We start from the raw sequence: 67,378 nt of genomic DNA, 5'->3' as shown, positions 1-67,378 counted from the left end.
CTGAGCACTTGCACAGCTGTTGGTAGGAATTTTGTAACACACGACTTGAATAAAGAAATATTTATTAAAACCCTTTGTGTCATAGCATTTCTCTTTTTTGATTAGCGTGGAAGTGAAGATCTGTGTAAGCACCTGAGTGAAACTGTAGCCTGTGAGAATGATATATTGAATTTAGGGGAGGTGTTGGTAAAAGACAGAGATAAGGCAGAGATGACGACGCTTTTGCAGAGGCAGAGCAGGGAATGAGTCTCTTCTGTTTAACTTTCATGTGATGACAGCAAAAAGCACAACAATATGAGTAAAAAAAATGATATTTCTCAATGGAATTTGAAATGGGTGCTTAAAATAAAGTGAGCTGCCAGTGCTGCAGATGCCCCCACTGTGACCCTGCCAGGACTGAAGCAGGAACCCTGAGGAATTTAGGGCTCAGGAGCTGGATGTTTCCAGCTCCTCTGGCCTGGGCAGATCTGGGATGGACAAAGTGGATATAGTCGTGTCAGTGCTGGCATAACCCAGTGGAAAATTGTCCCTCTTACTGATTGTGTAATCTTTTGTCAAGGAATCACAGGCTGCTTTGGTCTTAGTGCTATTTTTAAATCCATAGGTATAAACACTCTGATCTCTTCCCAAACTCAACCCAACATTTGCAGCAAGCTGTTGATGTCAGGCACTCTGCATAATCCGTTTTCCAGACTTACAGCCCAGCTAGAATTGGATTTGGCTGATCGGATTTCTTTCGGGGCTAAATTTGGAAGCAGGATGGCTTGGAAAAGGCAAATGCCATGTGATTTTTCTGGGCTACCATCTGCTCCCATGCTTGATGCCCCCTGAAGTTGGGCAGGATTCAAGGTGGAACAGTCAGGTTAGAAAGCTGGAGATGAGGCTGTTGTAGAAGGGAAGAGGGAGCAGGAGCCAAGGAGGCCTCACATCCTAAAATACTCTGGAAGATGCATTTCTGAGCAGCAGAAATAAAAGGCTGAGAGGGAAAGAGGATCATTGCACCCACCTCTGTGCTTAGGCAGGCTCTGGGTCCCTAAAATGATGTTCAGAGAGGGGAGGCTCATCCCTGGGCAGCTGGGGCTCAGTGGCTGCCCAGAGGGAAGGCTTGTGTCCAGGCCATTCCCAAAGCACCTGTGTGCAGCTCTGCCAGTATGGAAAAATTCCTTAAAATTAATTTCCCTCTTTCTTTTCTGTCTTTCTTTCTTTCTGTCTTTCTTTCTCTTCCTTTCTTCCTTCCTTTCTTTCTTTCTCTTCCTTTCTTCCTTTCTTCCTTCCTTTCTTCATTTCTTTCTTTCCTTTCTGTCTTTCCTTCCTTCCTTCTTTCCCTCGTTCCTTCCTTCTTTCCTTTCTTTTTCTTTCTTTCCCTCTCTCTCCCTCCCTTCCTTTCTTCCTTTCCTTCCTTCTCTCTTTCTCCCTTTCTTTCTCCCTTTCTCCTTTCTCTCTCTCTCTCCCTTCCTTCCTTTTCCCTATTATCCTTCCTTCTCCTTTCCTTTCTCTTCTTTCTGTTCTTCCTTTTCTTCAAAGGAAAAAGCTCCTCAGAACTTTAGAAAGTATCTCAAACGCATCACCCTCAGATATCCTGTATTTAAGGCAGCCTGCTGGTGTTCTGGGATCAGGGGTGTGCTGCAGGAACACTGGATCAGCAATATGCAGTGGAAAAAGGATCTTTGGAAGTCTGAGAGCGAGTTTTGTGTCACTTCTTTGCCTTTTAGGTCTCCCGCCCCACCTCTCGAGGATACACAAGGGGATGTTTCTGCCGTTTGAGCTCATCATCGCCTTTCCCTCTGATTTTGGGATGGGTCGGGCCCATCCCGGCGGATTCCCGGGATTCCCGATGGAGCCGGCAGGGGGCGCTGCCGGACACGGGAGCGGGACTCGGGGAGTGTCCAAAGGGCTCCCAAAAAACAGGGATGGGGAGGGTTTGCTCGGGACAGGCAGGGACAGGACAGGCGGGAACGGCTGCGAACTGACACGGGAGAGACTCAGAGGGGATATCAGGGAGGAATTCTTTACTGTGAGCGTTCACAGGCTGCCCCGGGAGCTGCCCCGGGAGCTGCCCCCTCCCTGGAAGTGTCCAAGGCCAGGTTGGACAGGGCTTGGAGCAACCTGGGATAGTGGAAGGGAGTTTTTCAAGCATTGCAAGGGGCTGCCCGGGGAGGTGGTGCAGTCCCCGTCCCTGGAGGTGTCCAAGGAAAGCCTGGATGTGGCACTCGGAGCTCTGGGCTGGGGGACAAGGTGAGGATCAGGCACAGGGTGGAGCCGATGATCCCGGAGGTCTTTTCCAACCTTAATGATTCCATCATTCTGTGCCCACCTCATCGCAGGGGAGTCGGACTAGATGACCTTTAAACATCCCTTCCAACCCAAACTGTTCTATAACTCTATAATTTTAGTGCAGCTGCAGCTCTTCTGAACAAACCTGGCTCCAGGGTCTGGTCCCGGGTCACCCCAAAGCAGAGGCAGAGCTGGGACCTGGGGTCAGACCTGCAGTGTGGCCGTGCAGCCTCCCAGGCCCATCCCTCCCAAAAAATCCTCCCCCACACTCCCCCTGCCTCCCAGCACCAGGGGTATTGTCACAGGGGTGAGCAATGTGCCTGTGGCACCTCAACAGCCACCACTATTTGGAAATAAATGATTTATGCATGAGCTGGGGCCAGGAGAGTCACTGCATTAGTTTCTAATTATTTCTTATTTGCTTTCTTAGAGGCTGAAAAAACATCCTTTGGAACAGAGACACTGAGGTTTGAAAGGTGTCTTTGGCCTGCTGGCAGTCCTGACACAGCCTTTTTAGAATAACTTTGTCTTTATAAATAGAATTTGGGCTTGTCAGAGCTGCTTTTTGGGTGCAGAGGAGGGACTGAAGGAAGCACAGGAGGCACTGGAGCTCAGCTCAGCTCCCTCCTTGTGCTGTTCTAAAGCCAAAGTGCTGTAAGTTTTGTGCTGGTCATTTGTGGGGGAGTTAATTGTGCTGCAAGAAGGAGTGTTACACACTGAGTAAACAGCTCAGCCCACCTTTAATAACCAGTTGCAGCTTCTCTCTCTTGCACTGGTGTGAGTGGACAGGTTGGCCCATCAAAGGGCTCCTTTCCATGGTGTGTTTCTGTGCCTGACAACAACCCCAGAGCCTGAACCTGCTGGTCTGTTTGGGTGGAAAACAGGCCAGGAGGGAGTTGTGGGGCTGCAATGAAGGGAGGGAAACGATGTGCCTGGAAATGTGGGTGTGTAAAGCAGAGCTCTGGAAGAAACAGATGTAGGACTACCCAGGGGGTGGTGGCTTTACTAAAGGTTTTATTAAGGGTTTTATTAAAGGTAAAACTGCCTGACTTGATGCATGTGAGGTTCAGAAGAGCAGGCAGCACCCATGGGATGCAAGAACCTGGGAGCAGCTCCTTTTCTACATTGATCCTGAAGAAATCAGACCTCTCCCCACAGCTTGTGCTGTTCTTGTAAAAGAACTGTTTTAATAAAAGTCAAACCAAGGGTTTTTGCACTTGCATGAGCCAGTTAATCTGTCCCGCTGGAAACAGAAGGATTGATTGAAAGAGAGAAGAAGCACAACCCAGAATAATGTTGTAAAGCATCTTTATTAGTTCACTACAAGACTGGAAGCACGAAAGCTTCCAGGCAAAACACTGCCCAGTGAACAAGACGCACAGGAAAAATGGTCAGGAAGTTGCTTACGGGTTACAAACACCCAGTGCTAAATAACAAGACTTTCAGCTGGGCAAGAAACCCTTCCTGGTGTCCTGTATTGCCTCACCACGCCTGAAACTTGCTCCCATCAGAGGAGGAAGCTCCTCTCCGGGAGCAGCCAAGGCTCAGCCCCGGCTCAGGGATGAGGGGTGGGCTGGGGCGAGGCCGCCGCTCCCGCAGCCGCCCTTGTGCGTGTGCGGGGTCCTGGGGGCAGCCCCTGCTCGTGGCATGAGGCTGCTGGGCCCCAGGGTGCTCTGAGAAGGGGTTTTTTATTCCGTGGGGGACTGTACGTGATCCCATGTCAGAGGTGATGGTACCCAGGCTCGGGTACTCGCGGATGCTCGTGGCGCGGGCGCTGCAGCTCGCCCGCCTCTAGCAGCTCACCCACCCCTCCAAAATGGGGTTAAAACCACCTTGATGCTCAAGTCTAACTCACAGGGCAGTTTGATTTTGCTGTCCAGGTGGTAAAACCTGCAGGAATATTCCTACAAACGTGCAAAGCTTCTCCTTCTCAGGTTACTGCTGTTGCAGTACTTATATCTGGTTCTACTTATCTGGAAGTACTTATTACTTCCAGACACTTCAAGGAGAAAAATGCCCTTAAAGTCCAGGTGGTTGTTAAAAAAAGGCACCATTCGATGTTTTTAATGCTTTTAAACAAAGAAAAGCCACTGCATTCACCCCTCCCCTTTTTCTAGCTCGTAAATGTTTTTACCTTACGTTATCACTAATCATTGCTAATAATAAATCAAAGAACAGGTGACCAAAAACGGTGACTGCTTGCTCTGGAAATATAAACGGGAGGAGAAGGTTTAGTTTTGCTTTTCTAGGACCCCTCACACTGGGGCCAAGTGCTGGGGTTTGTCCCCTGCCAAGGCTGCAGAGGCTGGTGTTGGCCACAGCCTAAATTTTGAGGCGCTGTCTGTGTGTTCTCAGGCTGCACACCCTCGTGCTGCTCCCCTGCCTGGGGAGGTGACATTGTCCCCCCACTCTGCTCAACAGCAACGTCCAGAGGCCCCTGCACAGCTCAAGGCCCGTGGCAATCCGGGGTGGGGCGTGTGTTTTCCATGTGTCCACATCCCCTCCTTGCAGCAGCTTTTCCTCTTGCACCAGGCAGGGCCGCCCAGGCTCCTCCAAACCATCTGCGGGGGGAGCGGCACCTTCGGAGCAGGTCCTGGTCCCTGCACTAACAGGGTAGTCTGTGGCCACACACTGGCACTGGGACAGTTCACCAGCTCCCACAACCACGACACGAGTTAATAATGCAAGGGGGGAAAAGTGGAGGCGCAGGGAAAGCGTCCCGGGAGGTTACTTCTCAGCCGCTGCCTCCTCCAGCTCGTGCGGGTTCTTCCCGTCGTTCTGGATCAACCGGACGATGTGGGTCAGGTCCAGGCTGCGGGTGAGGGTGTCCAGCAGCATTTCATCCTTCTGCACGCCCTCCATGAACTCTTCCAGGGAGAGCTCACCTGCGGGAGCACGTTCACAAAGGGGCTGTAAGATCCTGCAGCCTCTCTGATGGTGTCACAGCAGCCCCCCCAGGAGTTATACAGACTCTAAATTTGGGGTCTTAAATATGCGTGTTGTGCACCCCAAATCCCACCACAGATCCCCACCCTGCCAGTAGGACAAGGGGCAGTTTGCAGTGTCCCCTTGGGCCAGCTGCAGCCCACAGAGGGGATGGGGAGCTCAACCCTCACGGAGACCCACCTTCTGCCAGCTCTCCCCATATCCCGGTGTTTTGGGACACCCAGCACCTGGAATTGCTCTGGCAGGTAAGGGGGAAGGTGGGAGCATTGGAATTGCTTAGGGAAGTTCCTCACCATCTCCATTTATATCGATTTTGTCGAACACCATGTCTGTGAACTCCTCAGCCGACATCGTTTCGTTGCAGCGGTTGATGGCTCGAATGGCCTGGAGGGAACGAAGGGCACAAGGGAATTACTGAGTGCTGTGCAGGTTGTGTATCCATCAGCACAAGTGGCCACGGGACCTGAGACACCAGAGACCATGGGAGGCTAAACTATTTTGCAGGCAGTTAGGTTTTGAAAGCAATAAGTCTTGTCTAAAAAAACTGGAGTTTAAAATCACTTCCAAAGGCAGTCAACGCTTTACAAGATTCAGTGGGCATGCTGGGATAAACCAGGAGCTGCTCACCTCTGAAAACCCTTAGATTAAATTCAAGTGCTTATCTCAGTCCAAGTTTTAGTGGATGGGGTTAAACAGCCAGGAGAAGACCAGGGGCTGCTGTGTGTCAGGGTGTGCAGATGCCATGGGAGGTGTGGGATGTTGGAGGCAGGTCCACCAGGGAGGACTGGCAGAGGACAAGCAGCAGGTTTGGCCAGTGCCTACTAATTTACCATGGAATTAGCTGGGTTGGAATGTTCCTCTTACAACCTTTCTGTCTACCTGCCTGTAATGACCACCTGTGACAGAAATGGAAAAGCTGAGCCCACTCACTTTGATGATGTTCAGCAGCTCTCCCCGGTCAATGCAGCCGTTCCCGTCCACATCATAGAGCTTGAAGTACCACCGCAGCTTCTGGTCCACCTTCCCTTTCAGGACCAGGCTCAGAGCTGCCACATATTCCATAAAATCTATGTAGCCATCCTGAAAGCAGAAGGTTAGAAGCCAAAATGAGATTACAAGCAGAGAATCAGGCAATATGTGATTTTCCTGGTCACTTCTGGAGGTCCCCGCTGGAACTGGTCCCCACTGGTGGCCTCCACCTTGAGACAGGGGCTTGTGAAGCACAGCAGAGGGCAGGGGGGTGTGGGTCCCCTGCATGCCCAGTGGTTAAAGCCAAGGCTCCATCTCAATCTGTGCAGAGCCATTACAGAATTAGAGAATCACTGAAGTTAGAAAAGGCCTCCAAGATCATCAAACCCAACCTCAGACCGTTATTTGTTGGGAAGGAATGAACTCGTTATTTGTTGGGAAGGAATGAGCTCGGTGGGTGTTCCTGGCTTGGGCACTAAGGAAGCCTCCAAAGCCTGTGCTCAGGGAATCTCTTTATGCAAAGCAGTGGTAATTCAGGGGTCAAAGAGGCAGAGGCTTATGCAGATGAGTCCTGATGGATTACGCAACCTCATCCTGCCTGCACACACCTACAGCTCTTTTCTGCTGCAAGGGGGTCTTGGATGAAAAAATCCCGGAGAGGAATAACATCAGGAGTCACCTCAGCATGTTGGTGACATGTGGGCCTAGGTGCTGCCCTGTCCCTGTGCCAGTTCTGTATTTGCCTCACATTTGGTCACGTCAAAAGCACAAACAGTTTTATCTTTGACTTTCCTCCGAGGTGTTTGCCCACCTCCAGCTCCTGCCATGGCATTAGGGGACCTTCAGCTGGACCCACAGAGGGCCCGCTCCCAGGGCTATGGATCACTGCAGAGCTGCTGGGATGAGCTCACAGGCCACCAGACACTGCCCATGATGTTCACAGCTCCTGTAAGCTTTGCTGAAATGCCTCCTGCCCACCACAGAGCACTGCCACGGCACTTGGAAGGAAAATGGCACGTGGGACGTCCCTGGAAGTGCTCAAAAGGATGTGGCACCTGGGGATGTGGTTTAGTGGTGACATGGAGGAGCTGGGTGAAGGGTTGCACTTGATAATCTTAGAGAGGTCTTTTCCAGGCCTAATGATTCCATGATTCCATACTGCCAACCAGGGACAGTTCATTAGAGCATAAGCCAGGGTTTTGTCAATGAACAAAGCCACGGCTCCGCCGGGCCGGTTCAGGAGGAGATCATCTGCTTTATCCCACTGCTGCAGGAGCCAGATTAGGTATAAATAGCTGCTAAGCCCCATTCCCAGCAGGATTTCCAGTGCATCAATTCCCTTTTTAGGCATGCATTGAAACACGGGGCAGTGAGCAAGGTAAAGGCCAAGGCTCAAGCAAACACCTGAAGGATTTGGGGCCTGATTTGCATTTTTTTCAATGGGATTAAGGCCATTAAAGCCTTTGAGTTGCCGTAAAACATATTCCTCATCTCACAGGAGGCGCAATTTCAAATCATTTGCAAGTAAAGGAGGATGTTGTTTCCTCTCAGAGACTCAGCATCCAGCTGCTTTTCTGGCAGCACTCCCAAACATGTGCAGGTGCTCCAGGACTGCCCCGTTCTGGGGGTCCAGCACAGCAACAGCCCAAGGAGCAAAGCCTCCCTCCCCACAGGGAACAAAGGACCTGAGCTCCTTATCACAGGGGACAGAGCACATGGCAAAAAAAAATCAATGAAACTAATCCATTTATTATTTAAAGCAATGCAAAACAGACCCGATCTGTTCTGTAAACTGTGGCTCGTGGCTTGGGAACTCGCTGTCTCTGCATGAATGCAGCCCTTGTTCTCACACCACTCGTTCCTTACTGTCACAACATTTGATACTTAAGGATTAAAGGGCACTTCATTTTAAAGGGATCACAGCCTGCCAGATAAAACCCCACTGTTTTAATCACTTAAAATCAAAAGGAAAATATCAGCTCTGGGAGGAGTCTGCTTTCTGGCAGAACAGGCAGCGGGTGAAGAGTTTTTTGCTGGCATTTTTCACCTCCCAGAACTGATTTTGCAATTTATGAGGCCACAGAAAATCAGGCTGTGCATACTCAGGACAGTTTCTATATCTCACACACACCCAAACACACTGCGGGGGATCACAGGGAGCAGAGCACGGCCCATCCCAGCGCAGCTGAGCGGGAAGGACAATATTTACCTTATTGAAGTCAAACGTCTCAAACATTTGCTCAACGTATTTGTTTGCTGAAGGACTCAGGTTTTTCAAGCCAAAAAACTGTTTGAACTCGTAGAGGGTGAGCTGGCCAGAAGGACACTCCGTCATGAACTTCTTATACCACTGGTGGCACTCGGTGGTGCTGAGCTCCTCCACGGTTTTCCCGTCCATGTTCCCCATCTCCGCACCAAAAAAAAGGAGGTTTTGTGAAGCCTGAGAAAAAAAAATTCTCAAAGTTCTGCTTCTTGCCTTCGAAGTCCAGATGCTCCCAGCACTGCAGGGGTCACAGTATCAGGGAGAACCAGCTGCCTGGTGCGAGGGCTGTGCCAATTCTGTGTTGGTGGTGGATGCAGAAGACACGACGTCCTCCCGGGAAAACTCAAAAGCACAAAACCCTCTTTGGGCAAGAGGGTGACATTTAAGTACCCAGCAAATCCCTGCCCAGCCAATGAGGCTCAGGGGGGTGACGGGCTCCTGCCAGGCATTAAGAGTTCAGGGTTAAAATAGAAAAGAGGTAAAATGGGGAAGTCTTGCAGATTACAGGCCCAGCAGGAGATTAGGAGGTGGAATTTTCTCCTTGATGATCTAATCTCTTAATCCACTTCATTTATCATTCCGGGGGGGGGGGGGAACGTCACATGAAAAATAAGTTTTACACCAAAATCAGAGTAAGAAGAAAGAGAGAAAACCACTCAGAATTCTCTGTGCTGTTACTGCCTTTTTGGTTTCCCTTCAGCTTGATCTGCCAGAGGATTCCAGACAGGGCTCTAGAGCCTGAAATTCAGGGAGGGGGAAGTACCACGTGAGCTCCTAGAAGAGATGCTTCTGAGGGTAAATTTGGTGTGCTGACAAATATAGAAACATAATTGCTTTAAATGGTAAAGCTTTAAGTGCTTTCATTGCCAGCACTAGGAAGGTGAAGGTGCCTCTCCCCCCCCAGCTGCAGGGTCCCAGTGTTCAGTCTCCCTGGTCCTGAGAGTTGGGTGTTTTCTCCTCAGAATTGTCCCACACTCTGCTTACCCCGGGAGTGTGTCCTGGTTGGTGCATTACCAGAACTTGGCTGAAAACAGTGGAGTTAAATGCAGCTCCAGTTTTCATTAGTGATGAACTACCACGAAAAATTCTCCGTGTAAATATGAGTTAAAACAACCCAGAGGAGAAGGACGGGGGGATAAAATACATCCTCAGAACACAGCACGAGCCAAATCCTCCACTAGGATGTGACTGCTGGGTCTCTGCCCACGGGGAGTTCATCCCATAACACACATTTTTATATCTAGCAAGTTTAAAGACTTATCTGATGACTAAAAGAGCCCAACTCTTGCGTGGTTCAGAGCTCAGCATTGCGTACGCGCGGAAGCAAAGTAGGAATAACTCTGCTAAAACAGGTAACATTACACAAGAGTAAAACAGTTATGAAAAGGGAATTAGGCTGAGGAAGATAATTGGATGTGCTAATTCTGCACTCACAGCCAGGTCCCCATCATGCAAGAGGAACCTGGGCTCTGACCCAACACCACGGCTGGAATAGCCCCGGAGCACAGAGAGGGGCTGCAGGACTGAGGTGTTCATCAACAGCAGGAATGTTGTGTATTAAAAGTGGATTCAGGCTCACCAAGTGTTTCAAGAAGCACTTGACAATGGTGTGTCCGCTTCTCTAGAGCGGGCAGTGCAAAAGCTGAACTGCTTTTGCTGCCTTCTGGAATGTGTTAAACAGGACATGCTTTTCCAGTCACTGAGAACACCACTTTGCCTGAGCCTAGGAAAGCCAAGTGAAAGAAAACGTCCTTTTAAAGAAGGAGCAGAATTTAGAGGAGCTGGTGAAATGAGAAGCTGGCTTCAGGCTGAGAGAGCTGGGAAGAGAAGGTTGTGTGGAGGCAGAGCAGCCTTCCAGTATCTGAAGGGGCTACAAGGAAGCTGGAGAGGGACTGTTCATCAGGAACTGGAGTGACAGGACAAGGACTGTCCTGAGTTCAAACTGAAAGAGGGGAAATTCATGTCAGATATTAGAAAGAAACTCTTCCCTGTGAGGGTGGTGAGGCCCTGGCAAAGGTTGCCCAGAGAAGCTGTGGCTGCCCCATTCCTGGAAGTGTTCAAGACCAGGTTGGACAGGGCTTGGAGCAACCTGGGCTAGTGGAAGGTGTCCCTGCCCATGGCAGGGGGTGGAACTAGATGAGCTTTAAGGTCCCTTCCAACCCAAACCATTCTGTGATTCTATGAAACCTTCCCAGGTTTTGCAGCCTGTGCTGGGGCCGAGTTGGTGCAGATGAGCTTGGCTGGGTGGCCACTCACTCAGTGCCCTGTGCTGCTGACACCCAGTGCCTCTGCACGAGCAGCTGCCAATAAATGACAGGACAAGTTGGACCGGGTTTTTAGAGCAAAATCCACACTGCATATTTCTCTGGGGAGCAGTGACACAGCCTCAGCACCCACCCCTTGGCTCACGTGTTCGCTGCTTGTCATAACTCACACACCAATGGAAAACTGAAGTCACACCAGTTGCTGGTTGCACTGTTTGGGCTTTATTGCTTGGGCTTTATTGTTTGGGCTTTAGTGCTTGGGCTGTATTGCTTGGGCTGTATTGCTTGGGCTTTAGTGCTTGGCCTTCCCTGGTCCCAGCTAGAGCTTTTTGCTACGGAAGGGTCTCCATTTGCGAACGTCAGCAGGTTCCAGGTCCGTTTGTATCTTGCCATGGGTGGTGTCCTCTCGGAACTGGTACCCACAGTAGGGCCTCTGCACGGTGTAGAAGGGGCAGTATGAGTTGGAGAGTGTCCGTCGGTAGAAGACAAAGTTGAAGGAGCTGAGGGGACGTCCCCCAGTGTGGACAACAACCGGGACGAAGCGATCAGCCAAAGGCTGGTCCTGGTGCTGGTGTGCTGCAGAGGGCTTGTTTTTTGGGCTGGGCTGTGTGCTGGAGAGCTCCTGCTTTCCTTTGGTCTTCTCCATTCCCTTGGGTCTCGTGTGGTCTTTGCCGGGGGCTTCTGGTGTTTCAGCCACCTGTGGCTGAGCCCTGGAGATTCCTGCTTATCCTCTGGGGCGCCTGAAGCTTTGCAGAAACATCCTCCCTGTGGAGCAAAAGAGCCAGACAAAGGCATTGCAATATTGCCCCCATGCTTTGCCATCCTCATCAGTGCTTAAGGCCCTGGTGCAAGAGTTGTGTAGTGGTGGCCAAAACCAGCAAGTTAAACAAACAAGGAGGGCTTGTTTATAGTGTAAATGATGAGAAATCAAGTATTTACATTTCTTTAGCTAAAAAACTGAAGTGGTGCTGCATAAAGAGAAAGGGATTTAAAATTCTGTGATGTTCTGGAAATACAGAAGCAAATTACTGGAAATAAATGCTGAGGGGATGCACATGATGAGACAGGAAGGACTTGATTGTCTTGACTCGCATTTCAGCTGGTTATTTGTAACTGTGCAGGGCCAATATAAGGTGCTTCACAGTTTCTGATGTTCCTGCTGTCAATCTGACCTGGCTCACCCCTTCATCACTTTTAGGGGACACTGTTTTCCAGCGGAGCCCCAGTCCCAGATCAGAGTCTCAGCTACAACAGCTGTAAACGACAGCAGCACACACTCCTTGGAAAACCTTCACCAAACCCCAGCCACGACAAACGAGGCAGGAAAATGGTTCAACACAACCTGACCCACCAGGTAACAGGACACAGCAGTGATGGCAGAACCTGACACTGCCCTTTAGAGCCTGAGCATCAGCTCAGCAGCTCCGGGGGTCTCTGCAGGGACCTCCCACCACCCTGTGCCTCGCCCTGCTGGGTGAAGGGCTCTTGCTGAACCTTTACGTGGGTTTTCCCCCCTGAAACATGAAGGCACAGCACAGGGGACAAAGACAGCACAAACAGCCTGTTTTACCCAAGCATTTGCAAGAACCCTTTGCAGAGGAGGGGGTGTGGGTGTGCCCCAAGACACACATGGGGCTGAGTTGTGACCCACGGCTGCTCCAAGGCTGTGCTTGACTGCCAAGATATTTCTGCTGTTACCTAAGCATGACTCAGTTGTCTTGCTTTCATTGACGACACCTCTGTGCGAATGGAAACTGGCTCTTCCCTCAGCAATTAGCCACTTTACTCCTGGCTGTTCTAAATAAACACTCTGCTTTCTTGCTTATTTTTAACCTTGTAAAGAGGTTTCCCAGTTTCCATGACGTACTTGGTGCTCTATTTCTGTTCCCCGGCTCCTAAACCTATTAGCAGGGGAATGCCCACAGCTCTGCAGATTGTTTAGGAATCTCCTTCAAGTCCTAGAGGGGAATCACCAGACCCCTACAGGTTCACCACCTCTTCTTGTCATTCCTTTCTCCAGGATCATTCATTTCTCCAGCACCTGCAAGGCTGGAGCTCAGGACACAGGTTATTTCAGCAGTTGCTGTCACAAGGAAACCTCAGTCCATTTTTTTCCCCAGGGGATAAAATAATGGGATTTTAACTCCTGAAGAGCAGATTTTGTACCACTGCAGTCATTTCAGTGTGGTCTGTGTACCCCTGCTCTGAACACACTTAGATTTGTTCAGCAATGATTATATTCACACACATGCACGCTGATAGCTCGTGGACATTCTCTCTTTGGAAGGGACAAGTACACACACGACCGTGCTGCTGCTGCTGCACCCACCCAGTGGGGAGCACTAATATCATTAATCTCGTGTATTTGGGGTGTGGAGGGGAGGCTGTAGCTTCCCTGACAACCCAATTGCTAAGTCATGTAGATGCCTTCAAGATGGGCAAGCCTGGCTGGGCAATGGAGACCTGACAGTCATTTCCAGTGACGGGCAGATACCAAGCCTGGGAGTGCTGAGCTTTGGGCTTTGCTCTTGTGGTGGGGCTCATCTGCCCTGGAGGTTCCTGCTTATCCTCTGGGGCACCTGAAGCTTTGCAGAAACATCCTCCCTGCCCATGTGAATGGACCTGCTTACGTGATCACTGCCTTGGAGGGGAAGCACCATCTTAATGCCCACAGTGCTATTTACGGCACTGCCAGTGCTCCGTGCCTGAATGAAGAGTCCCACGTAATCCTGTTGCACCCACTCATACATTTAATCCCTCCCAAACTGTCTGTTGTCTATCAAAGAAAATCCCACAGGAGGGCTCACAGGGAGAGGGTTGGTTCAGCAACCAAGGAAGCTCGGAGGGCTCAGCTGGGCAGGCGAAACATTCCCTGGGCGGCTGCCGGAGCCCTGCCTGGGTGCCAGAGCTGCCTGTCTCCTGCAGTTCCTCTCCTGTCCCCCTGGAGCCATCCCAGGAGCCACCCCAGGAGCCATCCCAGGACTGTGACGTGCGGTTTGCTCTGAGCTCTCAGCCCCACGGGGGCAAAGCCGTCTGACGGCAGCAGCGGGATTTGCGCAGCGGGGAAGGGATGAGGCACCACACTGACATGAGCGGGACCTTTTCACCCTGGTCGCCCTCAGGGCAAGGACCTCCCAGACCCCTGCCCTCAGGATGGTGAGAGGGTGTCTCTCCTGCCCAGCTCTGAGCCTGGAGCACCCACCTGTGAGGTTCTCTCCCCGGTGGGGACCCCGGAACGTGGGGCTGTCTGGGGGTGGAGGCAGGAGGCAGCACTGGCAGGGTGGGCAGTGCTGGTTGTCAGGGCTGTCAGGGCCATTGTGACCACAGGGGCCATTGTGACCACGGGGACCACTGTGCCCACGGGGGTGTCACCACGATGGTGGATGTCACAGGGATGCTCAGGTAGAGGGTGCAGAGGAGGGGCTCAACCATGGGGATTAGGATTTACACCCAGTGGAAACCACCCAGGGTGCCCTGCTGGCCCTGCCACCCTCACTGAAACGGGGCCCTGGCAGCAGGGACCCCCTGCCCCCATTGACAGAAGTCGGTTCTCTTTCCACAGGTGCTGCTCTGCAGCTACACATGGGAGTTTCTCTTCCCATCCCTCCTGCTCTCCCTCCCTCTCTCCCTCCTCCAGGTCCCTCTGGAGCCGCACTCGCTGCACAATCCCTTCGCCCACCTGCGAGTGCGGCAGGGAACGATCCACATCTGCAGCTCCTCACCCTTGATGCAGAAGCAGATTGTTCTGGGGTGTTTACCCGTGTTAGGATCAAAGGCAGCCTCACACCACGACGTGTTACATCAGAGCAGTGCTCACATGGCCATTTCTCTGCTATAAAATCTGCTGGACATCTTCCAAGTGCTTTCCCGAGCTTCGTGCCCAGCCCAGCCCACCAGTCCCTTCAGCTGTGTGGCCTCAGTCACTGAGTGGCAGTTGTCCTTCCTTAAAAACACAACCAAACTGGGCAACTTTCCCATGTCTCTGGAGCCTGCACTTCACAGAAGTCCCCGTGCCCAGCAGCACACCCAGCACGCCCTGGTGCTGGTCCCGGGCTCTTTTCTGGACTTCTGAGGGGAGGTCTGTGCTCTTCTGGGAGGTGGAAGGCAAAGAACAAACACCTTTCATCTGGAACAAATAAATGGGAGTGTGCGCACGAACCCTGGCAGAATTGTTGAGCAGCTGGTGTTACCTGGGATAATAAATTCACCTCAAAACACACATCCCTTCATGTTGTGAGGGTGATTTTTTCCTACGCTCACCACCCAGGGTGAGGCACAGGCATCGTTGGTGGGGTGGCACGGGCAGGGCTCTGGCATCCCCCCACCCCTGGGGCTCAGGAACACCTCGGAGCAGTGTCAGGGAGCTGAATCACACCTTCCTGCTCCCACAGAGCACCTCTGCAGCCCTGCAGACACTTTGAAGTCTCTTTGCTCTAATGGGATTTTGTGGGACACCTTTGTGCACGAGCCGAGGCTTTTTCATTCCACGGAATTTTATTGGCTTCGCTTCTTAAAACAGTTCCTCTTCTCCTTCCCCTTTTCCATGACTGTGTCTCTGTATTTCCTGTTTGATTTGTTCAGTTGAGGACTGTGGATATCAGTGAGCACTCATGCCTTGCCTACCTTGCAGAGCTATCACGTCCTTTGTCTTTCCAGCAGTGAGTGGGTCCTTCATTTCACCTGATTTCTGCTTTTGGGACGTGCCAGTGAATTTTCTGAAAATGCCAGAGGTTGGATTCAACGACCTCAGAGGTCTTTTCCAACCTAATTGATTCTGTGACTCTATCTGGAGCTCAGCAGGATCGGTTCCCTCAAGGAGCTGGTTCCAGCTCTGCTGTTTCCCAGTTTCCATCCTATCACCCCTCTTCCCTGCAGGCAGGACTATCCCTTTTCCTGCCATCCTGGCTAAAACAGGTCCCTGTGGTGTGTCCCAGGGCAGGGAGCTGGGGCAGGTGTTTGAGGAGTGTTTCCCTGCCCTGTCTCACACGGAGAGCAGTTAAGATAACTGTCACAAAGGGTGCCAGTCCCACTAATTGCAGGGCTCTTGCTCGGCACAAAGCCACCCCTTCGGCGTCATCTGCTGCTCCTCCAGTGGATTTTGGGAGCAGCAGTGGGAGCCTGGAGCAGGCTGACCCCTCCCAGCCAGGAAGATCTGTGTGACCCCCTCGATGGAGCTGCACATCTGCAGCCCAGGTTAAAATCCCCTGGAAAATCCCCTAAATTATTACAGCCCCTATACCACAACCACAGTGTTGAATTCTAACATTTAAACTCTCCTTTTCCTTCTCCATTTGCCATTCACGTTAATTCACTTTATTTAAGTGCTGCCTGGCAACTTGTGCCATGATTTTCCTTTTGTGCCAGGATTTTCCTTTTGTGCCAGGATTTTCCTTTTAGAATATCACGACAGTGCTGATTTTTCGCTGTTCATGGGGGATTTAATATGTTGCCCTAATTTGTACTTTAAAGCAAAAAAAAAAAAGATGCTTTTCACAAGAAAAGTGTAATTCTAAAGTGATTAAATAAATTATATTTATCACCAAAAAAAAGAAATCTATATCATTTTGACTCTAAAATGTGGTGGAAATAGAAATAGATACAAGATGACCTGAGCCTGAAGCTGGGAGCTGTATTTCAAAGTTAATGTTTCCACAGCTATTTTGGGTTTAAAGTTCTCCAGAATCCCCTGCATTTGTTAATAGCCAATGTTACTCATTAACTCTTGATTTTTGCTTGCCTGACTCCAAAAATCTTGAGCAATGCTAGAAATTTGCTTTTGTACCTGAAACAAGAAATGATTTGGGGGTCAAGTCCCATTGCCTTGAAGCTTTTGCATCAAAACCACCCAACCCCAAGGAGCACTCGGGTCACTCGGGGTGTTCCTGGGGCTGCACGGTCCCACAGAATCCAGGAGGGATGAGCAGAGGGGCTCTGGAATGCTTCCTAAACACTCAGCTCCCTAAAAACTCAGCATTAATTTGCTCACTGTCATACCCAGGGCAGAGGGAAAGGATTACCTGGCAGCTTTCCCTGACTCTGATGATAATTCCATTTATTTCTGACACCTGCAGATCTCCAGGTCCAGTGCACTGCACTTGGGGGGTGTGGAAAGGCCTGGGGGGAGATCCCAGCCCATGGGACAGGTCTCAGCTGCAGGTGAATAGGCAGAGAAACAGGAGAGAGTGAGAGGAAGGTCAAACCCCTCCAGAGTTAGGACTGAGGGAACAACTGGAGCTGTGTCAGGGCAGGGTTAGGTTGGATCTCAGGAAAAGGTTCTTCCCCCAGAGGCTGGTTGGGCACTGAACAGGCTCCCCAGGGCAGTGGGCACAGCACCAAGGCTGCCAGAGCTCCAGGAGTGTTTGGACAACGCTCTCAGGGACAGGGTGGGATTTTGGGGTGTCCTGAGCAGGGCCAGGAGCTGGACTGGATGATCCTTGTGTCCCCCTTCCAGCTCAGGATATTTTATGGTTCTGTTATTCCTTTCCCTGCTGCCTGATGCCAACACATGGGTAATGAGCATTTACTACAGCCAAGGTCCTTTTCCTACGGTATTAAATGTCTGGTTTCCCACAGGATGTGTCCCCAGGAATACGGCTCTCGGGCACACGGTGGGATTTTGGGGCCGTCCCGTGCAGACACAGGAGCTGGACTTGGATGATCCTTGTGCGTCCCCTTCCAACTCAGGTTATTCCACAACTCTCAAACCCAACCGCTCGGCGCGTGAGTGATTGGAAAACACTCCAGGGGCACCTGGCGAGGGCGGGTCCGTGGGTGGGACCATCTCCGCCCCTCCCGCTGCCGCTGTGGCCCCGCTCCCGTCCCGGCTCGGCGTGGGGATGCCCGGCTGGGAGCGCCCGGCTCCGCCAGGATGAAGAAGCACCATCACCACTCGGTGCAGGGCACCTTCAGCCGCCTCTTTGGGAAGCGCCACTCCAGCCCCACCGCCACGTCCCTGTTCGCCACCAACCCGCCCTGGATCTTCACGCAGGAGGTGACCTCGGACAGCGCGGGTGGTACCGGTCAGTGTCCCCAAACCCGCCCGCCCCGGGGCTCGGGGGTGCGCGGCCACGGGTGGTGCGGACCGGGAAAAGGGTGGGAAAAGGGTGGGATGGGGACAGGGAGCGGCGGCGGCTCATCCACCGCCCCTTGGGAAGCTCCGCGACGCGCTCGGCGGGCCCGGGATGCGCAAACCAGGAGGGTCCGCCTCGGCGGGCTCGCCGCTCTCCGGGAGGTTAAACCCGACTAAAACAGGCTGCAAAGTCGTTGTGAATCTATTTGTTTGCTTCCCCGTCGCTCTTTCCCACGCCATGTTTGATCCGCGCCTCCCCAGCTTTTAGTTATTTACTCATAAACCTGTTTTCTCGCAGCGCTGGGGGGAGCTGAGGGTTGCATATTCCTCGGGATTTATTTGTGTTTCTTTGTGGTTTTAATTGCAATACGGTGCCCTGGAGGCTCATGGAGGAGGGAGCCAAATTAATAGTAATGGAGCCAGGTAGATAGAAGATAGCAGTTTGTGGATGGAGTTTGGTGGCTGTAAGAGCCCAACAAAGTCTTCCAAGATTAAAAAAAAGTGGAAGCGCTGCCTGCTGAGCTGTGCAGGGTGAAGTATTGTCTGTGAAAGCAACTGCAAGGTGGTTACACCCCAAAGGCCAAGCTGCTGAAACCAAGATAAAATGAAAATGTGACAGGGAGTTTCGTGCAGCTCTGCAACGCAGAAGGAAAATTGCTGATTTCTAACTGTCGTAAATCTGAGGAGGATTCAGGCTTCTCTCTGATGTGGTTTGGATTAAAAAAAAAAAAAAAAAAAAGAAAGAAAGTTGCTGTGTCTGCTTATTACAAGCCTGATTTCCGTGGCTGCAGTTCTGCAGTACAAAAGCATTCCGTTCAGGTGTGGGTCGGATTGCAAAGGAAAAGCCGGGAGTGCTGAAAAAGCCGGGAGTGCTGAAATCTGAGCCTAAAGAGGAGCTATTGAATCAATCCCGAGCATCCTCTTGGTGCTTCTGTCCTTAGTTTAGTTTGTGGAGGGTGGTGTGGCACCCCAAGGCTGGGTGACCCCGTTTGGAGTGGTGTGAGGAATGGTGAGCTCACAGCTCAGTCCAAGGGGCAGGTTTTATTGCACCTGAGTATCCACAGCTCCACAGTCCTACCCGGGGAAGCCCCATCCCTGGCCCTGTTTCTGGAATATTTCCTGCATAGCTTCACGCCACCACCGCTGCTGCTGCTGCCAAGAGGAGTCCACTGCTCCTGCTAATCCCCACCTTAGTTTCTCATACAAAGTAAACACAAGTTGAGCAATGTGGAATGGGTGTAGGTTTGCATGTCCCTGACTCAGAGATTCCTGAATATAGTGACTGATGCCGCCTCCTCGTCCTCCTCCTCCTCGCTGGGAGCTGCAGATACCCCGGTGCCAAACCTGGTGCCAAACCTGCTGCACCTACTCCAGGTGATGCAACCCCCGAGGAGGAAGAGGTTCCATTACATGCTTTGCAAATTGTTTATTGAATTTCCCGTGGCTGAGCGGACACAAATGTCTCCAGGACAGGCTGAATGTCAAAAAGTGGCCGGAGCAGGGCCAGTCATTTGAGGGCAGCCGCTTCCAACAGCCTCCCAGGCTGCCTTTCCTGATCCCTCCTTCCAGGAAACGAGGCTGGCAGAGCACAGGTCTTACTGGTGACAGGCTCTCAGCAGGCAAGTCCTGTTTATCTAGCAAAGAAAACACAACTACAAGCACTTCATTTTACTTTAATTAAAAGCATTCAGGTTAGAGATGCTTAGTAATCTAGGATCAAAGTCCTTGTGATCTTTAATCCAGTTTCTCACTGAGTTTACCCAGTGACTTGTTTAATATAAAACTCCCATCGTTTCAAGTCTCAGAACTGTTCTATCACTGCTCCACAAAGCTGTCTGAGTCCAAACTCTTGTAGTGCATTGGCCTTAATTCTTGCTACTTACTCACTGAATGTGGGGTCACCCATAAAATTAATCATCACAGAGTGGTTTGGGTTGAAGGGACCTTAAAGATCATCTTGTTCCACCCTCTTGCCATGGGCAGGGACACCTTCCACTATCCCAGGTTGCTCCAAGCTCTGTCCAACCTGGTCTTGGACACTTCCAGGTTCATTGCTGGGTTCTCTGCCCTGCTTGGGGCTCCAGCAGCTCCTCCCGTGTGCTCGGGCCCCTCCCAGGCAAGGAAGTGTTAAACCCTTGGGAGAACCACACTGACTGAAGTGCAGGCTGATTAGTAGTTTGAAAGCTGTTGTAAAGAATCCCTTGTAGTGGGAGAAGTTGGGGATAAGGGAGAGGAAGTTGTGACTGCCTGTGAGGACAGTGGTAGCACAATGGCCACTCCTGGGTGTATCCCAGCCCAACCTGTGGTGTAGTGGGTGGGAGAAAGGAAAAGCTTACGTGCTTGCTGGACTCAGTGGCATGTTCCAAGGCTGTGTGGAATTCATCTGCCTCCAAACCTGTAAGTTCAGCAGAGGCTGTGCTTGCTCATGCCCAGCCCCTGGTGTGGTCAGGTTCTTCATTCCAGGTGTTCATGCAAGTGCTTTCCTTTCCATGGGATGCCCACAGAAGCGTTTGCCCTCCTCTTGTTTTCCACTAGACTTGGTGTAAAGGTGTTCCCTTGGGAGCTTCCTCCTGATGTCTGCCCGTCCCAGGAGGGCAGAGCCTTGGTGACCAGCTCAGCTGTGTGCCATGGCAGCCTGGGGTGGGGTGGGGACCCCAGTCACTTGACAGAAACTGTTTCTGTGCCTCACACTTCAGCAGGGGGAGCAGCTTTGAGGACTCTGCTCCCAGACTTTTGAGGTGGGCAAAAAAAAGAAAGCTGTTTACTTGTTGGTGTCTGCCTTTTGGGGTGGAGGGGGAGGTTGGTTGTTTTTTCCTTCTCCTACACCTCCCTTCTTCCTTCTTCACTATCAGACTCTGCTGGGAGGGAACCTTCCTGCAGAGTTTTCTCTCCAATCACAGCCATTTTGTTCCTTTCCCCCTCCTTTCACAAACCCTCATATTTTCTTTAATGTCTGTCTCCTTGGCTACGAGTTATTTGTGTATCTCCTTCCAGCCAAGGTGGGGTTTACATGCTTCAGTATTTCTGCCTGTTAATTCATGCTGTTAATCAGACACAAAGGACGTAATTAAATTAATTTTATGAGCTTTATTCACTGTCAGAAATAAACCAGGCCCAGAAAGGTGTGGTTCAAGGTGAAAGCACAGGGCTGGGAACCAGGAGCAGCCGATGGCTTCTCCTGCTTGTAACACTCTACACAGAGCAGAGTGAGGAAGGACAGGAGCTCTCCCTCTTTCTGTTCAGCTCTCCTGCCTCCTTCTACTCTGCCTCCCTCCTCAATTCCAGCTGCTGACGGATCAGCTAGGGTTGCATCCTGCTTCTGAGCTGGTTTGTGTCACCTCTGTGCACACCTGCCCTGCTCTCCTGGGGGTTGGATCCTCCCAGCACTGCAAAGGGATGATCCAGTTGCTCCTGAAGCATTTTCCTGCCCTAAATGTAATCTGGGAGGGGAGTGAGTTGAGTGCTTGTGCTAACTTTTAACCCCCCCCGGGGTAGATTTAAGTTATCTGCTAGTTGGAATCAGCCCTTCAGAATCGATTTTGGCACCTGGGCTCACTCAATTCCGTCATCCGGAGCTCTGGGAGGGCTCTTTGTGCCATGCAGGTGTGTGACAGGGTTGTCAGGGCCTGTCCTGCACACCTGGGACCTTTATCCCTCTGTCTTCAACTCACCCCCCTGAAAAAAACCCAGACTCTGCTCAGAATCTGGTGGGTTCTGCACATTCCTGGGAGCTGATGCAGCAAATTCTCCACAGCGCTTTTTAAAATCCGGTGCTGTCCAGCTTTTTTTTCCCTGTTTCCCAATCCCAGGGCTGGCTGCTAACAGTCCTCTCTTCCCCTCAGGTGATGTGATCGAGGTGTATTACGGTGACAATCGCTTTGGGACAGTGACAGACTCTGGCACAGCAACACTTAAACCTCGTCCCAGGGTCCGGCCGCTGCTGACTTTCCTACCCCTGGTGAGTACCCGGCTCACTGCTGGGATCCATTGCAACACCGTGGTGGAACTGGGGCCCAGAACCAGCTGGGCTGGCTGCTGCTCTCATCCTCTACCCCAGGGGAGAGAATAAATGAAAAGCAAAACCACTCTGTAATAACACTGGAGAAGGAGGGATTAAGAGGTGATGTGAGTTCAGGGCTCGTGTTGGACGCAGGGAAGGTACTCGGGGGAGAGGCGTGAGCATCATCAGACTTGCATTTTCAATTAAAAAAAAAAATTGCTGAGCATGTAGATGATAAATCAGGCTTGCACTGCAGTTTATCCAACCACTGCTGGCAGTATCTCTCCTGGAATCAGGCATCTTGCTGGAGACAGCAATAGCAGAGCTGTGTCCTGTTGCAGCAGAGGAACAAGGAGATGATGCTGCAGGTGTGCAGGGGGTGATTTTTTTCAATCTCTGTATGAACAAACCCATTCCCTGAAGAGCTCCCAGTGCTCCAGCAGCAGCTGGATGCAGGGACTGGAGCAGCAAGGGGCCAACACAGCCAGACCAGAGGGCCTGGGGGTGGCTTTGAATCCAGATACCACACTTGCTTGTGGCTGGCTTTGAGGTTCCACTGCTGTGTGTGCTGAGCAAGCTCTACTCCCCCATGCACCACACCTTTCCAGGGGTCTTATTCCCTGAAGAGCACAGTGAGGAGCAGGATTCGTAGAATCATGGAATGGTTTGGGCTGGAAGGAACCTAAAATCGCTAGACCAGGTTGCTCAGAGAGATTCTGGAGGTGTTAGGAGCTGAGTCTGAATTGATACCCTGTCAGTGGAGACAGTATAACACTTCAAAGCTTTTGGTCTTGATGAGGAGATCCTCTCCAAGAGCAAGGGGTGGTTTTCCCTGTGCACCCCTGTCCTTCAGAGCAGCCATCACCTTCAGGAGAAAATGGGCTGGTCTGGTGATACAATGAGGTGTTCATGGGGTCGTGCTGGTGTTATCTGAAGGACAAAGCAGGAGGGGAGTTTATTTATCTATTTGAAAGCATAATTGGGAAGTTATGGGGTTACAAAGGTGTTGTTCCCTCTGTGATGCCTTGCAAAAGATTCCCAGCAGGTGAAAAACCTCATCTGGGATCCAGGACAAGTAACCATAGGACTGTGCCTGAAAAACTCCTCTCCAGCAGCACAGGTTTGGAGGTGTGACTATATCAGCAGGGTTTTAAGGTGCAGCTGGCCTTTTGCATTTTTTTTAAAGCTTTCAAATGCTTTGCTAGTGGAAGTGTGTGTGGTAGAGGAATTAACAACTGGAATGCCTCTGGGATAAATCCTGAGGGTTGTCACCCAACCCGCAGTGCCCACAGGGGCACAGCCAACCCTGGGGCTCTTTTGCCCTTGTGAGGGTCCCTCACAAACCTGAGCTTCTCTTCTGACAGTGACAGGTTTTACTGAAGAAATTAGCAGGAACAAGCCATATTTTTAAGGACCAGCCTGTGCTGGGTGGTGTTTGCACTACTTTGACGAGGTTTGATTATGATTTGATCTGGCACAGACGCTTCTGCTGCCACGTCCATACCTGCACTGGGCTGTTCTGCAGCTCCTGCCTTAACCCTTTCCTCCCACCCCCCCTCTGAGGAGCAGCTCAGTGAGTCAGGAGGATGAACACACCCTGCCCTGCAGCTCCCTGTGCCTCTGCACCTGGCAGCTCTTCCCACGTGGAGCACTTTCCTTCCCTGTGGATCACCTTTGGCTGTCCCAGCCAGGGATTGCAGGAGGAGGGGGGTCCCACCACGTCCCTCTGAGCCCCTTGGCTTCCCCAGCACTGCAAGTGCAGGCAGGGCTTTGGCATCCTGGGGGAATAAATTCCTCCAGCCAACCACCAAACTTCCCTGGCTCAGAAACAAGGAGTTCATTTCTGGAGGAATCATCGACCTCCCTGAGACCCCAGGATGCTCAGCAGTTGTTATTTTGGGGTGGTCTTTTTAACAGGTAACCTCAAACCTTGTTCATTTAATGGGTGGGAAGAGTCCTGAGAGAGCAGGGACCACGAGGACAGGCAGGCTCCCTTCACTGTGTGGGAAAAAAATTCTCTTTTAAATTTAGAAAGATGGCATAAACTCATGGAACAAAGAAACTGTATCAACAAGGAAGAATTTATTCAGCGCACTGGGTCTTCCTCTCACCAAGTTTCCGGGGAGAAAGACCCCTTGGGTTTAAATCTCATGCATTTTATAGTTTTACAAAATCCTACCCTTTTTCAGATAAGTTTAATATATTCATTTTTGCCTAAAAAGATTTCTTTTTCTCTGAAAAGAGGCTTTTCCTTCCTTCCAATTGGCTGTGAGGCATCCTCTTTGAAAAATGATGGATTTCCTTTGTTCTTAGCCCAGAGAGAAAAAGAAACCCCTATGTTCAGAATTTGCCAAGTGGCCCAGAAAGATTTTAATTTTTAGGAACTTTATATTTCCCTTATCATGGCCAAAAAAGACCCTGGTACCCAGTCCAGTTTGGAACTTGGACACCTTACAACTTCACGATACGCATTAAAAAAACTTATTTTATTTCTCATGACTGGGGACATCTGACTTTGTTCCAAGGATGAAAAGTGATTCCTGGTGGTTCCAGTGAAAGCTTCCCCCCCACGGGATCCTCGGCGTGCACGAATCTGATCCGGGTACCACGAACTGGAAATGCAGGTTCCTGGCACAGCACCCTGAGCCTGCTCTGAATCAGCTGGAGGTTTGCAGGGCTGGTCACACCCCGAACAAGCAAACGCAGGGAACAATCTTCCCAGCCATCTCTGGAGACTGGCAGCGTGCTGGGGATGCTTTCCATTTCAGGAGCCAGCTCATGACGTGGGGATGGGTGGTTTTTTCAGAGGGATGCTGAGCGTTAGCGACTGCAACAGAAGTTTTTGGTGTGAAACAGGCTTGCCCAGTTCGAAATGACACGTCCAAAATTACCACTTCATTTATGAAGTGCAGACTGTTTCCTCCAGCTTTGCATAGCTCTCTTCCGACTGTCAGTCCCCTTCCACTCCTCTCCAAACAGGTGATGCATATTCTGCTTTGAATTCAGTGCTCAGACATCTTTGTTGCCCTGTAAATGAGCAGGTATCCTCGGTGTGCTCTGGCAGCAGTGGATTTCCATAGCAAATGGGAGCTGCTGGGGTTTTTTTCTTTTGATATCTCATTACTCTGGACAGTGTCATTATTGGCTCTTGAAATACCTCTGTTGGCCTTGACCTTCCCTCTGACTTTCAGTTGAAGTTAAGGATCTTTCTTCTACCTTGTCCTGTATCTTTAGGACCAGTAAAGAGGTCTCAGATTTTACATATATATATAAAAAGATATATATAAATATATAAGTATATATAAAAGGAGATCTCTCTCTATATATATAAAGATAGATATATAGCTAGATATTAAAGATACAAGGCCCACCTAGCCTGGTGTTTTGCCACTAACAGATCTGTCCTGATACCTTAGCAGACCTTGGCTTCTCCATCAGCAAAATATTCTCTGATCCATCCTGCAATCCCAGGAATGTGAATTCCCACTCACTCACTCCTGGCTCACCAGTAACTGGCTCATTCCCGTGTGGTTATAGAGGATCCTTGGTCATCTGCAGGGTGATGGATGTAGCAAGAGAAATATGTGTATTTTCTTATTGTTTTGTCCAAAGCTGGAGCATTCCAGGGCTCTTCTGCAGGAGCCCAGGCTGCTGCTGTTAAATCAGCTCTGCCCATCAGGCATCTCCTGAGCTCCCCAGGCCAGGGCTGTGTGAAACCTTAACGTGCTGTCTGAGCCTGGAAGGGGCTGGATGAATAAACCCAACTTGACCTTTGCTCAAGGAGACTTTGGAATCCCGTAGCAGCCTGATGTAAAAATGGTGATAGTGGCAGTGAAAGGCAAAGGGCAGGGGCTCAATCATTATCCAGGCTTTTGTATGCAGGAAACCACTCAGGGAGAGGGGCAGGCTGATGGCAGGATAATGTTTCCTTTGTAAGGGCTGTTAACAGTGCAAACAGCTGCCTGAGGGGAGCAGGAGTGCAACAGGGTGGACCTGGAGCCTGGGAATGGGACAGGATGTCCCCAACCACTGCCCGTGGTGTCTGCGAGTTTGTGCTGCTGACAGAGTGTCATTGCATGGAATCAGAGAATATCCTGAGCTGGAGGGGACCCACAGGGATCGCTGAGTCCAGCTCCTGGCCCTGCACAGGACACCCCAAAATCCCACCCTGTCCCTGAGAGCGTTGTCCAAACACTCCTGGAGCTCTGGCAGCCTTGGGGCTGTGCCCACTGCCCTGGGGAGTCTGTTCAGTGCCAACCACCCTCTGGGAGAAGAACCTTTCCCTGATATCCGACCTGACCCTGCCCTGACACAGATCCAGCTGTTCCCTTGGGTCCTGCCACTGTTCACAGAGAGCAGAGATGGGAGCTGCCCCTCATGAGGAGCTGCAACCTCCAATGAGTCTCCCCTCAGTCTCTTCTTCTTCAGCTGAACAGACCAAGTGCCCTCAGCTGCTCCTCACATGGCCCCTCCAGACCCTGCACCATTTTCATATCCCTGCTTTGGACACTCTAATAGTTTTATATCTTTGTAGCACCCAAAATTGTCCTCAGGACTCGGTGTCTCACAGTGCTGGTATGTGACAGTCCAGCCACTGCCTCACTTGTGTCTGTGCCTGACCCAGCACCAGTTTGTGTTTGCACATGGGAGCATTAGTGGACGTTCCTGAGCCACTGCAGGCCCTTCAGAGCAATCCCAGCAGTGAGTCACTGGGGGAAGGAGAGGCTTTCTGCTCCTGGCAGGTGTGTGAGGTGGAGCCCTGATCAGCTCTCGGGGTGAGTCAGCCTGCCGTGGGTCTCTCACGCTGGGTGGCTGTAATTACCCAAAGTGCCCTCACTGGAGGCATCCCCACGGATGTGTGGGCTGCTGAATTGCACGGTCCTGTGCCAGCTAAAGGCACTGCTGAGTTTTCAGCCTGAATGTGAAGGGAGTAATTGAGAGTGGAGCACAAACCACACAAGTAGCAGTTTTCCCCGGGGTGTTCAGATATGCTGGTGCCGGTCTCCCAAAAAGCTGGAGGTCTGTCTGTGACTCCAGCGTGGTGAGTGTGTGTCTGTGGTGTGAGCTGGCAGTGCTTGCTGGAGAGCAAGACCCACAGAACCCAGGGGAGCTGTTCAATGTGCTTGGTGCAGGGATGGTGAGAGGCCAGTGCTGCTGCTGGTGGGCTGGGGAGCTCTGAGGTGGGATGTAAATAGCCATGCTCCTCTCCAGCCCCTCTGCACCTGACCACAGGGAACTGTGGCCACGGCTCGTGCAGCCTTCATCACTTGACTCACCTGTCAACAGCAGCTTCCACAGGGACCTCCGTGTCTTGGGAAGATCTGTCAGGCCCCTGTTTGCGTGGACAAATAACCAGCTGCTTGTCAGCCCTTCTCTCTGATACCCTGGGCGTAAAACTAACAGCTCTGTTTTTTTAACTCTTGCAGAATGCCCAAGAATCCCATGGGGTGGCTGTGCCAACACCCTCAGTGCCAGAAGACTTTGAGGAAAAAGCAACTCTTGGTAAGGGATCTTCTCTGCAGAGTCCTGGCCAGCACAAAGTGCTCAGCAGGGCCGTGCCCTCGGGGCAGGAAGTGTGTGTGGATGGAGCTCTGGAGCAGACAGTCTGCTCCTGAGAGTTCCATGCCAAAATAGAGCCTACTATTAATTATTTTTTGAAGCCATTGGAAATGAATTAATTTCCAAGGGGTGAGGCATAGTGACTTTAAACAAGCTGAGCAAGAGGCTGGCTCTCTGGGGGGACCACTGGCCATGGCAGTGCTGGTGGAGAAGGTGCTCACACCGTGGTGCTCTCACTCCTTTTTCCAGGCTCTGGCTCCCGGATCAATGGCAACTACCGGATGTACAGCTCCGTGGGGGACCTGCGCCCACAGGCTCTGGAGGGGGATGACCTGGATGAAGACATCCCCCCACCACCATCAGTACCCCCACCGCCCCCTCCAACAGCACCTGCGCCCGTGCCACCCCCTCCGGCCTCGCCGGTCCCTCCACCCCCCGAAGTGCTGCCGCCACCGCCGCCTCCGCCACCCGAGCTGGTGCCACCCCCTCCTACCATGGCAGCTCCGCCACCTCCAGCCTCTGCCCTGTCCTCCCCCGGCACACCAGCTCCTCCAGACTTCATCCCCCCAGCCCCACCGGGTGCCTCGCTGCTCGTCCCGGACCCGGCGCCCTTCACCTCCGGCATCTCCAAGTGGAAATCCGAGACGGTGCTGAACACGAGGCAGGCGGATGCTGAGGGGCCTGTCCGCCCTGCTGAGCCCGGGGTGCCCGCTGCCCCCAGCCCCAAGGAGAGCCTGCAGCCCAAGCACTGCCCCGAGCCCCACCTCACGTTCCCCAGGTCCTTCAAGGTGCCCCCGCCAGCCCCGGCCCGCTCCTCCTCCATCCCCGTGCAGGAGAACCAGCCGGTCCGGCAGGAGCCCTTCCCAAGGCAGCCGCACTCCCGGCCCCCCCTCCCGCCCTGCTTCACCATCAGACCCGCGGCCAAGGCTCGTGGAGGGGGAGAAGCTGAGCAAAGGAAACCTGCCACGAAGCCAGCTGTGCTGACACCCCCAGCTGTGCTGACACCCCCACCCCTGAGCCCCAAGCCGGGCCCAGGGCTCAGCCAAGGGGCGAGTCCCGCCGGCCGCCGGTCCCCTCTGCCCGAGGTGGAGAAGATTCCCCCGCTGAAAACAGCCGGGAGAGACTCCCCTCCAAAACCTGAGCCTCTCACTGCCAACGACCTGGATCTGCCCCCTCCGGACTACCCGACCTGTGAGGATGACTGGAAGGACGCCAACAACCTGAACCAGCTGCGGCATGAGCTGTCGGCCCTGCTGCGCTCCCCGCGCAGGGAGGAGAGGCCCGTGGAGAAGCCGGCTGCTTCCCAGCCCACCGACAGCAGGACCAGCCGTGCTGGCAGCCGGGAGCCCGCTGTCAGTGAGCCCCAACCTGCTGGGAAGGACATGGGGTTACCTAAGGGAGGGGACAGCGAGAAGAAAGAGGTGCCCAGCAGCCCCCCCAGCACCAACGGGGGCTCTCCCAGCGCAATGGTCACCGCTCCGGAGAGCGACCCTGCCACGCACACCCGCAGCGTGATGACCATCAGGAACGAGCTGGAGGCTGTGCTGTCCCTGAAGAAAGAGGGGAAACCTGCCCCAGGGCTCGGGGGCCAGAAGCAGGGCACTGAGAATGGCATCAGCACCCCACATGTGAGGAAGAGCCCCCCCGACCTGAGGAAGGGCCCCCCTGAAGCAGGTGACTCGCTGCTGCCAAAGCCGGTCCCGAGCCCGCTTCCAGCACCAGTGGCTGCTGTGGAGAAGGATGAGACAGATCACGAGGACCATCCCACTCCTACCACTGGCAAGGCCACAGAGGACTTGACCCCTGCTCCTGGGTCCCTCAACAGCAGCCTGAGCCCCCCAGACCCACCTCAGGGACCAGCAAAGGAGCCCCCTGCTCCCACCTCCGCCTCGCCCCCCGTCTCCCCCGCAGAGAGCTCGGCACCACAGCCCAGCACGGCCGTGTTCCAGTACAAAGTGCACCGGGCTGGGGCCAGCTCAGCCGAGCCTCCCTGTGCCCCAGGCTCAGCTGAACCACCCGACCCTGGGAGCTCAGCCAGGAGCCCCCCGGGCGCCTCTGGAGCGGGGCAGGAGGAGGTGCTGATCCACCCGGTGACGGGGGAGCGGGTGGAGCGGGGGTCCCCCATGGCCCTGCTCCTGGCGGCCCGGCAGCGCGCCCAGCGGGGCCGCCAGGGCGGGGACGTGGGGTCTGCGCTGCGGGCGAAGCCACCCCTGAAACTCAGCAGTGCCTCGTCGGACACCACCTCCACCAGCTTCTTCCGCCACGAGTCCAAGCCCTACTCCTTCACCGTGGTGCCCCGGCCGTCTGCAGCAGGTTCAGCAGGGCCTGGATGGAGCAAACCTCCCTCCTTCTCCAGCTCCTCGGACCAGGGCCGGGATGTGCGGGCGGTGGGTGAGGCACAACCCCCCGGCCTGCCCGGGCACCGACGAGCCGCTGCCTCCAGCCTGCTCCGGGGCCTCCTGGACTCCGGGCAGCCAAACCAGCCCATCCCATCCCGCCACGCCGTGCCCAGGGAGGAGGAGAACGGGGAGACGGCGCTGGACTACGGGATTATCCCCCCGCCCCCCGAATTCAGCAACGAGGCGGACGAGGGTCCCCTCCCGAGCCGGGAGGAGAACCGCAAGTGCCCCAGCTTCCCCGACTGCAGCCGGGGCGCGGAGGAGCCGCGGTACTTCAGGTGGCCTGGCTACGGGGGCCGCTACGGGGGCAACCACGAGGCGCCAGCCCCGCTGCCCTCAGAGAAGAGCCGGAGGAACGGCGACTTGACGCCCCAGTTCCCGGATTACAGCAGCTCCAGCGGCTACTCCAGCAGCGGCCCAAACCCCCGCCCGCTGATCAAGAAGCGCCTGTACGTGTCTGAGCCTGACAGCTCCTACCCCCGGGCGGCCGCAGCCCCCCGGGCCACGGGCACCCTCTCCTCCTACGGCCCCGGGGGGTTCAGCGCCGTGGGTGGGGAGGGGTCCCGCCGCCTGGGCCCTGCCCTCAGGAACGGCCCCTCGGGGGTGCAGGGCAGGCGGCCGTCCGTGGATGCTGCCGGGAAAGCCGCGGTGTACGGGAGCGCCGGGGCCGACGCCAAGTACAAGGGGCAGAACGGGGATTTCTCGCCCGCCGGAGTGCTGGCAGCCAGCAGGTACGTGTGTCCCCCTCAGCTGAGCCTTCCCTGTCCTGGGTGTCCCTTGGATTTGGCCCCAGAGCTGCACTGAGGCTCCAGAGAAGTCGTTGCCCCTTGGGTCGTGCGCTCGCTGCCAGCTGGGATCTCCTCCCCCCACCGCATGACTGTCCATGACTCCTCTCTAGTCCCAGCTGTGACCTTGCTCCCAGATGGTCCCAGTGGGTGCCCACCTCCCCCTCCTCCCCACATCACTGAGTGGAGACACAAAGCCACAAAAATCACCCTGCTCCCCTAGAACAAGAATAAAATACATAATCGCAATCCTGACTAAAACCAAAGGGTTTCTTTGGCTTTCAGTGACTTTCCCTCTGTTTTCCCTGCAGACCTGCCCACGGCAGCCCCCAGTACGGCGGACCCACCAACACCTTCACGGTCAGGCCCGGGACACGCCAGCCCATCTCCTACGCCTACCAGAGCAGCCACCGGTAGGCTCGTCCCCAGGGCTGCTCTGCCACCTGCACCCGGCTGGGAAGGGAGGAGAAGGTGCCTGGCATGGTCCTTTCCTTCTCCCATGGGCCCCAGGGACAGTCCCAACCCAGCCAGCAAACGTGCTGCTTGAAACTACTGCTGGAGAAGGTGGGGGATGACCCTGGGACTCGGACTTTTGTCTCAAAAGACTGTCATGGAGAGTAAGTTACTGCCTTGTTACCTGAGCAAACGTGGTTTGCCTTTTTCCCCATTTTCCCCTTGGATTGTTTTCAGAATTGCAGCCTGATAGGTCGTCTGAGAAAGCCAAAGAGTGTCCTTAGTTCTCTTTGAAGAGCATCACCACTGGAAAAGTTGGTTTGGGATTGGTTTTTTTTGAGTTGGTTTAACTCCAACATGCTTGGGAGTAGGGAGAAACCAACTGGGAGATGTGCATTATGGAAGCAAGCCAGTGTATAGCTCAGGGTAGGGGGATTAAAATAAGAGTGTGAGGCCAATGGGATAGAAAGAGAGTTTAGGATGTCCAGATCCTGACCTCTTCCATCCCCACCTCCTTCAACAGCCTGGAGCAAATCAATTATGCTGATGCCTTACAACAGCTCCTGGCTGTCAGGGCCTGCCCTCCTCTTCCAGGGAGCAGCTTTGGGAGCAGGGGCCTTGCTTTGCTGTGCCTTTTGGTCACTGGAAATGTCTCTGTTGGTAATTATTCCTCATGGAAGGAGGCTGTGAGGCCTGGATGGATGGCTCTAAAGCCCTTTGGAGACTTAGGATGTGGAGCAATCCTTCTTTTCTTTTCAGCTGGTGGGTGCCAGTGACTTGCCAAGGTGCTGTGCTGGTGGTGCTTCCCCTGAGGGGTCTCTTGCCACTTCGTATTCATGTAACCCCCACCCCTAAAAGCTCAGCTACAGCGTCCTTGTAAACTGCTCTGCTGAGACTTGGCTTTAGTTTGCCTGATTTGGGGACTAAGAAGCCAAATTTCTGTAGGGTAGTTACAGTCCTGGTGTGTGGGGTGGCTGCACTGACATCCCTGAGGGAGCTGGCTCCCGCTGCTTCCAGAGGTGCTGGATGTGCCTGTGCCTCTGAAGGAGCTGGTTGTGGCTGTGCAGGGGGTGGGAGATACAAGAAGCCTTAAAGATAAAGGTATTTTATACTCCAGAGTGAGCAGTGCAGTCTCACAACAGCTGACCAAAGCTTTGAATAAAACCAGCTTCCTGAAAGTAGAAATAAAAGCTCTTCCTCGTAGGTAAACTTGCTGAGAATCTCTGTAAGATAACTGTAAAAACTTGTAGAGAATGTTGTCTAATCACTGACAAACTAAAAGCACTTTGAGACATTAGTCTATTTTTATGGAAAGCACTTTCTATTTTCAATGCTATAAATTAGTTCCACTCCAGCTCATCCTGCCTGGCACACACCTGTACATGTGCCTGTAAGCAGATTTTGCTCTACAATTCAACTGGAATTCAGTGATAAATATTCCTTCATGGTGGAATTCTCAAAAGTTATCTTGATATTCATGTCATGTCATTGGCATCCTATGTTATTTCCAGTTTTACCCAGTAATTTAACAGCCCTTTCAGATACTGCAGCAGCTTCAAAGTATTCTGAACTTTACTTTGCTGTGAATAAAATGAAAATGCAAATACCATAATCAGTCTAATAGCTAATTTAAAGGGCATTTTTATGCCAGTAAGTCGCAGTGACTTGGAAGATTTCCAATGCTCACCGCAGCCAATATTGAAATAATTGGCTTTAAATATCTGGGTGTTGGTTTAAAAAAAAATGTTTATGGAGAAAAGTGATTATGGAGTAACTCTGTGGATATTGAAGTGTGCCAGGTGTCATGTGGAATAACCCCCATCCCAAAACATAAAAGTTTCTCCATGCAAGGAGCATCTTGAGGATTCTCACTGATCTGTGGAAGTAAAGCTGTGGCCCTGCTTGAGTGGCTTCAGGGTCATGTTTTAGTATTGGATGAAGCTTCACCACTTAAACTTGAAAGAAAACAAAGAAGCTTCTCTGATAATATTGCAACTTAATTGTTTTCTTCCTGTTAATTTATTATTTTGAAAAAATTATAACTGCAAGTTAGTTCTCAAAAGCAGTTTTAAATTTAAAGGCTCATTGGGAGATTTTGGGCCTCTGAGATTGGGTTTTGCCCACTATAGGTCTGGAGAAGTGTGGTGTGTGTGCACTTTTCCACCTCACGAATTCTAAATTTGAGCATATCCTCAAGTTTTTAGAGCAAAATGTGACACTCCAATGTCACATTTACTATTTCAACCCAGACACAGAATTCAGATGGAGTTGTTAGATGATGTCACAGAGCATGGAGTGTCTCATTTCTAGCAGACATATTCATATAAATTAACTATTACAAACATGATAATGTAAACCAGCCTTATAAAACAGCCATTATTCATTCAAGAACACCCATTCTGGGAGTGCACAGTGGACTGAGCTGTCACTAGCTCGGGCTGGACTCTGCTCCCAGTTGTAAAACTGGTCAGCACACATGTTTTAAGCAGTGGAACTCTCCTATTCTTCAGACACTTTGGGCTATCCCTGCTTCCTTTGAATGCATTCAGCAAATTCTACTGTTTCAGTAACAACCAAGGCATTTCTGTCGGGGCCGTTGGGAACTGTGTGACAAAGGAGCCACTGTCAGAGCTGTTGGCAGCCACAGCACTTGGGGACAAAGGGAAGTCTCTGATGAAGAGCAAGGGCTGCAGGGATGAGGAAGAGCTCCCCCTTCCTGGGGCAGGTGACTCTGTCAGGTACGTGGATAAACTGTACTTGGATTCCTGTCCCTGCTCCTCCCCAGCTGGTTCCCTGTGTAAATTCAGCAACAGGAGATGAAGAAACAAAAAAAACTAAGGGGTAGTAATGGAGCAAAGCTGCCTCACAGCCCAGGTAGTGCTGAGAGCAACCCTGAAGCCTGGCAGTGGAATTACTCTCACTTCAACCCTCTCTGATGCCGTTTGGTCATTTGAGTCATGACACAACTGAAATTATCCCCTGCAGCTGCCTCTTCCCCAAAAGTACCAGCTAATGGAGTATAACAGAGCTTTAGTTGTAAAGTGTTGAACAAAGTCTCTTATTTATGAGTGCCATTGAACACCAACCTTCTTGCATTAAATATTTCTGGACCTGTTGTTTTATCACACGTGTGGTCTGACTTTTTTTTCAGTGTTGTTTTAGGTGGTGTGTGTGCTGTAAGATTGAGATCTTTGCACGTCAGATTAAAAGGACAGGAAAGCACAGCTCAGCAACAGTTTGAATTCCAGCTTAGCCAGGGCTTGGTCCAATTTCTCCTGAGCAGCTGATATAAACCCTGTGGCCATTTTGGTGTTTTTAGAAGCCCAGCCAAGGCATGAATGGGCAGCTAAGCCCCAAGAGCCCTGTCACTCACATCCAGCTGGCTGGGCAGGCTGGCAGAGAGAGGAGCTTGTGCAGCTTCTATAAATAGTTCTTGGGTTTGAGCTTTTCATTAGGAACGAAACTCACATACTTGTAACAAGTCCCAACAGGAATGTTGTGCTTAAAATTGAAAGCACGGTGAGCAACGCAAGCAGCAACATAAAGGCTCGTCTTCAGAGTGTGGCTTGTTCTCTCCACTCCTCAAAATTAAACTTATTTACATGCTCCTCTCTTTAATCCAGCCCTGGCTGCAGAGCCAGGTTCCCCATGAAGTGTGCCATGTGTACATTGAAGCCTTTACTTGAGCCACAACCTATTTGCACAAACATCCCCAAACCTGACGGTGGGGAGCGTGGGGACAGCTGAGCAAACCACAAACCCCAGAGAATTCCCTCTAATTCCTGTGCAGAAAGCTGCAAAGTCTGCAGGGATTGATGTGGGATTGCTGGTGTTTGTGCCCTGCTGCCTGTGTGTCCATGGGACTGTTTACTCCAGCCCTGCTCGCAGCAGTACAATCGACTCCAAGCCAAGCTGCACAACATGAGTGACTCTTAAACTGTTGCTCTTCTATGTTTTTCTTATGATAGTGAAAAAACCCAAATATAAATGGTAAAAAAACCAAAAGGAGATACTCTTTAATGCAATGTGCACAGGGAGGTGCTGCCTCACCCCTTGTCGAGGGCAGCTGCTGCCATCCTGTGGCACAACAAACATCTGCCAGCTGCTAAAAGCACTTACTTTCTTTGGGTCTTTAATTCTAAATCCAGAATTAATATATCAATAATGACCTGCTGTCCATATAGATTTCACCATCCACCATGGTTCTTTTTTGTTGTGTTTTGCTATGTTTGACATTTCAATCTTTCTTTTTAGCTATGCACAGTGGAAACCCAAGGTAGAGTTTTGGGAAGAAAAGCTTCCTGAAAACAGGCAGGACACAGAGCCTGCCTTGACCTAGTGCTGAAGAACTGTAGGACCCTGGCATTAAACAAGAATACAGTGATCATTTATTTAAGAACAGTTTTAATATCAGGGACTGAAACCACAACTTCAACAGTGTGAATGATCTCAGCTGGCTCTTCAGTGCTACAGAACTGGCCCAGTGAAACTTTAAACCCAGTTACAAATGAAAACTATGATTTATTTAAAAACCATCTTCCAAGACAACTTTTTGAGAACCAGCACAAGACCTGTTTCAGTACAGCATCAGAGGTCCCCACCAGGGGACTTTGTGGTTCAAAGGGGATTTTTTGAGGAAACGTGTCAGTTTTTATCATCATTTACCTTTTCCTTGTCATACACTGCTCTAGAACAGGAGGTTTGCTCTGTAAACACCTGTATGACACGGGAGTTAAAGAAGCAGCAGGTGAGGTTTACAAAGACTGTGAGAAAAGTCCAGAGCCTGGGAAAGCTTAGTCTGCCTAAAAATTAAGTGTGGGCTTTGCACAACTAAACCTATGTGTATGCAGGGATAAACACTGGAAGCAGTGTACATTTAAGTGTTGCTATCATGCTAAAGAATCAGTGGTAACATTCATTTCAACAGTATTTTTGTTTCATTAGTCAGGACTTGCTTAATTCTGTCTAGGAGATAACTAGGCCAGACCAAGCCATATCTAGAGCAGCAGCAATTCATGCAGAGCAATGACTTTTTTTCAGTTAAATATGTTCCAGGGAAACAGTTTAGTTAGAAATGGATGTGATATATGACAAAAAAAACACCTCTAGGGATTATGTGGAGTCTGTGTTGGGGATTATGGGAGTGTTCTGTCCCCTCAGTCGCTGGCACAAAAGTCACTCATCACAAGTGCACGAGGAGTCTGGTTTATCACTAAGCAGAGCCTGTTACAGGAGCAAGCAAATGACAACTGAAGTCCTTAGTCCAGTTTTTCCCTTACAGAAACCTTTTGTTCACAGGTCTTATCTTTGAGTAAGTCGCCTTCAGCCCAGAGGAGATGAAATATGGTGTCAAACAGCACAGCAACTGCTCACTTCTGGCTTTCAGTCCCTTTAACTGGCCCTGGGGCCAAGCATGTGCTGAGCATCACAGATCCCAGGATTTCAGCACCATCACAAAGGTGTTTAATTACAGGGCTACAGCTGGGAGCCTCATTTTACAGTGTACAGGACTCCTCACACCAAGCACCAGTGTCAATACCAGTGCACAAGCAGTGCTCAGCACAGGATCCACACTGGTACTGAAGCCCAATGCTCTAAACCAAGTGCTGCATTAAGGACAACACTGGAACCCTTCTAGTCTTTGAATTAGAACATGTCTTCCCATTCCACTGGAAGAATTAAATTTCAGAGCAAAGAACTTTGCTCAGGGGCAAGGCTCTCACACCCACCTGAGAGGAGGTGTGTTGTTAACCTCCTCAGAAAATGTTTCTGTTAATGCCATGGGTGGTTTGGAGAACTGAGGGAGGAATCAAGTCTTTTTGACTTAGTTTATTTGTCATTACACCTAATTCCCCATCTTTCCAAGTCTCCTCTGTACCTGAAGCAAATTTTTTTTTTCTGGGTAAAACTGAAGTCGTATTACAGAAGCACTCCTGAGGAGAGGGCAAAGCTTGGTTTGTAACTAACTCAGGCCTAATTCAAAATTACTACAGGAACCTTCTGAGCCACAAGCCTCAAGGCAGACAACAGACCATCCCCGCTCCAGTTCACACACACCTTTGACTTCAGCAGAATCAAAGTGATGCCAGGAAGGAACTTGGACCATGAGTTTATAAAACTATTCTTTTACACAGTTGACTCCAGAAGCTTCACCAGTTGGTACGGGGACAGTGTGATGTAAAACCTGATGATCCCATCCAACTGTAGTGAGCAAGGCATCGTCTGAAGGAGACCAGGATAAGCCTTTAACAAAGTCTCGATGAGAACGGTTTCTGAACCTGGAAAACACCAACATTCCATTAGCCATGAAACACTGAGAGTTTATGGGCTTGTGCAATTCCTAACTGCTAATTTTTCTTGGATGATGCTCCCCCATTTAGGAATATTTTCACCTCCAGGTTGCCCAGAGAAGTTGTGGACTCCCCATCCCTGGAAGTGTCCAAGGTCAGGTTGGATGGGGCTTGGAGCAACCTGGGCTAGTGGAAGGTGTCCCTGCCCGTGGCAGGGGTAGAATGAGGTGATTTTTAAGGTCCCTTCCAACCCAAATCACTCTGGGATTCTACAGATAAATAATTAACTTGAGAAGACAGTAAGACATCCACAAGAGTGAACATCTTCTGCCTGTACTTACACCTCTGTGAGGTCTGAGTCAAGAACAGCAACTGAACAGTCTTCACTGATTGAAGCCAGTAAGGGTGAACTGGAGGACAGAGATGAAACCATGCTTAGAACAATCAAATACACAAATTGTTAGGGATAAACTTATGAAAAGTAGGATTCCTAGTGATCCACACCCAGGTACAGTGAATTAAGAGGCACAAAATCTTACAAAAATGTTTTCACCATTGTATGGCAGGTTATCAGTGCACTGAGAATATTTTATTTGAGTCAGAAAACAAGTGATCCTTCTTTAATCAGAGGTGGCTTTAATTAGAAAAATCCCCACAGCAAGTGGGTCAGTAATTCTGAAACTGCAGAACTGTTCTCACAGATATTCACACATGTCAAAAGTGAGATGTTGTTTGGTTTACTCTATTCTTTGCCACAATCTTCTCGATAAAAAGACAACTAGTACTTTCTTTTTTTGTTTTACCCCCCAAAATAATGAGGTTTTCAAGGGGATGCAGTCCCATGTTCTACAGCAGTGTATCAGACTGTACCTGTGTGCAGAGAATGCAAACCCCGTGATGCTCCGGGCGTGCACGGTGGCACTGAGGGCAGAGTCAGGATTCTTTGTGTCTACTAGTGCAACTGTTCCACTTTCATCACCTTGAGGAGAGGGAGAAGGATGTTATGAGCAAAATGGTCACTGTGAAAACAAAAGAGCTTGATCTGCCTGGTGAAAGCGAAGGTTCTTACCCAAAACAAAGATGTCACTTTTCTGTGGATGCCACATGATTGAGGTAGGGAGGTAATTACAGGCACTGCAAACTGCAAGGGAAGAAATCAGGATGAGTGTGGAAAGAGTCAGAGTATCTTTGTCCTATCTCATTTAGCACTGCTACAGCATTAAGACAAGTATTTCAAGCTTATTGTACTTCTGTGACAGTGTTAGACTTCCTTAGGTTTTAACAGGCTTTTCTAGGATCGCATCACTAGACTGGGAGTTAGACACAGAAGTCAGGCATAAAATAATTTATTTCTTCCAACACAAACTCATGCACAAGCAGTGACTGTGTACAGAGACATACCAATTCGGGTAGCTGGTTTAGGGCATCTGGTGTCCCAGAGTAAAGTTCTGTTGTCCTATAAATCCAAAGGGAATAAAAAGGGTTTTACAGTGTCTTTGTGGCATAAACTTACATTCACTACAGAACTGCTGCTGACCTCCTGGCAAAACCACCCCCTCCTCTTCCTTTGGGTTAAAACGATGCTGCCATTAACTGCAGCTTTCAATCACACCCACGACAGAACTAGGAGCTCCCAAAATTTAATACAGACCTGTAGGAATCAGCTTGGTAAGCTGATTATCAACTTATCAAACTGGAATGCAACTTGTAACACAAGAGGTGGTTTCTAAGTGCATTAAACTGTAAATAACTAAAATTAAATCTCATTTTTATCAGGCAGATTTAGACAACAGAGTGAGCTTTACCTCAGCACAGGACAGGAACACAGTGTCCTTACCAGGACAGGAAGCCACACATGTCACTGCTGCCGAGTGAGCTACCAAAGCACAAAAGGATAAAGAGCCTCAGACATTGTATCCAACTTTCCTGCGTATTCCCAAGGACCTCTGAAGGTACAGCAGTGTAACTAAGAACAGTTTATGCCCAGACACCCAGTAACTTCCACTCAGCAACAGCCACCTGCTTCCTACCAAAGTGATGAGTTGCCAAACCCAACCACAGGTCCCTGTGACACAGCTGAGCTTGAGGGAACCTCTCCAGACAGGATCAAAGTGTGATGGAAGGGAGCTTGGAAAAAGGAGGGAGGGGACTTTTTCTATGGGCAGACAGTGACAGGACAAGGGGCAATGGTTTCAAACTAACAGAAGGAAGGGTTAGATGCAATATGTGGAAGAAATTCTTCCCTGTGAGGGTGGGGAGGCCCTGGCACAGGTTGCCCAGAGAAGCTGTGGCTGCCCCATCCCTGGAAGTGTCCAAGGCCAGGTTGGATGGGGCTTGGAGCAACCTGGGCTAGTGGAAGGTGTCCCTGCCCATGGCAGGGGGTGGAATAAGATGATCTTTAAAGTCCCTTCCAACCCAAACCATCCTGTGATTCTATGATTCTGAAGTATGGTCTCTGCTGTTCCAGAGATGATGACACCACATCTCCAGAGATCAGCATCTCAAATGGGCTGTTGTTCAAAACAAATATGGCTCAGTAGAAGAAAGATTTCAGTGCAGAAGAAATACTCTAAAATACACTTCAGGGATGCAAGGCAAACTAAACCTTACAGTATTTGTTCCGTGGGGAGAAATGAACAACAGACTACAAAATAAAACTATGGCAGAAACTTCACAGACTGGCAAATATACAGCCACAGCCCTGAGTGACGTTTGGCAGGTGGGAAGTCACTGGAGATGCTGCAGGAGGAAGCTCAGCCTGCAGCAGGAGGTGAGGGGCCAGGAGGAGCAGGGCAATGGGTGGTTTGGAACTCACCTCTGTAGGAGTGCAGCACCGTCTGCTCCGGGATGTCCCAGACCTTCACACTGTGGACAAGAGCGAGCAGTCAGCACCCAGCACCAGCCCTGGGGCACTGGACACCAGGCTGGGGACACTCACCAGGCTGGGGACACTCACCAGAAGTCCCTGCCCCCGCTGACAGCCTGGGTGCTGCCGGCCAGGACCGACACCGACGTCGCGATGTCGTCGTGCTCGTATTTACAGAACTTGTTCACGATGAGGGTCTCGTTCTCCTCCAGCTCCCACAGCTCCACGGCACCTGGAGGGGTGGGGGGACACTCACCTCAGTGAAAGGGGAAGGGATACCCACCTATGACACCCACTTCAGTGAAGGGAGGGGACACCCACCCCAGTGAAAGGGTAAGAGACACCCACTTCGGATAAGAGGAAGGGGACACCCACTGCAGTGAAAACATCCCCATGAGACAGGGAGAGGGTCATCCACCTCAGTGAACTGGGGATGTCACTCACCTCAGAGGAGGGGGAAGGCAACACCCACCTCAATGAAGGGGAAGCGAGGGGACACCCAGCTCAGGGGAGGAGGGATATCACCCACCTCAGTGAAGGCAGGGGCAAGTGGTCAACCACCTCAGAGAAGGGGAAGGAGGGGACACCTCAATGAAGGAGAGGGGAACACCCACCGCAGTGAAAAGGTAAGAAAAACCCACCCATGAGATGGGGAGAGGGTCACCCACTTCAGTGAAGTGGGGATGTCACCCACCTCAGTGAAGGGGAGGGTGTCACCCACCTCAGCGGGAGAGGGGACACACCTCAGCAAAGGATGGGGAACACGGGGGAAGGGGGAGTATCCCCGTTGCTTACCGGAGTCGGAGGCCACCAGGATGCCCCTGTCCGCCAGCCAGCACAGGTCGGCCACCCCCGCCTCGGTCTGCACGCCGGCCGTGCAGAACCCCTCGCTGGGGGCGCGCCGGGGGTCGGCGAACACCCACAGAGACCCGGCCCAGCAGCGCCCGTTCAGCCCGGACGCGCCGAGCAGCAGGGCCCCGTCTGCGGGAGAGAGACAACGAGAGACACACCAGGGGAGCCGTGAGGGGACCGTCTGGAACACCCCGGACACCCCTCACGCCGCTGCCTCCCCCCCGCGTTACCTGCGCGGTACCGCGCGCGCTCCAGGTGCCGCTCCATGCAGGCGGGCGCGTTGGGCGGGATGTTCCACTCGGGGCCGGCCGCGGGCGCGGGCTCGCCGTCTATGGGGGCCGGTGGAGCCGCCGCGTCCCCCGAGGGGGCCGCGGGGAGCTGCGGGAGCTGCGGGAGCGGCGGCTCCTCCATGGCGGGAGCGGCAGCGGGAGCGGAGCCGGCGGCGCCCCCCACACGTGTCTCCCGCCGCCGCCTCCTCTCGCGAGAGCGGCCCCCTCCCCGCCCTGCCTCTGAGCGCAGCTCTCGCGAGAGTTCCTCCGCCGCCATCTCAGCGCTGGGGCGGCCGGGCGGTCACCGGGACGAGGGGTCGCGTCCCGCCGCTCTTCCCGCTGCTTTCCCGGGGATTCCCGCTGCTTTCCCGCTCCGGCCATGCTCTCCCGCCTCGTCCTCCGCGCCGGTGAGTGGCCGGGGGTGGCGGGCGGGGGGTTGGTGCTGTGTTTGGCCGGGCTCTGCCCTGACGCGCTCTGTGCCCTCTTGTCCCCCCAGCCCCCGCCGCGCTGAGGGCGCTGCCGCCGCCGCCCGTGGCCGTGGGGTGAGTACTGTGGGAGCCTTTGGGAAACCAGCCTCTATTTGTGCTTAAACAACGTTATTCTGGGGGGTTGTCTTCATTTTTCTTATTAACGCTCTATGAGTGTAAGATAGGGACGATGGGAAGGAACTTCTGGAGGTTATTTAGTCCCACCCACTTCCTGGAAGGAGGTGCGTCCAATAAATGGCAACTTCATCGAATCACAGAATAGTTTGGGTGGGCAGGGATTTTCAAGCTCATCTCATTCCACCCCCTGCCATGGGCAGGGACACCTTCCACTATCCAAGCCCCGTCCAACCTTGGACACTTCCAGGGATGGGGCAGCCACAGCTTCTCTGGAGAATCTGTTCTAGTGTCTCACCTCTTACCTGCTTATTTAATTGGAAATCTGTTTGAGCCTCATTTGAGAGTGGTTTTGGGGATTATTTGTGTCTGGCTTTTTAATAAGAACCATAATTGAAACTTTTTGTTGTTGTTTATAGTGTGCTGCACGCCACAAGACAACTGCACACAACTCAGCAGAGTTTGGCTCCTTTGCCACCTCTACCTGAGAAAGGAGGAGAAGTTCGTCATGGTTTGATCCCCGAGGAGTTTTTCCAGTTTCTCTACCCTAAAACAGGAGTCACAGGTTAATATAGGCTATTTTACTATTTACTAATACAGGTTTTAACTTTTCTACATTACTTTTACCATTTTTAGTTATGTAGTTCTGTCCACCAGTTCTGGCTGCTGAAAAGGTAAAATATTAGTGAAAATTAGTTTTTTTGCATGTGCAGGTTGTGAAGGACAAGCCAGTGCTGCACTCCTGGTTCTAAAGTCAGACACTTTAAATAAAGGCAAAAAATGCCATGAGCCTGATTTCGTAGGAAGATTTAATTGCCTCTTGGTCCTCAAAACACTTGAATAGGGATTTTTGCCTGTTTCTGAGTGAGCAGAAGCAGCAGTGCCAGGTGCAAGTTGCTTCCACTTCTGGTGAGATTCCTCCTGGCACCTTTCCCTGGGTGGAACTGTGACTCTGCTTTTTGTCCTGGAAAAAGAGAACACTACCTGATATTCTTGTAAGCCTTAAACTGGCTCCCTCTCAGGTGTTTGAATTTACTGAGTTTCTTCATGCCTTGTACAAATAATGCTGCTTTTTTTTTTTTCTTTAGGGCCCTACATGCTGGGAACTGGTCTCATACTCTACCTCCTTTCCAAGGAAATCTATGTCGTTAACCACGAGACAGTGGCAGCTGCTTGTATATTGTCAGTCATCATTTATGGCGTCAAGAAGTTCGGGCCTGATGTGGCAGCTTTTGCTGACAAACTTAATGAGGTAACAAAAAAACCAGAATCTGACTTTGTAGTAGTTAATAAGGAGTGGTTTTGTTAAAGTATAAACGGCTTCAAACTGGCCGAGGGCAGGGATGGGTGGATATTAGGGAGAAATGTGAGGGTGGGGAGGGCCTGGCACAGGTTGCCCAGAAAAGCTGTGGCTGCCCCATCCCTGGAAGTGTCCAAGGCCAGGTTGGATGGGGCCTGGAGCAACCTGGGATAGAGGAACGTGTCCCTGCCTATGGCAGGGGATGGAATAAGATGAGCTTGAAGGTCCCTTTCAACCCAAACCTTTCTGGGATTCTGTGATTGTGAACCTTAACTCTGCTTTGCCACCTTGGAACCTCAGCCCTGGCACAGGGCAGTTCACACAGACATTTCTCAAATCTTAAAGCACCATTCCAGAAGTTAATTGCAGATTGTTTTCCTCGAGCCTGACTTTCATTCTGAAGGGTGTTTCTTGCTTCTTTTTCCAGGAGAAAGTGGCCAAAGCTTTGGCTGTGAAGAACGAGGCCATCGAGAGTCTCCAGAAGGCCATTGAGGAGGAGAAGAAGGAGCAGTGGCGGGTCGAGGGCCGCTCTTACCTCTTTGATGCAAAGAGGGTACGTGGTGCCAGCTCTGCTGCCATCCCCCCTGCAGCCTGCCCTGCCCAGTCTGGGAGCCTCTTGTACTCCCAACAAGTTACAAACTGTTTGCTGTCTGTGTGTTGCACACAGGGCCACTTCCACCACCTGACCCAGAGACTCAAAAGGAGGGAGAAGGACTTTTTATGTGGCAGATAGTGACAGGACAAAGGGGAATGGCTTCAAAGAGAGGGAAGGGTTAGATTAGAGATTAGGAAGGAATTGTTCACTCAGAGAGTGGGAAGGCCCTGGCACAGGTTGCCCAGAGAAGCTGTGGCTGCCCCATCCCTGGAAGTGTCCAAGACCAGGTTGGACAGGGCTTGGAGCAACCTGGGCCAGTGGAAGGTGTCCCTGCCCATGGCAGGGGGGTAGAAGTGGATGATCTTTAAGGTTCCTTCCAGCCCAAACCATTCTGTGATTCTGTCACTTTTGCTACAGAACATGTTCTGCTGCTGCTTTGTGCTCTTGCCAGACATTAACCTCCTGACTTTATCTGCTTGTGCAGAATAACGTTGCGATGCTGCTGGAAGCCAACTACAGGGAGAGGATGATGATGGTGTACAATGAGGTGAAGAAGAGGCTGGACTACCAAGTGGCCATGCAGACCCTAAAGAGGCAGAAGGAACAGGATTACATGATTCAGTGGGTGGAGAAGAATGTTATTCAGAGCATCACACCCCAACAGGTATTTGCTGTTTTTTGTCTGCTTTACGTTTTAGTCTGTACAAAGATTTGCTACAAGGGATTCTGATTTAAGCCAGGAGATGATGGGTGTCCTTGGGTGACTTCCAAATGTGGCTGCAGCACATTCCTGCTGCTGAGTAAGAGCTAAGGAACCCAGTTCCTGGGTACCAGGTGCTTATGTTGCTGGGATTTAAACTAGGATTGTGTGTAGCATTTGTTGCTGCAGCTCAGAGCTGAGCTGTGATGAGATGTGCAGCTCACAGGGCAGGGGACTCAAAGTTCTCTGTGTAGGACCTTGGCAAATCAAGGTCTGCAGGTGGGCTCTGGGTGTCCTTGCTTTTAAGGAAAGAAACAGAACAAAAAACCAAAAACAAGTTCCCAGCACTGTGTGCTTTTGTTACCCAGAGCAGCTGCCCCATTCCTGGAAGTGTCCAAGGCCAGGTTGGACAGGGCTTGGAGCATCCTGGGCTGGTGGAAGGTGTCCCTGCCCATAGCAGGGGTGGAACCGGATGAGCTTTAAGCTCCCTCTGAACCCAAACCATTCTGGGATTCTGTGATTTCCATTCCCGCTTCAGTGCAGGTCCTTGTTTGGATGTAATCTCTGATTTCGTTACATCCCTTTAAATCTGTAACTCAGGGGTGTGAAAAAGGATTATCTAAAATGCACTGAAAATCTATTTTGCTTGAAATGTCTGCTGACAGCTGCTTTCCCCTCTCTTGCAGCAGAAGGAGAGCATTGCCAAGTGCATCTTGGACCTGAAGGCGCTGTCCAAGGGCGCACACGCAACAGCGTGACCTCGTCTGAGCCCATGACATGTCTCAATACATTACTGGTGGAAACTATGATTCTAAAACATCATTAAACAAACAAAACCCAACCCCTCTGCCGTGTTTCACTACCAACAGTCATTGCCTGGTTGTGTTTGAAGTCGCTGGATGGGTCATACCAACCACTGCTGTTTAGAGTGGGGGATTAGTTGCAGCCACAGCGTGTGTTGGATTCCTTGCGTGGTCATGAACACTTGTAGAGATCACACAACTTCACAGAGACAAATTCTGGTGCTCAAACTGATCTCTGGGTTAGAATTCTCTGTGATAACAACCCACAGATACCTGCTGTCATTGCAAACATGTTCTAAAATCAGTGATTTGTGCTGCCATTGAGCTGCTCCTGAACTTGGAGGGGCTCTGAATGAACGTCCTTGTTCTCAAAATGAGCTGAAAACCCCTTTTTCACAACAAAGCTTTATGTAGTGATGAAAGTGTTTTGGTTCTGGGAAAACAGTGATCTGGCAGGAAATATGTCAAAAGCTACCGGAAAACATGACTTCAGTATTGAGTTTAAAACAGGGAAATGGGTGAGTTTAGAGGGTGGGATTTTTCTGGATTTTCATAGGAGAAAAAAAAAAGCTGTTGATTTTGTTTTTTCCTTGTGCATCGAGAGAAATAATTCCATGTCTGTTATGATAAAACACACAGAATAAACCTCTTCCATTTTCTTTCCGTAGGAAATTTTTCCCTGCAGGATTTTGTTAGAACTCAAATATCCCAGCTGAGCAAAGCACTGACTGTATAAATTAATCCTTTGTGTGCTGGGCAGTGATTTATTTAGTACATGAACTGCAGTGAGCAGAGTGGGGTGTGCCCAGGACCCACTGCTTTATGAATTGCTGCAATTCTCAGTGGGGGAAAAGTGAGTTTTCTCCACTTTTCAAACAGCACAAAAAACATGTTCTTTAGGGGTAAGAACCTGACTTTAAACCAGTCTAAGCTGAACCTGCCTTACTTTTTTTAGCTCAGCAGTTCCAGAGAACGCAGGTGCATAATTTCCTGTCTTGTGATAATTTAAATGAGAAAAGCGAAGTTGCTCAACTTCCACATTTTTGTAACCCCACGTCTCAATGACATTGGAGCTTTGAGCTGGTGTGACAGATTCTTTGCACAGAGCCAAGTGGTTCAACTGGTGTGCTGACACTCTGGGAGTTTTCCACCAGCACCTCCATGGTGGGAGGTAAGATGGAGCTGTATCATTTCTTGTTCCTTTAGTTCTTGCAAACACGAACTGGGAGGTTTGGGGTTGGAAACTGGGAGCTCTTCATGGTTTGACTCCTCTGCAATGTGGGCAACAACGGGGTGCAGTAGGAAAAGTGACAGTAGCAGAGTTTATTGTCATGTGATATTTTCATGTCGTGATATTTTCATATTTTCACATTATTCACAACACACATATTGCAAACCACGTGGTGAGAAATACCAGGGTAGGGATTTTGTAGTAGGCTGTCTTTAAGATTCCCTATCTTTTAGCCCTATCTTCAAGATTCCACCCCCAAATATGGGAAGAAACTTAATGTTCCTGCCTTGTTGGGAAGAGTCAATTTAACTTGAGAAAGGAAAACATCAAGGGGGGAATTTTTCAGAGCTGCTGGTTATGAAAATGTTCACAAAGTGGACTGGGTTTTAGCTCTTGCAAAAATAATCCTGTGGGTGCTTTTTAAGTCTTAAATATCCTCCATTTTTGGGGGGAAGAAGGCAACGTGCCCATCAGGACGTAGTGACCACGTGTGCCAGGAGCAAGACACTGGGAAGCAGGATTGATGCTGAGGAACTGCTGGGTTTGTGTGGCTTTGTGCCAGTTTTATAAGATTCCTAAATAATGGATAAAAACTAAATCAAGTCTTTGAGTTAAAAGAGGGCTACAGGTTTGTTTTGCTTACATACCTATGTATATAAATACAACTTTTTTTCCTCCCCTCCTTTCAGCTTCTCTTCCTGTCCATTAGTGCTTGGAGAGGATGGGAGGCGGTTCCTCACGATCAGCAGGTATTTTAGTTTTTAAGCAGTTTTTTTAGCTGCAGTGTTCTAAATCTAAATCTAAATTGATGTTGTCCTGACCTAAGGGCTGCTGTGGGGGTGTGTGGAAGGACTGCACGGCTGCCAGAGGCTGCCCTGAGACAGTAATGACTTGAACAACTGCATTTTCCTGTCTGGTGGTTCCACTTTCAGCCCCCTGATAGAGAGAAGTCTTATACACAAAATAACACTGCCCTGGGCAGACACGTGCCTGAATGTAGTTCTTGTTGTTTGGAGAAATTTATATGTTTTAAAATCAGTTTTTGATTATTTTTTTATTCTGTTCCAGCTACACCCACTCCTACTACTCCCATTGTCCCCACCACTGTCCATACCATCATCCACACCACTGTCCACACTGAATTAGAAGCTTCACAAGTTAAATGCTGGTTTGAGAGGTAAATGCTCCACCTTTATTTCCTGCCTCCAAACCCTGAGACTGCAGCCTCCTTCTGCAAGGGAGGGGGTTTATGTCATATATTTGATGTCCTGGGGGTTTAAAAAGTTCATTGCAATTTCCTAGTCTGTGCACGAGTGATGCTTAAGGCAAATATGCACCTTTTCATCTCATACTGCTTGGGATAAATGGGCTACACTCTATAAAGTTTGGTGAATTTGAGCACTGCTGATGCTCCAACACCTCTTAAAACTGGGGATTCTGACACGATTTTCTGTGTATGAACAGTCGTGAAATCCTGTACATGTCACTGGCCTTCATCTCTGGCATCCTCCTGACTGTCCTGGTTTTTGCCATCATCTACCTCTCCAGGAAAAGTAAGTAGCACAGTCGAGGGAGTAACAGCAGAGTGGTGATAACTACAGAAGTTACTTTGAAATTTCAAAATTGTGTCTGCCTCGAGTAACTCCTGCATTGATGAACAGGTCATCCCTGCCAATGACTCCTCAGGGGCTGTTTTCATGGGAGAATTAACTTGACCACTGAAGTTTTTGTTGGTTGTGGGTTTTTCTCATCCCAACCCTGGCCACACTAAATTCTCAGCCCCTTTCATCCTGGCCACTTCCAACAGGTGGGCAGGGACTTGGCAGCCCAAAATGCCCACTTTGCAGGGCAGGTCTGTGACAGATTTTACAGGTTATGTGTCTGTCACCCATCACTGAGCCTCCCCAAACCCAGTGCAGACAGCTGAGGCTGATATCCCTCTCCTTCCTAGATTGCAAGAAATCCCACCAAAATTTACAAGAGGAAGTTTGCTTCCAGGCAGCACCTGAGGAACGTGCCAGGAACACCCAGGTAAAGGTCACAACTGTTATTTCTAACCTTTAATGCAGAGACTTCACGTTCTTGACAGGGTGGTGAATATTAATTTGGGGGTGGGAGGGAGAAAAGTCACTTGCTTGAGAGACTTGAGTGTTAGTCAGGAGTTCTTTTGACTAAGGAAAAGGGCTTTCTTTGGGCATCCAAGACTTCAGACTGTGTTTATAGAAGTATAGGGATGTGCTGAGGAGGACCCTGGACAGTAGGAGGAAAAATACAGAGCTGAAACACCATATTATACTCCCCATGTATTTCAAGGGTTTAACTAAACCTCTGATTAGGCAGTTTAGGAGCAATCTTTTTAAAAGGCAAGGATTTCTGCAGTTTGCCTTTGTGATAATAATTCTTTGGTAGCCCCTAAACTTGAGACTTGACCCAGGATCCTGAGCCTGACTAACCACTGGCATAAACCAGCATAGTGTATATTAATTTCCCACATGTAAGGACAGACTGTTTATGGTTTGTGGTGTTGAGGACAAACTAAAAGTGGTAAATTCCTGCTGACAGGCAGTGCTTAAACACTGTAATGTTTGTGGCTTCTTTCCCATCCTCAGAACGAGGTTACCTACAGCACTCTGGTCTTCCAGCGGAGTCAGACACCACTGGCTGTGTGATGATGAAGTTCCAAGAGAAATAAAAGTGTTTTTCCACTTTCTGAACATCAAAAGCCACCAGAACGTTACACCAAGGCCTGCAGTGCCCTGAGGGTGCCAGCACTGCCATCTGTAACATCAGCTCTTTTTATAGTTACAAGGGGAAATTCAGGTCTCCCGTTCCAAACCGATTGCCAAAGGATGTGGGCAAATTGAAGGTGGTTTGGTTTTTTTTTTTAATACAGTATTTCCTCATCTGGAGAAATCTCCCTGCACTTGTAAAGTTTCCGTTTCTAAGCTACCAAAGAGAACTGAGAAATGGAAATGTTTCTCTGCATCTATCCAGATCTGGGGCCCTTGTGTTTCCCTTTTCTGTCACCAGCCATGGCACTTGGCATATTTTTTTGGTTGCCAAGTGCTCTGATTAGTTATTTTCTGTTATTGAAGTGATGATAATGAAATGTTTGTGTGCAAATGCTGCTTCCTGATCAGGTCCCGTAAAAGCGATGCACGATCACAGTGTGACAGCCAAAATCTCTCATTCACATATTATTACCCACAATGTTCTAAACACGTTGTAAAGAGGGAAAAATCATCCCTTTGTCGTCAGCTGGGGGATAAGTTACCACGAGTGGCTCTGTCTGAGCAGCCACAGAGAAGCTTCTCTGCATGTTTCCCACGGATGGGAGGTTTGTTGTCCCGGGGAGTTCGGGGATCTCCAACTGCTCAAGGCTGAATGGGAGGGATGTTTCCTGCTGGCTCAGCCCTCGGGGCCTCAGAAACCTTTGTGGTTACCAGAGAGTGCCAGAATCTTGCAGGTACTTCTGTTTTCTGAAAACGCTGATATTTGCATGCGCGCTGTTCAAACACCCCTCTAGAGGGATCTCCGGGGCAGGACAAGCGTCCTACAAACTCCCGTGCGCTGCGGCCGAAACATCTGAGAGGCTTCAGAGGAGCGATGCTGGATGTGCCACCTGATGGCAGCACCAAGCCGTGCCTGGGCTGGGTTTAATTCCACTTAAACGCGGGGCTCTGGTGCCTTTCCAGCCCCGGTCAGCAGAGCAGGGGCTCCACCTCTGCCACCCTCGGTGGGTTGTCCTGTCTCCTCCTCCCGGCAGCCGCTGGAGATTTTTCACGTGAAAAAGTGTGGCTAAACACTTTTATGTTCTGAAACTTGGTGTGTGGTGGTGTGGGTCAGGCCACAGACTGTTCCACGGTACAGCCCGTGGTCTGTGCTTTGCTGTTATCTCATCTCAGTCATGGCAGTTTCTTCAAGTTCTATTTAATAGAGAAAAATACCATATTACTCCTTAGTATTTTTAACTGTGAAGAGATTCATAAGGGATGAGTGTGGTTTGTGCACAGTGTTTTTTAATTTAGTTCAATTTTTGTTTAAAATTAATAACAGTGTTACTCTGCTGCCTGTCAGAGAAATAAGGTCTGAAGATTTACCTGGCTTGAACAAAGGTGACTTTTCCACACCAGTAAGTTAGAAAAACAAGGAAAGGTGGCTCACCACAGGCTTCCCCCAGCTCAGGGATGTTGTGTTTTCATGCAGGTGTTTCCTCACTGAGACTCAGCACAACCATTTCATGTCCACTGTGAAACGCTGCCAACCCCAGCACAGCCCTTGTGTGTGTGTACCTGGGGGGCTGAGAGTGGCACAGCCCTTGGAAGGTGGCACAGAATCTCTTTGTTGTGTGGCTGCTGCTCAGCCCCAAACTCATCCCAGAGCATCCCTCTGTCTCTCCCTTTCCCGTGCCAAGAGCTCTGTAGGGTCATACACAGCTTTTAATGGCAGGCACCAGCAAACACTTAAATAAAATTGCTGTAGCTCCAGGGATTTGTGACAAATGCATCTGCTAATCAGAACAGAGGATTCTGTGTCCTCTGTTTCTGGCTCTCCCATTCTCACTATTTCAGGAGGTTTCTGCTCAAAGTGTTTGCACTTTTCTCTCCCTCAGGCCAAGCTTTCACAGCAGGAATGTGTCTGAGTGTGTCTGTGTCCCATATAAATTGTCCAGCTCTAGGAGGGTGAGTGGAAACAGCTCCTGGGTTAAATGGTGCTGTGAAGGATGCAGGGACAGCAGTGCCTGTGATATTCCCTGGCATTTTGGAGTTGACATCTGGTTGCAACGTTAGAAGGGAGAGCAGGGCCACGGAGCTTGTTCTCAGAAGGCAGGATGACTTCCCCTGCTCTCAGTCCCCTCTCTGTTCTTCCTCCCGATCCTTGTACCTTGTTCCCTTGGAGTTTGTCAGGCAGCCTGCCAGGAGTCTGGTGCAGTGTTGCTCCCTCTTCCCTCAGTTCACCAGAAACACATCAGCAAAGTCCCCCGTGCATCGTTCTCACGAATAATTTCCTGCTCGTGAGGTGGGACCTGGTTTTCTGCTGAAAGCAATCGCTTCCATCACTGATCATTGGAGATCATGAACCAAACTGTGATGTGCTGGTGCAGTGCCTTCCTTTGGCTTGTTTATCTCTCGAGTTGAACTGTGTAACGAGGCAGAGCTTTGGCCTGGGACAAGGGTTGCATCAGATAAGAAATGAGATGTCTGGTCTCAGCTAAAGGAGCAGATGCCAATGCTCTCTAAGTAACATCCACTCCCTTTTCTGCTTTATCTGGACCACATTTATTATTTAAAGATGGACAAGAAAGTAGCCTGGCCTTTAATGACCTGTTTCCAGTTTGACCCATGTTCCTTAAAAGGGGGCTGTGTCAGCTGTGGTGTAATAATTAGTGCCATTTTTGTGCCATCCTAGGCAACTAAAACTGCAGGCTGGTTTTTTTGATTGTCAGGGCAGGATTCAGCAGGCTGAATCAACGTAAAATCCATCTAATAGTTCTTATTATTCATGACAATGTAACAACCCTGGCTGCAGCACAAGTTGACCAGACTCAAGTTTAGTCTAAATGGACAGAGAAGACAAAGGGTGTGAGAACAGTCAGTGAGGTTGTGAGCTGCTGGGTTACAAACAGCAAGGAACACATTTAGCCCATTTTTCAGTCAACTCTTCCAACCCTTATGTTAAAAAAAAAAAAACCAAACCAAAATCCTTGACACTAGACAGTATTTCCTTCTGTATTTTGAACTGATATAATACAAAGACATATATTCACATACAGCTTTAGGGGAACCTTCAGATCTACATGTTGCTTCAGTTTCCCATGAGTTCCTTAGCAAAGCCACTTGTCTGGTCTATACAGTCTTAATTTATGGTGGTGGGTCTGTTGATTGCTCTGTAAGAGCTGGGTCTGGTTTTTTGCACAGGATATAGGTCCTTAAAATTAAAAGGTACGTGCTTTTGAACTTCTTTATCTTGCAGGCGTAGACAATGGGGTTCATGGCAGAATTGGCATGGGATAACACGATTCCCAAGTACATCCAAAACCGGGGGATCTGAGTCTCAGGGTAAAAATAGGAAATGCAGTTTATAATGCACAGAGGCAACCAGGATATTGCAAACAGGAAGAGAACGAGCGCAAGAGACTTGGCCATCTTGAACTCCTGCCCATAAAAAGCTCCAGCCCCTCTCACACTGGCTGTGCCTTGACTCAGCTTTGTCCTGATGATGTGGAAGATTTCAGCATACAGAGCACACATGATGAGCAGGGGGACAAGGATCCACGTGATGAAGCCAAAATACACCATGTAATCCGTGCTCATCACGGACATGAATTGGCACTGGAGGAAGTTGGAGTCTCTTGACTTGTTCCAGCCAAACATGGGGACAAGTGCAACCAGCAGGGACAGAGACCAGCACAGCCCCAGTGCCCACCAAACTCTTCTCTCTGTAGTGATTCTTTTGTACCTGTGGGGGAAGAAAACCCAGGCTGTGTTAAACAGGAGTGTTTAAAACAGTAAAGGATGGTTTCAAGCACTCACACATTCAGATACTAAAGGTTCGTTATCAGAAAATGGAGCATTAGTTTTTTGAGATTTTATTTTTAGGGGGGGAACTAAATCTTATCTTGAGACAAGACCCAACCCTACATTTGTAACAGTTATGTTGCAGCATCAGTAAGAATTGTGTTTAACTTCCCCTGTTTATAACTGGATGTTTTCATCCATATTATTTTTTGTTTCACTACAATCTTAGTGCTTCTCTTGCCAAGATACTGCTTTGCTGCTATTAGCAATTCTATCTTATTTCTCACCTTCTTTGGGTGTACCTTCGTCTTTATCTTTTTTTATGCCACTTGAAGGACTAAAATGTTCTTTTGATTTTCAATTTCATAGGCCCTTTCCCATGAAATGATGATTTCTTTGATGCTTGAGGTTATGCTTTGCATTTTTAGTTTATGTGCTTTTCCACTCAAATATAAACAGCGAGTGACTTAAGTTAACCCTTAGTATGTTTGTTACTACTTCTGTGTTTTCAGCAAACACTAAGTGGAATTTTATTTAAAAGAGCTGCCTCAGAAACCCTAATAACAACTATTAGATGGATTTTACATTGATTCAGTGCCATTTTTGTGCCATCCTAGGCAACTAAAACTCTGCAGGCTGGTTTTTTTGATTGTCAGGGCAGGATTCAGCAGGCTGAATCAATGTAAAATCCATCTAATAGTTCTTATTATTCATGACAATGTGACAACCCTGGCTGCAGCCAGATTCAAGTTTAGTCTAAATGGACAGAGAAGACAAAGGGTGTGAGAACAGTCAGTGAGGTTGTGAGCTGCTGGGTTACAAACAGCAAGGAACACATTTAGCCTGTTTTTCAGTCAACTCTTCCAACCCTTATGTTAAAAAAACCCAAGGATTTGCATTGAATCCTCCCATGACAATCAAAACAAACCAGACTGCAGAGTTTTAGTTGCCTAGGATGGCACAAAAATGAAGATAATTATTACACCACAGCTGACACAGCCCCCTTTTAAGGAACATTAAAGGCCAGGCTACTTTCTTGCCCATCTTTAAATAATAAAAGCAGTCCAGATAAAGCAGAAAAGGGAGTTCATCATCCTGTTACTCATCTCAGAGAGCGTGGAGGTGCAGCACTCACCTGGTCTGCAGCTTCACTCGCAGGTACCTGTCGATGGCGATGGCCAGGAGGGAGAGGATGGAGGCATTGGTGAAAACCACCATGAGGCAGCACATGAAGAGGCAGGTGTAGAAGTGCACAGTGATGCCCAGGCTCACCACGATGGCCAGGGGCACCACCAGGATCCCCACGGCGATGTCGGCCAGCGCCAGCGACGCGATGAAGTACAGGGTGGTGTTCTGGAAGGTGGAGCTCAGCCTCACCACCCAGATCACCAGGACGTTGCCCAGAGTGGCAAACAAAGCCACCAGGCACTCGGTGCCGATGTAAATGCCATCCAGGCTTCTCAGTGCCAGGCTGTTGTTTGGCATGATGGTGCTCCCACCCTGGCCTGAGCTGCGGGAGGGGACACGGGCATCGATAACCCCGTGTGGGATTTGTCTTCAGTGTCTGGTGCTCAGTCGTTCCAGTGACTTCAAGGTGCAAACTTCTTTCGGTGTTTCGTGTCCTCCGCGCTCAGGCAGCAAATCAGGTGTTGCCTTCCCACAGAGCTGCAAACTCCTCAGCACCCAGGAGCTGTTCCCCTCTCTGGAGACATCTCCTGAAGCTCACAGCTTCCCTTCGGCAGCATCGTGGCAGTGAAGTGCTCTGGAAGGCTATTTTAAAGGAAAAAAACGGAAAAGCTTCCACACTCCTGCTTACCAGCAACTCACAAATAAAGACTTTAACTGCTTCCTCTTTCCAGCCTCGTTTTACAAGTCCGAGAACATTAACCACAGTTGATGTGCAAAGCTGCCACTTATCACTCAAGATAATCACTCTGCAGTCACTGTGGCAAATGAGGCAGCTCAGAGGATGTTGAAGAGCATTGCACTAAATTCCAACACCCAATTTAATCCAGGTTGCACCATTCCAGTTAAGGCCCTGAGGTGGCTGAAGAACACTTTTTACTTGGACCTTTCTCAGCCTGACAAGAACACTCGTAACATGGGTGATGTTTTCAGTGACAGCCCTTGTTTCTGCTGGAAATCGGTATGACAGCCAAGCTTGTCATGTTCAGAGGGTGCCATATTTTCCTGTGCCTGGTTTGTGGAAGATGGAAAAAGTGAGGGAAGGTGTGGGAAGTGATGGGAAGTAGCAGGGAGAGGGTGTGAAAGCTGAGACGTGCGGGGGGAGCCCGGCAGTCGTGATGCCCCACTCGACGTGAGTCTGCAGTGAAAGAGCTGCTCCCATCCCGGATGGAACTGAGGAGAGAGGCAAACAGGAGCTCCCTGACATGAGCTGTAGAGTGACATGGCTCTTGGGCAAGTAGGAATGCTCCTTCTCCAGGGATGAGCAAGGAAATGATTAGGAGGATGGTGCCTCATTAGCATAACGAATCCTGAAGTGACCAGGGGTGGTACTTGGTTTCCCAGACACCAAGTCCTCCAGCTCTGCCACCCAACTTCCTGGAAACACAGAGATGGGGAAGTGAAATCAGCCTGAGAGCAGACAGAGCCGGAAATAAATGAGACTTCTTTCTTCCCTGCTATCCAAAGAGTTGGAAAAATTCAGATGCCTTGAAATCAACTTAAGCACTTCTTGCTCCCTGACTGGGGGGTGTTTTGGTGGAATAACTGCTGGGAACATGGACAGTCCCATCCTGCAACTGCACTTGGCTGTGCTGGCAAAAGTCAGATTGAGGAACTTTAATTTAAGGCAGATGAGGTTTCTAGAAGGTAGAATTCAGCACAGTGTTTCTTAATTTTGGACGTAAACAGCCTCTGATATCCGAAATGTCAGTGGGCAGCCTGGACCAGATCTGTATCGTGACAGAGGCTGTGACTGTGGTGCCTGAGGAACTGGTTGGGTGGTGACATCCAGAGGGAGATGGTTCAATGGCTCAGTGTCCTGGTGGACATCAGGGACAAGTGCTGTCCCTCAGGGGTCTGTACTGGGGCCAGTGTCATTTAATGCCTTCATCGATGGCAGACAAAGGGATTGAGTGCTGGACAGGGGAGGGAAAATATAAGGAAAGCCTTGTGGGTTAAAGTAAGGACAGGGAGAGGTCACTTGGCCTTTGCCAGGACGGGCAAAACTTGTGGAAAAATTAATTACCAATCGGATCAGAGTAAGATAATGAGAAATCAAACCAAACTGGCTGCTGGCAGCAGAGTGTTCACCATCTGAGGATGCTCTGACTGGGCCCGACGGGGCAGCAGCACCCACTGGTGGAAAGGTGCTTTGGGCTGGGAGGAATCGAGTGGCCTCTGGGCAAGGTGGTGTTTGCAGCAGCCCCTGAGGTTCCACAGCCCTGGATCTGCCCCTCCCTTTTCCTTCCCAGGCAGGTGCTTTCCCATGGGGACACTGTCTCTGAGGGAGGTGCCACCGAACCCAGCAGAGCTGCACCCCCTGACTGGGGCTGAACTGGGCTGTTTCCACCCAGCACCCCCTGTTCCTGTTCCCACAGGTTCCTGCTGGGGACAGCACAAGGTGCACTGATATTCTTCAGATGTTTCCTCCGCCAGGCAGCATCTGTTTCCTGTCCTAAATATGACAGAACCAGGGTGCTGGGCGGCTGTGACTCCTCTGTCACCAAAGCAGGATGAGCCTGTGTCCTTCTCCTGTCCCTGCCCCACATGAGCACGGCTTTCCCTCAGCCCTGGGGTGCTGTGGGTGCTGCACCCTCCTTCCCTGGGCACTCAGCTCTTCTCCCACTGCCTTCCTGCAGCCCCACTCTCAGGAAACACTGGGCTGGAGGTTTTCACAGCTTGCAAAGTGATTAAACACTCCCTGCACGGAGGAGCCAAATGGGGCCGGAGCGTGGGATCAGGGAGCGTTTTTTGCTGTGGAAATCAGCTCTGCCCCCCCTTCTGGCTGCTTTTCACCGGCACCCAACCCCAGATCCCGGCTGGAGGGCTCTCTCCTCTACTTCTCTCCCCGTTAGTGCTCCATAAGCACGCACTGTGCTCCCACTGGGAGGCTTAGGGAAGCACATGCCAGTAAAGCTGGCAGCAGGAGGGACTGGGAGTGAGAAGGATCAGGCTCAGCCATATGAGGGTCCAGGATTCACCTCTCCCTTCCTCCGTGGTATCAGTGGGGCATCAGCCATCGAGCAAAGGCACAGTCTGCTCTGGATAAGTGGGAGGATGATGCTGAGGTGGATGATACAGTTCTTCACCAGCCTCTGAGCTCCTGGCTATCACTGGAACCTGCCCCTGTCCCCCAGGACAGCTCAGTCCTTCCCCAGGGCTGTGCTGCTGCTGAGAGTTGTAGTTCAGAGCTGTGTCCAGGGGCGACCCACCCTGAGGTGGAGGAAAGGACCAGATGGAAGGAACTTTGCTCCCCACCACCTTTGGCTCCCATTCCTGCTGTTTGGCACCCACCCAGCTCTGCCCTCCCCTGCCCTGCCTGCCCAGGCTGCAGCCCGAGACAAACCCAGCCCTGGGTTTGCTGCCCCCCAGACCTGCCCGGCTGTGAGCGGGGCTGCAGCTGGAGGAACGTTGCGAGCCTGCAGTTTAAGGCTTTGGTTTAGACTAGGATTCAGAGGTGTATTTTTAGCTCACATCATTTAGCTGAGCCTGTGGAGAAGGCGGCTCCAGGAGGAGCCCGTGCTGGGCAGGTTGGGATGAGAGCTGGGTGATCCCTGCGTGATGGAACCCAAGGATGTGGCAGTGAGATGGGGTTAAACAGCATTTCGGATCCTGATCCCTGAGCACTTGATGGTTTTGCCATTTAAAGGCCATGCTCAGCTTGCTGGATTCTTGGATGGCTCCAGCGAAAGGCTTCCAGCTATTCCCCAAGGATCCTCCTACATCCTGGTGAGATAAGGATCAGGAAGGGAAGGTCTCTCTGCAATCTCAGCTGTGGCTTTGAGCACAGATTCCCTTTTCACTTTGGGGGCGGAGGGGAGGAGAACGAATTTGCTCGAAAAAAAATTATTTCGAAGTGACACACAATAAAAAAATAAATCCCACAACAATGATCTTATCGTGTGAGTCAACAACAGCCACGGCTGCCTTTGTTCTGGTGGGGCTGTAAAACACTTGCAGGGAGGAGAAGGCAGCCTCCTTGAAGGCAACTTCCTTGGAATGCCCTGCCTGGGCCCCCAGCTGGGCTCTGGGGGTCCTGGTTGCCCCCCAAACCTGTGCTTACACAGTGCTGGGGAGACATCAACATCCCACACCTCATTCCTCTTTCCTCACATCCCAGCAGCTTCTGCCCTTGTGCCAGGAGCTGTGGAGGAGGGCTTTTTCTGGGATTTTAAAATTTAATCTTAACTTTATAGGGGAAAAAAAAAAAGCAGCTCATAAACCAAGAGGCTGCGAGTGGTGAGAACTGTCCTGGCTCTTCCCTGCCAGGGGAAGGAAGTGAAAGCAAAGCAGAGAGAGGATGTGAATGTGGAACAGGATCACATCTGGTGTGACAGAGAGGGATTGTGGTCTGCTGAATAACCAGCCAGAGTGAGAGGCTGGAGCCTGGTGTGGGTGACCGATGTCGTGTCGCTCTGTGCCTCAGTTTCCCCATCCATGGTAAGAGGAGGGTCAGTCTGGTCTTGCCAGAGCTGGGAAGGGCTGGACAGGAGCAGGGCCCTTTTGGTTTCCCTCTGAAACTCCCCATTTGGGATTGTTTCACCTGCCCCTGCACGCAGAGGCACAGGGATGTCGGAAAACTGCTGTCGGTGCTTCTCACAGATGGGAAAACCTGAAGAAACCTCTCCCCTGGCACCCACACAGCTGTGCTGGAAGGCAAAGTTCACTGCCCTCAGAATGCACATTTGGTTCCAAAGATGATTTCAACCACTGTCAAGAGCAAATTGTCAGCGGAGGATCAGATCTGGAAAGCTCTTCTTCCCTTCCACATCCCGTTCCCCGAGCTTGAACTGTGCTGGAAATCGGATTCTCCCGGTGACTCACCGCTGTGTTTGGAACAGCTAGAAGAGGTGCAGATGCCTGTTTGCTGCTGTCTGCTGACTGACTCTGGGGCAGAGTCTCAGCCTTGGCTGGTCCTGAATGTTATTTAAAGCAGAGCAGGGAGTGTGTGGAGGCTGAGCTGGGTCAGCACTGCGGGGGCTGGAGCTGGCAGATGGTGCTGCAAGATATGATGGTGTCTGGAGGTGGATGGAGCCCCAACCTCTGTTCCCACAGACCCCTGACCCTCTGCATCCCTGCTCCAACCCCTGCACCAGCAGCACATGCAGCCCATGACGTGTGACCACAGCCCCTGGGACAGCCCGAGCTCAGGGTCTCCCAGCCGGAGAGATCAGGGTGGAAATAAAGCGTTAATGCCACGAGGAGCAGGGATAACCTGCATGGCTGGCATTCCCTCGGGATTTTAATCCCTGCCAGACAGCAGTCTGTGGCTTTGCCCGGTTTCTCAAGCAGCACGTGTGGCGACCTCGGCATTCCCGGCGGGGACGGCCCATCCCTCCTCCCGGCTGTCTGACACTGGGAGGGGAACAACCCAGGGCTCCACAGGGCACTGAGCACACACCAGCAACCTGAGGATGGCAGGAAACACGGCCCCAAACTGTGTTCTGGCTGAGCAGGGGCAATGCCAGCAGTGGGTTTCACCTCTCCCGAGCAGGCTCCCAGCTCCTGCCCCGCAGCTGCCTTCGGGAAGAGCTTTGCTCCTTTTAAGTCCAGGGGCCCGGTAAAGCTCCCTGCAGCAGCTGTCTCCATGTATGGGGATGGCATCCCTTCCCAGGATGGCATCCCTTCCCGGGAGGCTGCTCTCTGCGGGCACAGCCAGGCATTCACACTGCCCTGAGACGCTGCTCCAGAGCCGAAACCTGCACTCAGAGAACTCAAGGACCGGGGCGACACTCGAGCTCCCGACGGGCTTTTGCTCGGCTGGATTGTGTGGCTTTGGATTTTAAACCTCCCGAAACCTGGGAGTGAGTGTGTGTGTTTGCTCTTCTTGCTCAGCTCGTTCGGGAGTGCAGCAGCTCCAGTGTAGGAGGGAGATGGGGCTGTCAAACCAGTATGGCTCGGTGGGTTTGCTGGGACAGGCTGGGATGCAGCTTTGAAACAGCTCCTGCTCGTCAGCCCCTGGAATCCCAAGCACAAACAGGGCAGGAACGCAGGGACAGGGGCTTGGACAAATGATATTTTTGCGTGTCTTAAAATTCATGGGACTCTTTTGAAGCTTTCTGCGGGTGTGGCTGTGGAGTGGGTGAAGCTGCAGCCCGGGCAGAGCACTGACCCCGTGTGATGCCAACTCCGCTCCCGCACGTGGCAATGACCTTTCCCAGCCCGTGGGAGCAGCGATTCCCCCCGGTTATCCAGCTCTCCTTGACCCACACTCTTGCTCTCTCTCTCAAAGCACCCGGGGCTGTGAATGAACCGTGTCACGCCGTGTTTTCTCTGCTGACTTGGGAGATGCAGCTTTTTGGAATGTTTTGTTCCCAGAGCTGCTTTTCCAGCTTGCTGCAGAGCACGCAGAGCTATTACCCAGCAGGCGATGGCAGCTTTGAGCAGTCACCTCCTGTGAATCACGAGAGGAAATCACCCCTCGGTTTCTGTTTCACAGCCTTTCTGCCTGGCTTTGTCACCCCCGGCAGGTGACAGCAGACCCAGGATCCCTCTGGAGCTCCGTGGTGCCCCACACCCATCACCTCCGAGGACTCAGAACTTTCCATCCTCGCTCTTCATTAGGGATTGTTTCAAAATCCCACAAAAACCAGCATAAAATAAATCCCGGGGAGATGAAAGGGAGTTCTGAGCTGGCAAGAGGTTCTTGAAAGAGGCTCTATTTACACAAATTCTCTGGCTGACAGGAGAGAAACTGTTTTGACATTTTATAAACTCTTCCACTGATAATTCTGCCTCTCAGTCTGGCAAGGCTGGGGGAGGCAGGACGGGGTGCAACACCAAAGCCAAGGCCCTGAGCTCCCTTCCCAGCTCTTGTTTTTGATCACCAGCAAGTCATTTAACTGCAATGGACTGCAAAAGCAGCCTTTCTCTGGGAAGAGAGAGAGGGAAGAGCCGTTGTGGAGAGAAGCCATGGGAGGGGACAAGTCACCTGGCACAGGCAGCACCCACCACTGCCACTGCTCCCCTGACCCCAGGGGTTGAGGACAGAGGGTGTAAACCCCATTTAGCAGCTTCTCCACATCAGTTTGGCTCCAACAAGTGGACACTGCCAGAAATGTGTGGCTCTAACATCAACTACAATAACTGAACGTGCTTGATGTGGAGTCACTGAATCACTCTTAATTTTGAATGTTCAGTGGCATCTCAGGCCACAGATTTCATGGATTAAATGAATATTACCAAGGCATTTCCTAAGATTCCTAAGAACATTTGGGGTTGTCCCGTGCAGAGCCAGGAGCTGGACCTTGAGGATCCTTGTAGGTCCCTTCCAGCTCAGGATATTCTATGATTCTATGAATATCTTGCTGTAATTTATTTATGAAACATGACTCATTCTCTGACTGGCATTCATGGACAAATTCATCATTGTCAGCATAACTACTTGTAGGGGGGGGAAGCTTATATTTCCTCTGGATATCTTACAAGTGCTTTTTTCCTGCCTTTCTTTCCCTAATCAAACCAAGATCTTATTTATAGTCCTGCCATTTCTGTCTGGGTAAGCCCAGAGTGGCCCCAATGGCTTAACAGGATTTATTTACTCCAGATTTACACATGGGTGTAAGGAACAGAGGGATTTGGTCCTGTGGCCCCAGTAATCCTCTTGGAGGTGGAAGCAGAGGCTTTCCCCTGAGGAACAGGAATTCCAGAGGAACAAATGAAACCCCCCAGGCCCTTCTGGAGGGGGAAGGAGCTGATGAGGAGCAGAGAGGTGGGTGGGGTGTCCCCAGGGCTGGTGCTCCCGTGTCCCCAATCCCCCAGGGATCCCACTCAGGCTTCCACACCTTGCTGGTCCCTTCAGCTCGAGCTCTGCAGGGAAATTCCATCCTGTTTGATAATCTAACATGTTTTTGGGCCTCAGAGCAGGGAAGGAACGAGGGAGGCTCAGTGCCCATCTCACACCCTCCCACAGCAACAGCCTCCCAGGACACAGAGCCAAGGAAAGCCTTTGGGCTTTTATTTGATCAAAGATGCTCCTGAAAACAAACCATTTTTCCAAGGAAATGGTCCTGAGAGGTGCCTGGAGTCTCCCTGGGGGTTCAGCTCCACGCCAGAGCAGCCTCCACCAACAGGAAGATGAGCTGGAGGCAGCCAGGCTCCGGCAGGGTCCAGGTTTACCAGGGAAGCTCTTAAGGAAGGAAGCATTGTTTATACCTTTTTGTTTTTAATGTATGTATATTTGGATCCAACCTTTTCCATGATGGATGGCAGAAATCGAGGCCTCTTTTGTTCTACAATTAACTCAGAGATCTTATTTGGTTCCTCGGTAAAAAAAAAAGGGATTTATTTTTCTTTACAGCAAAACAAACCCATCTCTTATTGCAGTAGAAAAGTCAGCTTTGTTCATGACACTCACTGCCAAGGCTGCTGCCTCGATTTGGGGGAAATAAATCGTTCCTAAACCCTTGCTTTAAGTTTTGGAACCTCATAATGATGTATCTGGAGTTTGCCCACGAGATTTGTCAGCGCTGGAGGAATCACAACTCACTTACTGGAGAGTGGAATGGAATTTCAACTGGCTAAATAACAACACAACACTCCTTCCTAGTGTGAGAATGAGATTTAGTAGCTTTACAGCCCCTCAGAGCCCAGCAGGAGCTGGAAGGTGATGGGATGGCTGCAATTCTGTGTGAGCAGGGCATGGAGGGGGCACAGGAGCCAAGAGCTGTGTTGGACACAGATATATACAGAAAGACATATATATCTTATATATAAGATATAGAAGACAAAAAATATATATATGGTCCCTTCCAACACATACCTTTCTATTATTTTAATATATTTATTTACTTATTTACTTATTTTCTATATATCTTTATATAAAATTATGATTCTATACATTATAATTTATTATTATATTATAATAATTTATCATTATATTACAATACAGATTATATATCTGTATTATAATATATCATAATAGACTATTATAATACATATAATATAATAATTTTTATATATAAATACCTATAAACATATAAAAATTTATTATATGTAAATAATATAAATTATATAATGTAAAATAATAGAGTTTCTTATATGTTATTATATATTACATATAGTTTACTATATTATAATGATATAACTTATGCATCTATAATATATGCATATTTTAGATAATAAAATTATATATTTATGTCTTCTTATGTAGTTATACATATATAAAAATATATATTATATATATAAAACTACATATGTATATACATATATACACACATTATATTATACTCTATATACTATATTCTCTCTCTCCCTATATATATATATACACATATAAAAATATGTAAAATATAAATATAATAATATAAATATAAATAAAATAAAATAATATAAAATAAATATAATCAATATAATAAAATAAATAATATAAATATAAATTATAATAATATAAAATATTTTTATATATAATATATATACATATAAAATATGTATATATTATACATATTAATATAACATATACATATAAAAATAAATCAAATCACTGTTATTAGGTATCAGGATGGAGTCCAGGCAGTGTGGGCCTGGCATCCCCCAGCCCCAGAGCCCGTGCCAGCTCCAGCAGGGACAGCTGCCCATCTCTCAGGCAGCTCCTCACCCCCAAACCCCAGTGCTGGGCACCTCCCAGAGCAGACAGACCCATCTCCAAGCCCTGCCCCGCTGCACACCAGTGTGTTTGCTTTCCTTATCTCCTGGCAGCTCAGTCTGTGGAGGAAATCCTGTCCCCTGGTGCCCGCCTGGCACGGGCACGGCCTCCTGCCCTGCTCCGCAGCCACCAGGGCAGGAAGGATCTCCAGGGCAGCCCCGTTACCACCAGCCTGACCCTGGCCAAGGGGCAGAGAAACCCCAGCGCTGCAGGTTCCCTGGTTACCCAGGGCAAACACCGTAATCAGCTCTCAGAACAGCCGGGCCGCTGACAAATGGGCCATTTATGGCCACCCAGGTGTGCCAACCCCTCGCCCACACGGTGCCATTTCCCCAGGTGGATGTTTCAAAGCTTGCACTCAACGACCCATGTGTGGGTCAGGATGTTTTATGACTCTACGATCCAACAGCTCATTTTGAGAGTCACAGACTCACAGGATGGAGAGAGGAGAGGATGAGCACAGGAGGTGCTGTCAGGGCTGGCGAGCCCCGGTCCCTCCCCGGTCCCTCCCGGGGACGTGCCCCGGCAGCAGCACCCGGTGGTGACAGGACCCGTCAGCCTGGAATGCAGCACCTCACCACAACACACGGCACAGGCAGTCGAACAAGTGATTAAATGCCCTGATATCTCTGCGGTTTCTGCAACTCTGGAAATGCAAGTGCAGTTTTCTGTTATTAAGGTAACCTTAGGAACTGCCCCCGTCGCCCCACAAGCTCAGCACACATCCTGGTTTATCCCACGGGGCAGGCAGTTCTTGGCAGACTTTTTGGCTGTTTTGAGTAAAAGTGAGATGTGGCAGATAAATACCCTCATCCCTGGCGTGTTTGTCCCTTGAGAAAACAGCCCTGGGAGCACAGCTTCATCCCAGCCCTCCCCACCAAGCAGGTACAATGCTGGGGACTTGCTCCTTGCTGGCTCTGCCTGATGGCTGGAGCTGGGCTCAATCCAACATCCACCCACCTATTTTAGTGGGAAGCCAGGGAACAGGTGACCCAAACCCCTGCTGTTTGCCCCCACACTGCTCATGCCATTGCTGGGCTGTGTGCTGTGGGGTCAGTGGTTCAGTTTTTTTCCCCAATACCTGGCTAAATGCTGATACAACTTTAGCCCATGACATCTTAATCTTCCCCACTGTCAGGGCAACACCCACACCCTCATCAGTCACGTACGGGAGTTTGTCATTCCCAAGTGGACACGCCTTTGGAAAGCTGGAGGGTTTGGTGACCAATGGAGAAGGAAATGAAAGCGTTCTGTGTGTGAGAACAAATGGCTGCACTGGCTTTGAAGGTTCTTGAGCTGAAGGAAAAGATCTTGAAGGTTTTGGATGGAAGGAAGGAGAGGAGCTGCTGCTCAGTGCAGTTGGTCACAGAGCAGTGCCAGCTGTAGCCTGTCCCAGGGTAAAGCTTCCTTCTCAGAGACAGACACTGAACCAGTCCTGCTGCAGTGGGAGTTCAGAGTCACTCCTTGCAATATGGAAATCGTTACCAAGCTGCTTGGAGGCAACAACCCATTTCCCACCTTTGGGGCTCAGCTATCAGTTCTGTGAGGGGAAAGGGGGAGGCTGCAGCTCCCTGGCCTGGCTGTGCTTTGCTCAGAGGGCTCAGGATGGAGAACAGCGCTCACCAGGCAGTGCGACAAAGGGGTCCCCGGGGCTGGCCCGGGGGAGGCAGCGCCAGTGAAAGGGCTGGATGGAGCTGGATGGAGCCAGCACCTCAAGCAGGGACACTCTCTAATGCCTGGAACGAGCGGGCAAAAAAACCAAGCAGCACTTCGAGGATGTTCCTGCCGGTGCTGAGCCCCGGGAGGGAGCTGGGGCGGCCCCGGGTGCCTCAATCTGCGCGGGCAGCGAGCGCCGGCACCGGCAGCGGCTCCTGCAAACCATCTGCCGGCTTTCTCACTTCAGATGCGACTGTTTCCTCCTTGCTCATTTCTATTGCTAAACACGGGCTGGGAGACTGAGCTATTTGCAAACGCATCTGCTGTTATTTATGCGAACACTTCCCTTCCAAAGGGCAGCAGAGGGAAGGTGTTGAAAAGCAAAGCACCCCCAAATGTTTTGAGGATGTAATTGGGATTTTCCGCTGGGGATGCTGCCTGTGAGCTGCAGGCACCATGAGTTGACCCCTTCCCGTGATTTTTAGCTCAGAAAGGCAGATCAGTGTGTGCTGCTGTGGGTCTCTGAGCACTGCTGGGTGAGCTGCCTGGCCCTTAGTGGCAGGGGCAGCACTGAGCCCCTGCCTCGGGGCTCCAGGGGGAGAAACCTCAGGAGAAACATGAGCAAGACATTCAGCCCTTACTCAGGCAAAGTTTCCAGTCAACTGAGTCATAACTGGAGTGGAAATGACTCACGATCCGCTGAGGAGGCAACAGCTGACTCCAGGGATGAATTCACCCGCTCGGATGGGGACTGGGACACCCTGCCTCTGCCCAAAAGGACCCGGGATGACTGTGCTGGGAGAACATCTCAGCACAGGCTCTGAGGAGACACCAGTGCCTTGTGTTCCCTCCCAGTCCAGAGAAGAGCAACAAGGCTGGGGAAGGGACTGGAGCACAAGTCCTCTGAGGAGAGGCTGAGGGAGCTGGGGCTGTTCAGCCTGGAGAAGAGGAGGCTCAGGGGAGACCTCCTCACTCTCTCCAACTCCCTGACAGGAGGGGGGAGCCAGGGGGGGGTTGGTCTCTTCTCCCAGGCAACTCTCAGCAAGACAAGAGGGCTCAGGGTCTTCAGCTGTGCCAGGGGAGGTTTAGGTTAGACATTAGGAAGAATTTCTTTGCAAAGAGGGTGATCAGCCATTGGAATGGGCTGCCCAGGGAAGTGGTGGATTCTCTATCCCTGGAGGTTTTTAAGAAGAGACTGGATGTGGCATCAGTGCCATGGGCTGGGAACCACGGTGGGGTTGGATCAAGGGTTGGACTTGATGATCTCGGAGGTCCCTTCCAACCCAGCTGATTCTATGATTCTATGATCCTATGATTCACCATTTGCTTTGCTGCTACCACACAGTAACAGCCTTTCTGTAGGAAAACTCCTGCTCTTCCCCAGGAAGCAGCGTAAAGCCGGGATTATTCGCCGGTGTTCAGGAAGCAATCAGAAAACAAAGAGTGCTTTCAAAAGTCTAAGTGTTATTGTAATTGTAATTATAGTGGAGCAACTAATAAAAGAGCTGAGGAACAGCCTCTCCCGAAACAGCTGGTTTAAGACAAGCTCCCGCTAACATCCGACAGCAGGAGGAGGGAGAGATGCTGGAGCTGCTGGAGGGTCTCCAAGGCCATGGGAGGATTAAGTCCACTTAGGACAACACAGCAGCACTAATTAGAAACAAATATCTCTTATCCGGGTCCAGGTGAGTTCATTATTACCTCACTGATGCCTTTATAAAGCCTGTCCTGCAGCCCTAGGCCTGGGTGTGCTGCTGGCCTGGGGCTTGGCTGAGGGCAGAAGGAATGTCTGGAGACTTGTGGTTCCTGCCATGTCCAATCCCTGGATAGTGGCAGTCACTAGGTCTGACCCTGGATGGGACCAGCTAGCCCCTGGGAACAGGTAAT

At 50.5% G+C, this 67,378-nt stretch overlaps 7 protein-coding genes and 1 long non-coding RNA gene across 10 annotated transcripts in view; 4 read left to right on the top strand and 4 right to left on the bottom strand.

The window, feature by feature from the left end:
- Positions 1 to 32, top strand: part of GUCA1B (guanylate cyclase activator 1B) — a 14,676-nt gene extending 14,644 nt beyond the window's left edge. For all 3 annotated transcript variants that reach the window (XM_027695364.1, XM_027695362.1, XM_027695365.1), the window contains one exon: positions 1 to 32. This exon is cut by the window's left edge and continues 2,150 nt beyond it. The gene's annotated coding sequence lies outside the window, so the exon portion shown is untranslated.
- A 4,723-nt stretch (positions 33 to 4,755) lies between these two features.
- On the bottom strand, positions 4,756 to 8,596 carry GUCA1A (guanylate cyclase activator 1A). The gene is made up of 4 exons (XM_027695366.1): positions 8,399 to 8,596; positions 6,151 to 6,300; positions 5,514 to 5,604; positions 4,756 to 5,159 (listed from the first exon to the last, which is right to left on the bottom strand). Exons 1-4 carry the CDS (start codon positions 8,594 to 8,596, stop codon positions 5,002 to 5,004), a joined length of 597 nt encoding a protein of 198 aa, XP_027551167.1. The 3' UTR covers positions 4,756 to 5,001.
- Positions 8,597 to 17,539: 8,943 nt separating this feature from the next.
- CUNH6orf132 (chromosome unknown C6orf132 homolog) lies at positions 17,540 to 31,253 on the top strand. Its single transcript, XM_027695120.1, has 5 exons — positions 17,540 to 17,735; positions 21,628 to 21,743; positions 27,212 to 27,287; positions 27,594 to 30,474; positions 30,840 to 31,253. Exons 1-5 carry the CDS (start codon positions 17,585 to 17,587, stop codon positions 30,943 to 30,945), a joined length of 3,330 nt encoding a protein of 1,109 aa, XP_027550921.1. The 5' UTR covers positions 17,540 to 17,584; the 3' UTR covers positions 30,946 to 31,253.
- Positions 24,893 to 25,308, bottom strand: LOC113973250. The gene is made up of 2 exons (XR_003536175.1): positions 25,157 to 25,308; positions 24,893 to 25,013 (listed from the first exon to the last, which is right to left on the bottom strand). It is a non-coding gene; the product is annotated as an uncharacterized LOC113973250 (long non-coding RNA).
- A 4,112-nt stretch (positions 31,254 to 35,365) lies between the features above and the next one.
- Positions 35,366 to 41,437, bottom strand: WDR77 (WD repeat domain 77). The gene is made up of 10 exons (XM_027695121.1): positions 41,220 to 41,437; positions 40,933 to 41,118; positions 40,228 to 40,369; positions 40,087 to 40,136; positions 39,077 to 39,147; positions 38,673 to 38,727; positions 38,341 to 38,412; positions 38,142 to 38,250; positions 37,613 to 37,681; positions 35,366 to 37,259 (listed from the first exon to the last, which is right to left on the bottom strand). The coding sequence occupies exons 1-10, from the start codon at positions 41,398 to 41,400 to the stop codon at positions 37,100 to 37,102; spliced, it is 1,095 nt and encodes a 364-aa protein (XP_027550922.1). The 5' UTR covers positions 41,401 to 41,437; the 3' UTR covers positions 35,366 to 37,099.
- Positions 41,438 to 41,525: 88 nt separating this feature from the next.
- ATP5PB (ATP synthase peripheral stalk-membrane subunit b) lies at positions 41,526 to 45,296 on the top strand. Its single transcript, XM_027695122.1, has 7 exons — positions 41,526 to 41,665; positions 41,755 to 41,800; positions 42,280 to 42,425; positions 42,949 to 43,112; positions 43,588 to 43,713; positions 44,240 to 44,419; positions 45,142 to 45,296. Exons 1-7 carry the CDS (start codon positions 41,638 to 41,640, stop codon positions 45,211 to 45,213), a joined length of 762 nt encoding a protein of 253 aa, XP_027550923.1. The 5' UTR covers positions 41,526 to 41,637; the 3' UTR covers positions 45,214 to 45,296.
- A 2,294-nt stretch (positions 45,297 to 47,590) lies between these two features.
- LOC113973390 (transmembrane protein C1orf162 homolog) lies at positions 47,591 to 49,294 on the top strand. Its single transcript, XM_027695444.1, has 3 exons — positions 47,591 to 48,042; positions 48,441 to 48,520; positions 49,099 to 49,294. The coding sequence occupies exons 1-3, from the start codon at positions 47,946 to 47,948 to the stop codon at positions 49,156 to 49,158; spliced, it is 237 nt and encodes a 78-aa protein (XP_027551245.1). The 5' UTR covers positions 47,591 to 47,945; the 3' UTR covers positions 49,159 to 49,294.
- Positions 49,295 to 52,219: 2,925 nt separating this feature from the next.
- Positions 52,220 to 57,434, bottom strand: LOC113973346 (adenosine receptor A3-like). The gene is made up of 3 exons (XM_027695325.1): positions 57,425 to 57,434; positions 54,143 to 54,829; positions 52,220 to 52,948 (listed from the first exon to the last, which is right to left on the bottom strand). Exons 2-3 carry the CDS (start codon positions 54,490 to 54,492, stop codon positions 52,351 to 52,353), a joined length of 948 nt encoding a protein of 315 aa, XP_027551126.1. The 5' UTR covers positions 54,493 to 54,829; positions 57,425 to 57,434; the 3' UTR covers positions 52,220 to 52,350.
- Positions 57,435 to 67,378: the final 9,944 nt, after the last annotated feature.

This window comes from Neopelma chrysocephalum, unplaced genomic scaffold (assembly GCF_003984885.1).
Source record: "Neopelma chrysocephalum unplaced genomic scaffold, ASM398488v2 Primary Assembly neopelma1_100, whole genome shotgun sequence".
NCBI lineage: Eukaryota > Metazoa > Chordata > Aves > Passeriformes > Pipridae > Neopelma > Neopelma chrysocephalum.
This window is presented reverse-complemented; position numbering and strand designations above follow the sequence as displayed.

Coding starts and splice junctions, on each gene's coding strand:
- GUCA1A (XM_027695366.1), bottom strand. CDS start 8,596: ATGGGGAACATGGACGGGAAAACCGTGGAGGAGCTCAGCACCACCGAG. Junction 6,301..8,398: donor AGACGTTTGACTTCAATAAG/GTAAATATTGTC, acceptor TTCTGCTTTCAG/GATGGCTACATAGATTTTAT. Junction 5,160..5,513: donor AATCGATATAAATGGAGATG/GTGAGGAACTTC, acceptor GTGCTCCCGCAG/GTGAGCTCTCCCTGGAAGAG.
- CUNH6orf132 (XM_027695120.1), top strand. CDS start 17,585: ATGAAGAAGCACCATCACCACTCGGTGCAGGGCACCTTCAGCCGCCTC. Junction 27,288..27,593: donor TGAGGAAAAAGCAACTCTTG/GTAAGGGATCTT, acceptor TCCTTTTTCCAG/GCTCTGGCTCCCGGATCAAT. Junction 30,475..30,839: donor GGAGTGCTGGCAGCCAGCAG/GTACGTGTGTCC, acceptor TTTTCCCTGCAG/ACCTGCCCACGGCAGCCCCC.
- WDR77 (XM_027695121.1), bottom strand. CDS start 41,400: ATGGAGGAGCCGCCGCTCCCGCAGCTCCCGCAGCTCCCCGCGGCCCCC. Junction 41,119..41,219: donor GCGCGCGCGGTACCGCGCAG/GTAACGCGGGGG, acceptor TCTCTCCCGCAG/ACGGGGCCCTGCTGCTCGGC. Junction 38,728..39,076: donor TGTTCCTGTCCTGTGCTGAG/GTAAAGCTCACT, acceptor TTGGATTTATAG/GACAACAGAACTTTACTCTG.
- ATP5PB (XM_027695122.1), top strand. CDS start 41,638: ATGCTCTCCCGCCTCGTCCTCCGCGCCG. Junction 41,666..41,754: donor CCGCCTCGTCCTCCGCGCCG/GTGAGTGGCCGG, acceptor TTGTCCCCCCAG/CCCCCGCCGCGCTGAGGGCG. Junction 41,801..42,279: donor CCGCCGCCCGTGGCCGTGGG/GTGAGTACTGTG, acceptor TGTTGTTTATAG/TGTGCTGCACGCCACAAGAC.
- LOC113973390 (XM_027695444.1), top strand. CDS start 47,946: ATGAACAGTCGTGAAATCCTGTACATGTCACTGGCCTTCATCTCTGGC. Junction 48,043..48,440: donor CATCTACCTCTCCAGGAAAA/GTAAGTAGCACA, acceptor TCTCCTTCCTAG/ATTGCAAGAAATCCCACCAA. Junction 48,521..49,098: donor AACGTGCCAGGAACACCCAG/GTAAAGGTCACA, acceptor TCCCATCCTCAG/AACGAGGTTACCTACAGCAC.
- LOC113973346 (XM_027695325.1), bottom strand. CDS start 54,492: ATGCCAAACAACAGCCTGGCACTGAGAAGCCTGGATGGCATTTACATC. Junction 52,949..54,142: donor CGAGTGAAGCTGCAGACCAG/GTGAGTGCTGCA, acceptor CTTCCCCCACAG/GTACAAAAGAATCACTACAG.